Source organism: Hyperolius riggenbachi, chromosome 7, assembly GCF_040937935.1.
Source record: "Hyperolius riggenbachi isolate aHypRig1 chromosome 7, aHypRig1.pri, whole genome shotgun sequence".
NCBI lineage: Eukaryota > Metazoa > Chordata > Amphibia > Anura > Hyperoliidae > Hyperolius > Hyperolius riggenbachi.
The window spans coordinates 323479572-323550711 of record NC_090652.1 but is presented as its reverse complement, the minus strand read 5'-3'; the positions used below and the strand labels follow the sequence as shown (position 1 = coordinate 323550711).

Sequence of the window (71140 nt, the reverse complement as noted above, 5' to 3'; positions counted from 1 at the left end):
CTGTATGCTGCAGGGATTACTGGCGGTCATTATATCACCACTGTACACTACGAGGGTTACTGGCGGTCATTATATCACCACTGTATGCTGCAGGGATTACTGGCGGTCATTATATCACCACTGTACACTACGAGGGTTACTGGAGGTCATTATATCACCACTGTATGCTGCAGGGATTACTGGAAGTCATATCACCACTGTACACTACCATGGTTACTGGTGGTCATTATATCACCACTGTACACTACGAGGGTTACTGGCGGTCATTATATCACCACTGTATGCTGCAGGGATTACTGGCGGTCATTATATCACCACTGTACACTACGAGGGTTACTGGCGGTCATTATATCACCACTGTATGCTGCAGGGATTACTGGCGGTCATTATATCACCACTGTACACTACGAGGGTTACTGGCGGTCATTATATCACCACTGTATGCTGCGGGGATTACTGGCGGTCATTATATCACCACTTTATACTGCAGGGATTACTGGAGGTCATTATATCACCACTGTACACTACGAGGGTTACTGGCGGTCATTATATCACCACTGTATGCTGCAGGGATTACTGAAATTATGATCAGGAGGGCGTGTTGGGCATTGATCTCCCGCAGATTCCACCACCATGGTCCGTATTTCCAGTGACCCCTAAAACTATCAGGGCAGATGTATGAACTCTCCTCAGTCACAGCCCCCATCAGCACACACAGGGCTGCAGTGTCACATGTGCTGTGTGGTTTCTGCATCACGTGGATCCCGTGTTTCATGTTCTGTACATATACTTTGTGTAGGAGTTTTCTGTATGACCTCCTGGAAATGAGGCGTTACCTTTGTGTTTTGTCTCCTCCCCTCCCCCAGGGATCGTGCCTTCCTCTGTGGTCCTGACCGCGTTCCAGGTGATGTCCCGGGTCTTCCTGACATGGGCCGTCACACACAGCGTCCGTGAGGTGAGCCCTGTTACCTGTATTCTGTATGAGGGAATGATCGGGGGGAGGGGCGGGTCACGTCACTCAGTGTAAAGAAATGAACGTGTTTGCATCGTTTGTGGTTGTCTGTTTATTAAAGGATACATCCAGGTGTTTTATTTATTTACAAAATCCACTTACCTGGGACTTCCTCCAGCTGTGGCAGCCATCCTGTGCCCTCGCCGCAGCTCCGGTGGCTCCCAGTCTCCTCCGCTCTCGCCAGGTTGGCTTCTTCTGCACTCCACCGCGTGGGTCACGTGGTCTCCCCGACATCATCAGGACAGTACAGTGCAGTTGTAGTAGTTCTGCGCCTGCGCAGTACTGTCCTGACGACATCGGAGAGACCACGTGACCCGCGCGGTGCAGCGCAGAAGAAGCCGCCAGCGGAGAAGACTGGGAGCTGCGGTAAGGGCACAGGACTGCTGCCACGGGCTGGAGGAAGCCCAGGTAAGTGGATTGTGGTGTGGTTTTTTTTTTTTTTTTTTGTTTTTTTTTTGTTTTGTTTTGTAGCTTGGATCACTCATTTAAAGCTGGATTTTTCAGCCATAAAATTAAATTCCCTTTACCCACAGCTCTGTGTTTATTATGCAGTCTGCATCCGGACCTCGCATTTCAATATATTAATAAATAGGTGATCCGCAGTGAGGGCTGATGGGTGATCTGCAGTGAGGGCTGATGGGTGATCTGCAGTGAGGGCTGATGGGTGATCCGCAGTGATGTCTGTCTGTATTTGGTTTGCAGGTACAGAATGAAGACTCGGTGTTGCTGTTTGTCGTGGCGTGGACGGTCACTGAGATCATCCGCTATTCCTTCTACACCTTCAGCCTCCTCAACCACCTCCCGTACATCATCAAATGGGCCAGGTGAGTGGATGCCAAACACTGCCACCCTGTGTGTGCTGCAGCCAATCAGGGCTTTCCTTCCTCCGCCAGATCTGGTTGGTTGTCCTTGTAATGTAGCCAGAATCAGAGTTATTGCTAGAGGATGGAAAGTGATACAGATAGTCTTACAAGATAGTCTGTTGGTTGGCAGAGGCTTGCAGTGGAGGCGGGGTCATATTGCTGAACAGGGGTTTAGGGGTGGTCATTATATCATTATATATATATATATATATATATGGTTGGCAGAGGCTTGCAGTGGAGGCGGGGTCATATTGCTGAACAGGGGTTTAGGGGTGGTCATTATATCATTATATATATATATGTTTGACAGAGGCTTGCAGTGGAGGCGGGGTCATATTGCTGAACAGGGGTTTAGGGGTGGTCATTATGTCATTATATATATGGTTGGCAGAGGCTTGCAGTGGAGGCGGGGTCATATTGCTGAACGGGGCTTTAGGGGTGGTCTAGGAGAAGCAAATCGCTGTGAGTTGATGCAGAATTCTGTTCCGTGAATACTGGAGAGCGATGAGCACAGCAGCCCTTGTGACTTGCCAACCAGTCACCCTGGATGCAGAACAGGGATTACCAGTGAACAAGGGGTAGGAGCACTTGCACCACTGATGGCGTGTGACCAAGTAGGTAACACGGCGCTCCCGGTGGTTGAGTCTGGAATTGCAATAATTCAGTGTCTAGGTGAAACAGGATGCAAGCCGGTACTCAGGAACAGGGTATGTCTTCACACAGGTAGAGGTCAGCAACTAATCTGGTTCTCGGACAAGCAAGGGTTTGTCTACAGCAGGTTCTCAGATAGGCATGGGTGGGCGACAAATCGGGCAGTCAGACAAAGCAGGAGTCATAACGGTAGTCAGGCAGGACAGGGTTAGCATCCAGAATCACAAGCGGGCAGAGTGACTCGAGCACGGGAGCTCACACTCATAACAGCACCGGAGAGGCACTTTACAGACTGGTGGGAGTGGCATAACGTGAGACATACGTAACCAATCACCATGCGTAAACTGACGCCACGCACACACAGTGCTTATGCCAGATGCCCATGATGCTTATGTCCCCCTCTCCTGGGAGACTGATGAACCATGCCAGGATGTCTTCCAGCCGCCTTATCTGGACAGGTACCAAAATTTGATTGGTCCGTGTTCAAGCTATATAAATTTGCATAATCCTACACCTACTCAGATTTGAATCTCACTGACCCTCCCTATGGTGTGGGGGGAGAGTGCTGAAGTAATAGCTGTGTGACTGCAGCCATGAGTTTACCTTTCCTGCAGAAACCAAATATGAAAACAGCTCTTTATAAAGTGTACAGAGATGGTGTAATAAGCAGCTTTTATACTGTCCTGGGTCTTCCTCCAGCGCCCTGCCAGCCGTGGCCTCCACTGGTATCCAGCTCAGTCACAGCCAGCCGTGGCCTCCACTGGTATCCAGCTCAGTCACAGCCAGCCGTGGGCTCCACTGGTATACAGCTCAGTCACAGCCAGCCGTGGCCTCCACTGGTATACAACTCAGTCACTGCCAGCCGTGGCCTCCACTGGTATACAGCTCAGTCACTGCCAGCCGTGGGCTCCACTGGTATACAGCTCAGTCACAGCCAGCCATGGTCTCCACTGGTATACAGCTCAGTCACCGCCAGCCGTGGCCTCCACTGGTATACAGCTCAGTCACAGCCAGCCGTGGCCTCCACTGGTATACAACTCAGTCACAGCCAGCCGTGGCCTCCACTGGTATACAACTCAGTCACAGCCAGCCGTGGCCTCCACTGGTATACAGCTCAGTCACAGCCAGCCATGGTCTCCACTGGTATACAGCTCAGTCACCGCCAGCCGTGGCCTCCACTGGTATACAGCTCAGTCACAGCCAGCCGGGGCCTCCACTAGTATACAGCTCAGTCACAGCCAGCCGTGGCCTCCACTGGTATCCAGCTCAGTCACTGCCAGCCGTGGCCTCCACTGGTATACAGCTCAGTCACTGCCAGCAGTGGCCGACACTGGTATACAGCTCAGTCACTGCCAGCCGTGGGCTCCACTGGTATACAGCTCAGTCACAGCCAGCTGTGGCCTCCACTGGTATACAGCTCAGTCACAGCCAGCTGTGGCCTCCACTGGTATACAGCTCAGTCACTGCCAGCCGTGGCCTCCACTGGTATACAGCTCAGTCACTGCCAGCCGTGGCCTCCACTGGTATACAGCTCAGTCACAGCCAGCCGTGGCCCCACTGGTATACAGCTCAGTCACAGCCTGCCGTGGCCACCACTGGTATACAGCTCAGTCACAGCCTGCCGTGGGGGCCACTGGTATACAGCTCAGTCACAGCCAGCCGTGGCCTCCACTGGTATACTGCTCAGTCACAGCCAGCCGTGGCCTCCACTGGTATACAGCTCAGTCACTGCCAGCCGTGGGCTCCACTGGTATACAGCTCAGTCACTGCCAGCCGTGGGCTCCACTGGTATACAGCTCAGTCACTGCCAGCCATGGGCTCCACTGGTATACAGCTCAGTCACAGCCAGCCGTGGGCTCCACTGGTATACAGCTCAGTCACTGCCAGCCGTGGGCTCCACTGGTATACAGCTCAGTCACAGCCAGCCGTGGGCTCCACTGGTATACAGCTCAGTCACTGCCAGCCGTGGGCTCCACTGGTATACAGCTCAGTCACAGCCAGCCGTGGGCTCCACTGGTATACAGCTCAGTCACAGCCTGCCGTGGGCTCCACTGGTATACAGCTCAGTCACAGCCTGCCGTGGGCTCCACTGGTATACAGCTCAGTCACAGCCTGCCGTGGGCTCCACTGGTATACAGCTCAGTCACAGCCAGCCGTGGGCTCCACTGGTATACAGCTCAGTCACAGCCAGCCGTGGGCTCCACTGGTATACAGCTCAGTCACTGCCAGCCGTGGGCTCCACTGGTATACAGCTCAGTCACAGCCAGCCGTGGGCTCCACTGGTATACAGCTCAGTCACAGCCTGCCGTGGGCTCCACTGGTATACAGCTCAGTCACAGCCTGCCGTGGGCTCCACTGGTATACAGCTCAGTCACAGCCTGCCGTGGGCTCCACTGGTATACAGCTCAGTCACAGCCAGCCGTGGGCTCCACTGGTATACAGCTCAGTCACTGCCAGCCGTGGCCTCCACTGGTATACAGCTCAGTCACTGCCAGCCGTGGCCTCCACTGGTATACAGCTCAGTCACAGCCAGCCGTGGCCTCCACTGGTATACAGCTCAGTCACTGCCAGCCGTGGCCTCCACTGGTATACAGCTCAGTCACAGCCAGCCGTGGCCTCCACTGGTATACAACTCAGTCACAGCCAGCCGTGGCCTCCACTGGTATACAGCTCAGTCACTGCCAGCCGTGGGCTCCACTGGTATACAGCTCAGTCACAGCCAGCCGTGGCCTCCACTGGTATACAACTCAGTCACAGCCAGCCGTGGCTCCACTGGTATACAGCTCAGTCACAGCCAGCCGTGGCCTCCACTGGTATACAGCTCAGTCACAGCCAGCCGTGGCTCCACTGGTATACAGCTCAGTCACAGCCAGCCGTGGCCTCCACTGGTATACAGCTCAGTCACAGCCAGCCGTGGCCTCCCCTGGTATACAGCTCAGTCACTGCCAGCCGTAGTTCACCACGCATGTGCGACCGTGACATGCTCGTGACAAAGCTCCCTCAGTTATGCAGCTGTGGCATTCAGCGTGGGCACGTGCCACGTTTCTGCATCACCTCGGCAGGTTTAGGGCAGTTTTACAATTCAGAGGGTTCATTTGTCTACAGCACTGTACCTCAAATCTTTCTGCCCCTCCCCCTTCAGCCAGAGAGACAGGCTGTATAAAGACAAGTGACTGGCATGGTGCTGCTTCTCCTGCAGAGACAGGCTGTATAAAGACAAGTGACTGGCATGGTGCTGCTTCTCCCCCAGAGACAGGCCTGTATAAAGACAAGTGACTGGCATGGTGCTGCTTCTCCCCCAGAGACAGGCTGTATAAAGACAAGTGACTGGCATGGTGCTGCTTCTCCCCCAGAGACAGGCCTGTATAAAGACAAGTGACTGGAATGGTGCTGCTTCTCCCCCAGAGACAGGCCTGTATAAAGACAAGTGACTGGCATGGTGCTGCTTCTCCTCCAGAGACAGGCCTGTATAAAGACAAGTGACTGGCATGGTGCTGCTTCTCCTCCATAGACAGGCCTGTATAAAGACAAGTGACTGGCATGGTGCTGCTTCTCCCCCAGAGACAGGCCTGTATAAAGACAAGTGACTGGCATGGTGCTGCTTCTCCTCCAGAGACAGGCCTGTATAAAGACAAGTGACTGGCATGGTGCTGCTTCTCCTCCAGAGACAGAGCTGTATAAAGACAAGTGACTGGCATGGTGCTGCAGGCCTGTATAAAGACAAGTGACTGGCGTGTGCTGCTTCTCCTGCAGAGACAGGCCTGTATAAAGACAAGTGACTGGCATGGTGCTGCTTCTCCTGCAGAGACAGGATGTATAAAGACAAGTGACTGGCATGGTGCTGCTTGTCCTGCAGAGACAGAGCTGTATAAAGACAAGTGACTGGCGTGGTGCTGCTTCTCCTGCAGAGACAGGCTGTATAAAGACAAGTGACTGGCATGGTGCTGCTTCTCCTGCAGAGACAGGCCTGTATAAAGACAAGTGACTGGCATGGTGCTGCTTGTCCTGCAGAGACAGAGCTGTATAAAGACAAGTGACTGGCGTGGTGCTGCTTCTCCTGCAGAGACAGAGCTGTGTAAAGACAAGTGACTGGCATGGTGCTGCTTCTCCTGCAGAGACAGGCCTGTATAAAGATAAGTGACTGGCATGGTGCTGCTTGTCCTGCAGAGACAGGCCTGTATAAAGACAAGTGACTGGCATGGTGCTGCTTCTCCCCCAGAGACAGGCTGTATAAAGACAAGTGACTGGCATGGTGCTGCTTGTCCTGCAGAGACAGGCTGTATAAAGACAAGTGACTGGCGTGGTGCTGCTTCTCCTGCAGAGACAGGCCTGTATAAAGACAAGTGACTGGCATGGTGCTGCTTGTCCTGCAGAGACAGAGCTGTATAAAGACAAGTGACTGGCGTGGTGCTGCTTCTCCTGCAGAGACAGGCCTGTATAAAGACAAGTGACTGGCATGGTGCTGCTTCTCCTGCAGAGACAGGATGTATAAAGACAAGTGACTGGCATGGTGCTGCTTGTCCTGTAGAGACAGAGCTGTATAAAGACAAGTGACTGGCGTGGTGCTGCTTCTCCTGCAGAGACAGGATGTATAAAGACAAGTGACTGGCATGGTGCTGCTTCTCCCCCAGAGACAGGCTGTATAAAGACAAGTGACTGGCATGGTGCTGCTTCTCCTGCAGAGACAGGCCTGTATAAAGACAAGTGACTGGCATGGTGCTGCTTGTCCTGCAGAGACAGAGCTGTATAAAGACAAGTGACTGGCGTGGTGCTGCTTCTCCTGCAGAGACAGGATGTATAAAGACAAGTGACTGGCATGGTGCTGCTTGTCCTGCAGAGACAGAGCTGTATAAAGACAAGTGACTGGCGTGGTGCTGCTTCTCCTGCAGAGACAGGATGTATAAAGACAAGTGACTGGCATGGTGCTGCTTCTCCCCCAGAGACAGGCTGTATAAAGACAAGTGACTGGCATGGTGCTGCTTCTCCTGCAGAGACAGGCCTGTATAAAGACAAGTGACTGGAATGGTGCTGCTTCTCCTGCAGAGACAGGCCTGTATAAAGACAAGTGACTGGCATGGTGCTGCTTGTCCTGCAGAGACAGGCTGTATAAAGACAAGTGACTGGCATGGTGCTGCTTCTCCTCCAGAGACATCCTGTATAAAGACAAGTGACTGGCATGGTGCTGCTTGTCCTGCAGAGACAGGCTGTATAAAGACAAGTGACTGGCATGATGCTGCTTCTCCTGCAGAGACAGGCCTGTATAAAGACAAGTGACTGGCATGGTGCTGCTTCTCCTGCAGAGACAGGCCTGTATAAAGACAAGTGACTGGCATGGTGCTGCTTCTCCTGCAGAGACAGGCTGTATAAAGACAAGTGACTGGCATGGTGCTGCTTCTCCTCCAGAGACATCCTGTATAAAGACAAGTGATTGGCATGGTGCTGCTTCTCCTGCAGAGACTGACTGTATAAAGACAAGTGACTGGCATGGTGCTGCTTCTCCTGCAGAGACAGGCCTGTATAAAGACAAGTGACTGGCATGGTGCTGCTTCTCCTCCATAGACAGGACTGTATAAAGACAAGTGACTGGCATGGTGCTGCTTCTCCTCCATAGACAGGACTGTATAAAGACAAGTGACTGGCATGGTGCTGCTTCTCCTGCAGAGACAGGCCTGTATAAAGACAAGTGACTGGCATGGTGCTGCTTCTCCTGCAGAGACAGGCTGTATAAAGACAAGTGACTGGCATGGTGCTGCTTCTCCTGCAGAGACAGGCTGTATCAAGACAAGTGACTGGCATGGTGCTGCCTCTCCTCCAGAGACAGGCTGTATAAAGACAAGTGACTGGCATGGTGCTGCTTCTCCTGCAGAGACCTCCTGTATAAAGACAAGTGACTGGCATGGTGCTGCCTCTCCTCCAGAGACAGGCTGTATAAAGACAAGTGACTGGCATGGTGCTGCTTCTCCTGCAGAGACAGGCCTGTATAAAGACAAGTGATTGGCATGGTGCTGCTTCTCCTCCAGAGACAGGCTGTATAAAGACAAGTGACTGGCATGGTGCTGCTTCTCCTGCAGAGACTGACTGTATAAAGACAAGTGACTGGCATGGTGCTGCTTCTCCTGCAGAGACAGAGCTGTATAAAGACAAGTGACTGGCATGGTGCTGCTTCTCCCCCAGAGACAGGCCTGTATAAAGACAAGTGAGTGGCATGGTGCTGCTTCTCCTGCAGAGACAGGCTGTATAAAGACAAGTGACTGGCATGGTGCTGCTTCTCCTCCAGAGACCTCCTGTATAAAGACAAGTGACTGGCATGGTGCTGCCTCTCCTCCAGAGACAGGCTGTATAAAGACAAGTGACTGGCATGGTGCTGCTTCTCCTGCAGAAACAGAGCTGTATAAAGACAAGTGACTGGCATGGTGCTGTATCTCCTGCAGAGACAGGCCTGTATAAAGACAAGTGACTGGCATGGTGCTGCTTCTCCTGCAGAGACAGGCTGTGTAAAGACTAGTGACTGGCATGGTGCTGCTTCTCCTGCAGAGACCTCCTGTATAAAGACAAGTGACTGGCATGGTGCTGCTTCTCCCCCAGAGACAGGCTGTATAAAGACAAGTGACTAGCATGGTGCTGCTTTTCCTGCAGAGACAGGCCTGTATAAAGACAAGTGACTGGCATGGTGCTGCTTCTCCTGCAGAGACAGGCCTGTATAAAGACAAGTGACTGGCATGGTGCTGCTTCTCCTGCAGAAACAGAGCTGTATAAGGACAAGTGACTGGCATGGTGCTGCTTCTCCTGCAGAGACAGGCCTGTATAAAGACAAGTGACTGGCATGGTGCTGCTTCTCCTGCAGAGACAGGCTGTATAAAGACAAGTGACTGGCATGGTGCTGCTTCTCCCCCAGAGACAGGCCTGTATAAAGACAAGTGTCTGGCATGGTGCTGCTTCTCCTCCAGAGGCAGGCTGTATAAAGACAAGTGACTGGCATGGTGCTGCTTCTCCTGCAGAAACAGAGCTGTATAAAGACAAGTGACTGGCATGGTGCTGTATCTCCTGCAGAGACAGGCCTGTATAAAGACAAGTGACTGGCATGGTGCTGCTTCTCCTGCAGAGACAGGCTGTGTAAAGACTAGTGACTGGCATGGTGCTGCTTCTCCTGCAGAGACCTCCTGTATAAAGACAAGTGACTGGCATGGTGCTGCTTCTCCTGCAGAGACAGGCCTGTATAAAGACAAGTGACTGGCATGGTGCTGCTTCTCCTGCAGAGACCTCCTGTATAAAGACAAGTGACTGGCATGGTGCTGCTTCTCCTGCAGAGACAGGCCTGTATAAAGACAAGTGACTGGCATGGTGCTGCTTCTCCCCCAGAGACAGGCTGTATAAAGACAAGTGACTGGCATGGTGCTGCTTCTCCTGCAGAGACAGGCTGTATAAAGACAAGTGACTGGCATGGTGCTGCTTCTCCTGCAGAGACAGGCCTGTATAAAGACAAGTGACTGGCGTGGTGCTACTTCTGCAGAGACAGGCCTGTATGAAGACAAGTGACTGGCATGGTGCTGCTTCTCCTGCAGAGACAGGCCTGTATAAAGACAAGTGACTGGCATGGTGCTGCTTCTCCTCCAGAGACAGGCCTGTATAAAGACAAGTGACTGGCATGGTGCTGCTTCTCCTGCAGAGACAGGCCTGTATAAAGACTAGTGACTGGCATGGTGCTGCTTCTCCTGCAGAGACAGGCCTGTATAAAGACAAGTGATTGGCATGGTGCTGCTTCTCCTGCAGAGACAGGCCTGTATAAAGACAAGTGACTGGCATGGTGCTGCTTCTCCTCCAGAGACATCCTGTATAAAGACAAGTGATTGGCATGGTGCTGCTTCTCCTGCAGAGACTGACTGTATAAAGACAAGTGACTGGCATGGTGCTGCTTCTCCCCCAGAGACAGGCTGTATCAAGACAAGTGACTAGCATGGTGCTGCTTCTCCTCCAGAGACAGGCTGTATAAAGACAAGTGACTGGCATGGTGCTGCTTCTCCCCCAGAGACAGGCTGTATAAAGACAAGTGACTGGCATGGTGCTGCTTCTCTTACAGATACACGCTGTTCATCGTTCTGTACCCCATGGGAGTAGCGGGGGAGCTGCTGACCATCTATGCTGCGCTGTCCTCTGTCAAGCAGACGGGACTGTACTCCATCAGCCTGCCCAACAAGTACAACTTCTCCTTCGATTACTACACCTTCCTCATCCTGGTGATGGTGTCCTACATTCCACGTGAGTACCACATTTCTCACACTATAAGATGCACCTGGGTCCAGAAGAAAGAAATACACTAATCCTTGTGTGTGTGCGCTGTACACCTGGGCAGGGGCGTGTCCTGTATCTGCTGGGGTGGGAGTGGTGATATCCGTGTGTGTGTGTGTGTGTGTGTACACGCTGTACACCCGGGGCAGGGGTGTGTCCTGTATCTGCTGGGGTGGGAGTGGTGATATACAGTGGTGTGAAAAACTATTTGCCCCCTTCCTGATTTCTTATTCTTTTGCATGTTTGTCACACTTAAATGTTTCTGCTCATCAAAAACCGTTAACTATTAGTCAAAGATAACATAATTGAACACAAAATGCAGTTTTAAATGATGGTTTTTATTATTTAGTGAGGAAAAAAAACTCAAAACCTACATGGCCCTGTGTGAAAAAGTGATTGCCCCCCTTGTTAAAAAATAACTTAACTGTGGTTTATCACACCTGAGTTCAATTTCTGCAGGCACCCCCAGGCCTGATTACTGCCACACCTGTTTCAATCAAGAAATCACTTAAATAGGAGCTATCTGACACAGAGAAGTAGACCAAAAGCACCTCAAAAGCTAGACATCATGCCAAGATCCAAAGAAATTCAGGAACAAATGAGAACAAAAGTACTGTAATTGAGATCTATCAGTCTGGTAAAGGTTATAAAGCCATTTCTAAAGCTTTGGGACTCCAGCGAACCACAGTGAGAGCCATTATCCACAAATGGCAAAAACATGGAACAGTGATGAACCTTCCCAGGAGTGGCCGGCCGACCAAAATTACCCCAAGAGCGCAGAGAAAGCTCATCCGAGAGGCCACAAAAGACCCCAGGACAACATCTAAAGAACTGCAGGCCTCACTTGCCTCAATTAAGGTCAGTGTTCACGACTCCACCATAAGAAAGAGACTGGGCAAAAACGGCCTGCATGGCAGATATCCAAGGCGCAAACCACTTTTAAGCAAAAAGAACATTAAGGCTCGTCTCAATTTTGCTAAAAAAAACATCTCAATGATTGGCAAGACGTTTAGGAAAATACCTTGTGGACCGACGAGACAAAAGTTGAACTTTTTGGAAGGTGCGTGTCCTGTTAAATCTGTTGTAGAAGTAACACAGCATTTCAGCAAAAGAACATCATACCAACAGTAAAATATGGTGGTGGTAGTGTGATGGTCTGGGGTTGTTTTGCTGCTTCAGGACCTGGAAGGCTTGCTGTGATAGATGGAACCATGAATTCTACTGTATACCAAAAAATCCTGAAGGAGAATGTCCGGCCATCTGTTCGTCAACTCAAGCTGAAGCGATCTTGGGTGCTGCAGCAAGACAATGACCCAAAAGACGCCAGCAAATCCACCTGAATGGCTGAAGAAAAACAAAATGAAGACTTTGGAGTGGCATAGTCAAAGCCCTGACCTGAATCCTATTGAGATGTTGTGGCATGACCTTAAAAAGGCAGTTCATGCTAGAAAACCCTCAAATAAAGCTGAATTACAATTCTGCAAAGATGAGTGGGCCAAAATTCCTCCAGAGCGCTGTAAAAGACTTGTTGCAAGTTATCGCAAACGCTTGATTGCAGTTATTGCTGCTAAGGGTGGCCCAACCAGTTATTAGGTTCAGGGGGCAATTTCTTTTTCACACAGGGCCATGTAGGTTTTGAGTTTTTTTTCTCACTAAATAATAAAAACCATCATTTAAAACTGCATTTTGTGTTCAATTATGTTATCTTTAACTAATGGTTAACGATTTTTGATGAGCAGAAACATTTAAGTGTGACAAACATGCAAAAGAATAAGAAATCAGGAAGGGGGCAAATAGTTTTTCACACCACTGTATGGGTGAGTGTTGTGTGCGCTGTACACCTGGGCAGGGGCGTGTCCTGTATCTGCTTGTGTGTGTGTGTGTGTGTGTGTGTGTGTGTGTGTGTGTGTGTGTGTGTGTGTGTGTGTGTGTGTGTGTGTGTGTGTGTGTGTGTGTGTGTGTGTGTGTGTGTGTGTGTGTGTGTGTGTGTGTGTGTGTGTGTGTGTGTGTGTGTGTGTGTGTGTGTGTGTGTGTGTGTGTGTACACCAGGGCTGTGGAGTCGGGCAATTTTGGGTGCCTGGAGTCGGGAAAAAATGCACCGACTCCTAATTAATTTGTAACTGTAATTAAAATAGAAAATATGATAAAATGTTCTATTTCTCAGATAATGGTCATTAAAAATTATATATATATATATATATATATATATATATATATATATATACACATATACACACACACAGTAATAGCTGTGCTTAGTCCACAAAAATGAAATAAACCAATCAAAATTAGTTACTTGTGCTGCTTCAATAAAGCAGTCCCCGTATTTTTAAGGTCTATATATATATATATATATATATATATATATATGTATATATATATGTATATATATATGTATATATATATGTATATATGTATATATATATGTATATATATGTATGTATATATATATATATATATATATATATATATATATATATATATATATATATGTGTGTATATATGTGTGTATATATATATGTATATATATATGTATATATATATATATATGTATGTATGTATGTATGTATGTATGTATGTATGTATGTATGTATGTATGTATGTATATATATATATATGTATATATATATATATGTATATGTATATATATATGTATGTATATGTATATATATATGTATATATATGTATATATATATATATATATATATATATATATATATATATATATATATATATATATATATATATATATATATATATATATATATATATATATATATATATATATATATATATATATATATATATATAGTAAATAACATCTATGCTGTAAGAATAAAGCCTGATGTGTAGCTGTGTCACTAATAGAGATGGTCAATGAGAGATCAAATAATTTGATATGTTAAAATTTGGTTTGGTGACTACAAATTAAAGGGTAACTGAGACGGATGAAAAGTAAAGTTTTTTTTTATACATACCTGGGGCTTCGTCCAGCCCCCTTCAGGCTAATCAGTCCCTCGCTGTCCTCCACCACCTGGATCTTCTGCTATGAGTCCTGGTAATTCAGCCAGTCAGCGCTGTCCGGCCGCATGCCGCTCCCACAGCCAGGAACATTCTGCACCTGCGCAATAGTGCTGCACAGGTGTAGTATGCTCCTGGCGGCGGAGTGTGTGCATGCGCACTACGCCCGACTGGCTCAAGTACCTGGACTCATAGCAGAAGATCCAGGTGGTGGAGGAGGACAACGAGGGACTGATTATCCTGAAGGCGGCTGGAGGAAGCCCCAGGTATGTATAAAACTTTAATTTCATCTGTCTCAGGTTTACTTTGTTACACAGTAGTACTATACTCTACATATGCACTCCCCACAGAGCTGCAAGGAATCCACTGAGAATGCTGTGCACATTGAACACAGAGGTGTTGTCTGTTTACAATCTCCTCATTCCCCTGCAGAGTACCTGCACATCACTCTTACATGTACCCACACTTACATTGCCTAGGGCCTGATAGATGTTCTTTGTTCCGGTTTGTACCTTTTACAAGTACTCTTACCAAGGACTAGTTTTAGTCTAAAGGGAATAAATATAGTAGTCTACATATCCTTCTCACTTCAGTTGTCTTGTAAAATTCCTAAGCGTTGGCAGTTAAGAGACGAATTTCATGTTACATACTTTTAATCAACAAAATTGTAATATGTAAATTAGAGGAGTCGGTGTCGGTGGAATCCTAAACTGAGGAGTCGGTGGATTTTTGGACCGACTCCACAGCCCTGGTGTGTACACACGCTTTACACCCGGGGCAGGGCCGTGTCCTGTATCTGCTGGGGTGGGAGCAGTGGTTGGTGTGTGTGTGTGTGTGTGTGTGTGTGTGTGTGTGTGTGTGTGTGTGTGTGTGTGTGTGTGTGTGTGTGTGTGTGTGTGTGTGTGTGTGTGTGTGTGTGTGTGTGTGTGGTGTCTGCGCTGTACACCTGGGCAGGGGCGTGTCCTGTATCTGCTGGGGTGGGAGTGGTGATATATGGGTGTGTGTTGTGTGCGCTGTACACCTGGGCAGGGGCGTGTCCTGTATCTGCTGGGGTGGGAGCAGTGATATCCGGGTGTGTGTGCGCTGTACACCCGGGGCAGGGGTTTGTCCTGTATCTGCTGGGGTGGGGGTGGTGATATATGGGTGAGTGTGTTGTTTCTGCACTTTGTGTTATTATGTGTTATTGTACATTATTACTATTATTATTGATGATTTATATCGTGGCAGCATCTTCCGTGGTTTGGTGACGCGGTGATTTTTGTGTTTTGCAGTTTTCCCGCAGCTGTACTTCCACATGTTGCACCAGCGGAGGAAGGTTCTTGGTGACGATCGCAAGAAAACTGAATAAACTTTGAGGATCGACTTCTTCTTTTCTCTTTTTAATTCCATTTTTTTCTCCCTAAACTTTTTAGAACCCCAAATGCTGCAGACTTTTTGAGTCCACCCTTTACTATGAAACTAAGAGGATGAGGTAAACTGCTTGCGGGAATGAATTGACGTGTCCTGTTTTACATACTAACACAGGCCGCTATCCCAGCATGCACTGCAAGAGACTCTGGCCTCTGCTGCCTTGCCTTCTTTTGTATTCTGACCTTTTTCTGCATTTCTTACTAAACGCCTGAGTGGGCCTGTGTGTCCGGCCTGCCTCCATGCATGCTGCTCCTATACTTAGTGTAACCTCTACAGCTGCGGCCAGGGAACACTGCACTGATCCCACAGCCAGGTCCAGCCTTGCACGGAGATCTCAGGGGCTGAACCAGTAAGTGCAGAGTCTCCTCCTCTCTCACGGTGGGCGGAGCAGCCACGATGATTGGTTGGTTTCCTGCATCCCCGCCCACGAGGAGCGCTCTCAGATCTGCTGTGTTGTAGGTGTTCCTCCTGATGTCCTGGCCTGCTGAATGGACTGCCGTGTGAATATTGTGATCCGGTACAAAGCGATGAGACGTACAGATGTGCACTGAAATATCATGCAATTATTCTGTATAAAGCAGTTTTGTCTTGTTCTGCCTTTTATATTTCTGGTGTTTTCCCATTGATGGAATCTGTAGAGAATATCGCAGCAGGTATACCTCAGCCGGGAGTTCCTGTGCAAAGAATAAAGGGGGAGGGGCTGTAACAAGTGCAGCCAATCAGGGGCCGGCTCCCATGCTCGAGCAGCCAATGTCTGTGAAGTTTATTAATAATAATAATAATAATATTGTGCATTTATATGGTGCTGGCATTTTTTGCTGTACTTTAGAGTATATAGAATAATTTGTCACTGATTGTGGCGGGGACATTAGATTGTAAGCTCCGGGGCAGTCTAGCGCTAGTTTTGGGATAAGCTGATTAACCAACAGGTAAGTATGTGGGAGGGAAGCGGAAGCTGTGTACTCTGCTGTCCTGGCTGAGAAATGTACCTGGGAATGGGGATAGTTAAACAAGATACAAATATTTCCAAATTCATGCAGATTTATGTAAATTTTTATGCAAATATATGCAGCTTGAAGAAGGACAAATCAATGTAAACCTGAGTGGTATTTGATTGGTCCATTTTCAAGCAGCTTATATTTGCATAAAAATGTACATACATCTGCATGAACTTAGAATTCTTTTTTCCTTACCTGGGACACAAGTGCTGCAAGCCACGTCTGGTGGATGTACAAGAAGCAGATCACATGATCTCCGTAATGATCTGGAGGCGGGGTTATGGCAGGGTGATCCCAGCAATGATCTGGAGGCGGGGTTATGGCAGGGTGATCCCAGCAATGATCTGGAGGCGGGGTTATGGCAGGGTGATCCCAGCAATGATCTGGAGGCGGGGTTATGGCAGGGTGATGCCAGCAATGATCTGGAGGTGGGATTATGGCAGGGTGATCTCAGCAATGATCTGGAGGTGGGGTTATGGCAGGTTCTCTTTGGTTAGATGTGTCTCGACCAACTCCAGAACCATGTAGACATTTTGTACCAAGAGAGCGACCCCATCTAGCTGGTCTGGACACCCACGTTGAGTTTGGTTTGTACATCGGCACCTGCCTGCAGTGCTTAGTTGCCCATCTGCAACCTTCCTTTGTGAGTACCATATAATATGTTTACCACTGCTTATCTACTGTTGTGACAGATCTACACTGGTGGGGGAGGGGGGAGGGAGGGGGGGGGGGGGGCGTGCTGTCCTCTCCCAGGAATGATGGCCATTGCAGTGCAGAGCCCCTCCTGTGTGTCATGTGACCCATAGCATATAACAGGTGACAGGATACACACTGTTGGGGGCGCTGTCCTCTCCCAGGGATGATGGCCATTGCAGTGCAGAGCCCCTCCTGTGTGTCATGTGACCCATAGCATATAACAGGTGACAGGATACACACTGTTGGGGGCGCTGTCCTCTCCCAGGAATGATGGCCATTGCAGTGCAGAGCCCCTCCTGTGTGTCATGTGACATTTTTTGCTGTACTTTAGAGTATATAGAATAATTTGTCAGTGATTGTGGCGGGGACATTAGATTGTAAGCTCCGGGGCAGTCTAGCGCTAGTTTTGGGATAAGCTGATTAACCAACAGGTAAGTATGTGGGAGGGAAGCGGAAGCTGTGTACTCTGCTGTCCTGGCTGAGAAATGTACCTGGGAATGGGGATAGTTAAACAAGATACAAATATTTCCAAATTCATGCAGATTTATGTAAATTTTTATGCAAATATATGCAGCTTGAAGAAGGACAAATCAATGTAAACCTGAGTGGTATTTGATTGGTCCATTTTCAAGCAGCTTATATTTGCATAAAAATGTACATACATCTGCATGAACTTGGAATTCTTTTTTCCTTACCTGGGACACAAGTGCTGCAAGCCACGCCTGCTGTCTGGTGGATGTACAAGAAGCAGATCACATGATCTCCGTAATGATCTGGAGGCGGGGTTATGGCAGGGTGATCCCAGCAATGATCTGGAGGCGGGGTTATGGCAGGGTGATCCCAGCAATGATCTGGAGGCGGGGTTATGGCAGGGTGATCCCAGCAATGATCTGGAGGCGGGGTTATGGCAGGGTGATCCCAGCAATGATCTGGAGGCGGGGTTATGGCAGGGTGATCCCAGCAATGATCTGGAGGCGGGGTTATGGCAGGGTGATGCCAGCAATGATCTGGAGGTGGGATTATGGCAGGGTGATCTCAGCAATGATCTGGAGGTGGGGTTATGGCAGGTTCTCTTTGGTTAGATGTGTCTCGACCAACTCCAGAACCATGTAGACATTTTGTACCAAGAGAGCGACCACATCTAGCTGGTCTGGACACCCACGTTGAGTTTGGTTTGTACATCGGCACCTGCCTGCAGTGCTTAGCTGCCCATCTGCAACCTTCCTTTGTGAGTACCATATAATATATTTACCACTGCTTATCTACTGTTGTGACAGATCTACACTGGTGGGGGAGGGGAGGGGGGGGGGTGTGCTGTCCTCTCCCAGGAATGATGGCCATTGCAGTGCAGAGCCCCTCCTGTGTGTCATGTGACCCATAGCATATAACAGGTGACAGGATACACACTGTTGGGGGCGCGGTCCTCTCCCAGGAATGATGGCCATTGCAGTGCAGAGCCCCTCCTGTGTGTCATGTGACCCATAGCATATAACAGGTGACAGGATACACACTGTTGGGGGCGCGGTCCTCTCCCAGGAATGATGGCCATTGCAGTGCAGAGCCCCTCCTGTGTGTCATGTGACCCATAGCATATAACAGGTGACAGGATACACACTGTTGGGGGCGCTGTCCTCTCCCAGATGTCATGGCCATTGCAGTGCAGAGCCCCTCCTGTGTGTCATGTGACCCACAGCATATAACAGGTGACAGGAGACACACGTTGGGGGCGCTGTCCTCTCCCAGATGTCATGGCCATTGCAGTGCAGAGCCCCTCCTGTGTGTCATGTGACCCACAGCATATAACAGGTGACAGGAGACACACGTTGGGGGCGCTGTCCTCTCCCAGGGATGATGGCCATTGCAGTGCAGAGCCCCTCCTGTGTGTCATGTGACCCATAGCATATAACAGGTGACAGGATACACACTGTTGGGGGCGCTGTCCTCTCCCAGGGATGATGGCCATTGCAGGGCAGAGCCCCTCCTGTGTGTCATGTGACCCACACCATATAACAGGTGACAGGATACACACGTTGGGGGCGCTGTCCTCTCCCAGATGTCATGGCCATTGCAGTGCAGAGCCCCTCCTGTGTGACATGTGACCCATAGCATATAACAGGTGACAGGAGACACACGTTGGGGGCGCTGTCCTCTCCCAGATGTCATGGCCATTGCAGTGCAGAGCCCCTCCTGTGTGACATGTGACCCATAGCATATAACAGGTGACAGGAGACACACGTTGGGGGCGCTGTCCTCTCCCAGATGTCATGGCCATTGCAGTGCAGAGCCCTTCCTGTGTGACATGTGACCCACAGCATATAACAGGTGACAGGATACACACGTTGGGGGCGCTGTCCTCTCCCAGATGCCATGGCCATTGCAGGGCAGAGTCCCTCCTGTGTGACATGTGACCCATAGCATATAACAGGTGACAGGAGACACACGTTGGGGGCGCTGTCCTCTCCCAGATGCCATGGCCATTGCAGTGCAGAGCCCTTCCTGTGTGTCATGTGACCCATAGCATATAACAGGTGACAGGAGACACACGTTGGGGGCGCTGTCCTGTCCCAGATGTCATGGCCATTGAGGTGCTGCTGGTAGGTGCAGGAAACCTCAGCCAGGAGCCTTTCCTACAGTAATATCCCTGACTGGTGGTAAAGCACAGCTCAGATCTGCCTTCAGTGTAATCCCATATGTACTGGAGGCGGTCCCTGATATGCAAATAATTCTGACTTGCATACTAACAGCATACTGCCTGGAATGTGGCCAATCAAAATAAGCAAGAAGTGGCTCTCATTGGCCCAATCCTAAGTCACCTACAGTTTGCATACAGAGGGGGATTAGAAGCATTTCACTGACCGTCTCTGTTAGGCTGGTCCTCTGGCTTCACTAGGTTCAGTCTGATAAGCACATGAATTGGGATGATGATGATGATCAGTGCATAATGAAGGCGTCTTGGTATAATGTATCGTGGAGGGGCGTGGCCATTGTGTTATGGATGGGGGAGGGGAGTGTCAGGGGCTGCAGATTACAAGGCTAGCACAGAAGGTGCCCATACACATGAATTTTCCTGAATGATTCCCTGCAGATCCAATCACTCTACTCAAATCTGTTTCCAAAACGATTCCTTTTTGACCTAAAATTGATTGAAAATACCGATTGGACTGGAATAAAGATTCAGGTTGATGGGGGTGGGGCAGGAATGGCAGTAGATGGAACTGCAATGCTGTAATTTATTTTCAATCGATTTCTGGAATCTACGTGCTGTGAGGTAGGAATCCATTCCAATCAGAGATGAATCGATCGTTTTGCCTGGATTGAGTGGCAGTCTATAAAGATACCCATACATATGGCGGCCAATCAACCATCCCATGCAATAATTATCAAATCGGGTGAAGCTAGCCATACACTTCGATGATTTTCCCGTAAATATCCAGATGAACTGATCAGTGATCGGATAGAAATCGATGCAGCGGGCGGCCCGATCGAGTGATCATTCAGACAAAATCGGTCAGATAGAGGGGTCCAGATGGAAAGCCTAGGTTAAGTCAATCAGCGGCGGCAGATCGATGGAGCATATCGCTGCACTGGATTGAGCGCTGCTGTTCCTAGCGTGTGTGCACACATCAGGTTTGACGGGAATCTGACGGATGAATATAATGGCCATCTACAAGTGTATTTAATCCTGAGATTGTGGGCTCTAGTTTGGCTGTACTGTGAAATTCCGACATTGCTGAACTCACGACAGGAAAGTGGAGGAAGCGTGTGATTGGCTGCAGTAAGGAACACATACTGTACACTTCGGGCCTCCTCTAGTCTATATGTTGTTATACCTTATATTACACGCATGGTTGTCAGACGTGAGGTGGGATCCAGAGGTTGTAGCAGCGGCTGATCCTCCCAGCCTCCTGTCCCGACACTGGTAACCGGGTGTGGGCATCCTCACGGGGGGTGGTTATCACCCACTGCTCACAACTGCCAAATCTAACGTTTATCGCAATCTCACATATAAACGTGGATGTGACTCATACCAGCGCATACGCCAGCTGCCTGCTCAACGCCCGCGACAAAATAACAACTGAGGAGCGCTGAAGAGGGGGAGGAGCTCCCTGACCAATGCCTGTACGGACATTTCCTACAGTAAATACTTACCCATGTCTATCTCATCATTTCACATGTCACTTCAGGTATCCTTTAAAGGTGTATGTACAGTGACTAGCACACAAATAACTAGGCTGTGTTTCTTTTTTCCTTCTCTGCCTGAAAGAGTTAAATATCAGGTATGTAAGTGGCTGAATCTCGTTCAGTGGAAACCGGCCCATAGACATTCATTGGAGTCAGTTTTCTGCATGCAGAATCTGTGTTTAGTGGAAACAGGCCCTTACTGATAAGAAATCCCCCTTTTTACCTCTTTCCTGCTCTCAGAAGCCATTTTCTGCTAGGAAAGTGTTTTATAGTTGGAATTTCTTATCAGTGAGGGTCACACTGTAGTCACTTTCTGTCTGAGTCAGGACCGAGTCAGCCACTTACCATACCTGATTTTTTCCTTCTCTGCCTGAAAGAGTTAAATAAGGAACGCAGCCTAGTTATTTGTGTGCTTGGCACTGTACATACACGTCTATCTCATGTCACATGTCACTTCGGGTATACTTTAAGTAAAGGAATTGTCCACAATTGGATTGATTAAAGTTTAGAACATAATCTGTTCATAGTATTGAACGTGTTGCCCTCACACTACATGGAAGTAGTAAAATTAATCAAAAAATGGAAAATAGATGTGTATACACAATCTTAGAGGCAGAAGACAGAGCCCTGGGGCGCTCCTACGCAGAGCACTCAGAAAAATCCACAAAATTTGCCCCTCATAGACCACCTGTCATCAAAATGTGCAGATGCTTATACCCCTGATCACTGGTGAACAGACATTTTGAGGCATTTGGTTTCCAGACTACTCCTCACTGTTTTGGGGCCCTAAAATTCCAGTATAGGAACCCCACAAGTGACCCCATTTTAGAAAGAAGAAACCCCAAGGTATTCCGTTAGGGGTATGGTGAGTTCATAGAAGATTTTATTTTTTGTCTCAAGTTAGTGGAAAATGACACTTTGTGGAAAAAAAAAAAATCAATTTCCGCTAACTTGTGACAAAAAATAAAATCTTCTATGAACTCACCATACTCCTAACGGAATACCTTGGGGTGTCTTCTTTCTAAAATGGGGTCATTTGTGGGGTTCCTATACTGCCCTGGCATTTTAGGGGCCCTAAACCGTGAGGCATAGTCTGGAAACCAAATGCCTCAAAATGACCTGCTGTACTCAGGAGAAGTAGTATAATGTGTTTTGGGGTGTATTTTTACACATACCTATGCTGGGTGGGAGAAATCTCTCTGTAAATGGACAATTTGTGTGTAAAAAAAAAAAAAAAAAATCTCATTTACAGAGAGATTTCTCCCACCCAGCATGGGTATGTGTAAAAATACACCCCAAAACACATTATGCTACTTCTCCTGAGTACGGCGATACCACATGTGTGACACTTTTTTGCAGCCTAGGTGCGCTAAGGGGCCCAAAGACCTGTGAGCATCTTTAGGCGTTACAGGGGGTGCTTACAATTTAGCACCCCCCAAAAGGCCAGGACAGTAAACACCCCACAAATGACCCCATTTTGGAAAGTAGATACCCCAAAGTATTCAGAGAGGGGCATGGTGAGTCCGTGGCAGATTTCATTTTTTTGTCACAAGTTAGCAGAAATGGAAATTTTTTTTTTTTTTGTCAAAGTGTAATTTTCCGCTTACTTGTGACAAAAAATCTTCTATGAACTCACCATGCCTCTTAGTGAATACTTTGGGATGTCTTCTTTCCAAAATGTGGTCATTTGGGGGGTATTTATACTATCCTGGAATTCTAGCACCTCATGAAACATGCTTAGAAAAGTCAGAGATGCTTCAAACTGGGGGAATTCACCTTTTGCACCATAGTTTGGGTAAAGGTTACAGCGTTTACAAACAAAACCAAAAAAAATCCAATACGTGTTTATTTATTGATAAAAGACATGTAGCACAATACATTTACACAAAAATTTATATAGAAATTTTACTTTATTTGAAAAATATCAGCACAGAAAGTTAAAAATAGTTTGACAAAATTCATATCTTTTTTGATGAATATAATAAAAACTAAAACTCGCAGCAGCAATCAAATAGCACCAAAAGAAAACTATTAGTGACAAGAAAAGGAGGTAAAATTCATTTAGGTGGTAGGTTGTATGACCGAGCAATAAACCGTTGAAGCTGTAGTGATGTGATGTAAATGTAGTGTCTGGTCCTTAAGGGGTTTTAAGGCTGCAGTCCTTAAGTGGCTAAAGGTGGTCAGAAAGAAACATCAGAAAGGGAGGAGGAGACCAGGTCAGGACAAAATCATGGATAACAATGGAATGCAAGGTGTGAATAAGGAGGGGATGGTCAACACGGTTGACTGAAAAGGTGAGGTCAAGGAGTAGAAGGATGGAATAGTTGTGGTTCGATTTGGCTAATATGAGGTCACTGGTGACCTTAGCGAGTGCTGTTTCTGTAGTGTTGGCAGGTTGGAATCCAGATTGAAAAAGGTCAGATATGGAGTTAAGAGTTGTGAAGAACTGGGACAGTTCTAGTCTGGGCGCTCAAGGGAAGTATGAGGGTGTAGTTGAAGGAGTGACAATTCATAGTTGGGACTTCACTGAAGGCATAGAAGAATTGGGCTGGAGATGTGGTTGGAGGTATGAGGGTATAGTTGAATGTGTGGTAGGAGCTTTTCTGGAGGCAGGGTAGGATTGGGCTGGAGGTGGGGTTGAGGTATGAGGGTATAGTTGAATGTGTGGTAGGAGCTTTTCTAGGGGCAGGGTAGGATTGGGCTGGAGGTGGGGTTGAGGTATGAGGGTATAGTTGCAGATGTGATGGTGGCAAGGATGGGGGTGTAGTGTACCTGGATATATATAGATGAATGCCTGGAGGTATGGTTGGTATGAGGTGTGGTGGGACATGACTGGAGATGTGGCGGTGAATGTAGGTTTGACAAGGTTTGGGTGGAGGTGTGGCAGGGTTGGGTTAGGGGTATTGTGGGGCATAGTTAGAAATGTGGTGGGGTTGCAGGGTTGGTCTGGGAGTGATGTGGGGCATGGTTGAAGGTGATTAGGTGTGACTGTAATATTAGATAGGTGTATTGGGGCATGGCTGGAGGCGTGTTGAGTTTGGAGATGGGGTTGTGAATTGAGGTTTTGGTAACATTTGGGTGGAGTTATTGTGGGGCATATCTGGAGGCTTGGTGGGTTTAGATGTGGAACAGGGTTGGACTGGGGATATAAACAGAAGTGTGGTTAGGTTCAACTACAGGCAAGATGTTTGTGGATTGAGGTGTGCCAAGGTTAGGCTAAAGCTGTGGTGTGAGGGTGAAGGTATGGCAGGGTTGGAGGGTCATCAGATTTGCAGATAACACAACTATCATCGGCCTTCCCAGCAGCAACGAAGATTTACCGCAGCTTGATTGAGAGGATATGTAACTGGTGCAAGGATAATAATATAGTCCTCAATGTGGCCAAGACTGTTTTTATACCGTCCCAATCGAGTCCATCCTTTGCTCATCCATCATTGTCTGGTAGAGGCAACCGCTAGAGACAAGTATAAACTTCAGAGGATAATTTGCGCTGCGGAAAAGATCATTGGAATGTCTCTGTCACCTCTTGACCTCCTCCATATCGCCAGAATGAAGAAACGAGTCACCAGGATTTCGCAAGATCCCTCCCACCCAGGTAGCCACTTCTTTGAGCCCCTCCCATCGGGCCATCTCTTCAGAAACATCCCCTCCAAAACCACAAGGTACAGGAACACCTTCCCCAGGCAGTCCTCCAGCCTACCTGAGATCCTCTAGCCCACAGGTGTCAAACTCAAGGGCTGCAGGCCGAATGCGGTCCTCCTTGCCATTTCATATGGCCTTCAAAAGCCTCAAATGTGTATCATTGTAAGCAGTAAAAGAATGACAGCACACTGCCTTCCCATTTAGAGAAGCACACAGGTGACAGTGTTTCTGGTTGAAGCATTGTCCGTTTGAGCTGGGGTACAGCTACCCCCCCCCCCCCCCCCCCCCCCATGTGGCTGGTAAAACACACACAGCTGCATAACCCCCCCCCCCCCCCCCCCATCCTGACAATTTCCTCATATAGCAGAGTAGGGTAGCAAAGCAGTGCAATAGTTATCTGCACCAGGGATGTGTTGTGCCTCTTCTGCTCTTCCCCAGCAGCTGCACGCTCTGTGCTTCCATACCTCCAGCTCCTGATCACATGACCTGCATTCAGAGGAATACAGCACAGGGGGTAACTGATCACATGACATGCACAGAGGGGTGCAGCATAGAAGGTGTAATATTCACCTGCTCCAGAGATGCGTTGTGCCTCTTCTGCTCTTCCCCAGCAGCTGCACGCTCTGTGCTGCCATACCTCCAGCTCCTGATCACATGACACGCATCCAGAGCCAGAGGAATACAGCACAGGGGGTAACTGATCACATGACATGCACAGAGGGGTGCAGCATAGAAGGTGTAATATTCACCTGCTCCAGAGATGTGTTGTGCCTCTTCTGCTCTTCCCCAGCAGCTGCACGCTCTGTGCTTCCATACCTCCTGATCACATGACACACATCCAGAGCCAGAGGAGAGGGTGTAATATTCATCTGCTCCAGAGATCAGAATCAGATTTATTTCGCTAAGTGTGACGGATGCCGCACTCAGAATTATTTTTGGTACACATTGGCATTGGGCATAGCAAAAAAAAAAACAAAGTGAGGGAAACCGTCATAGTGCAGAAATACAAAAAACAGACAGTATAGAAGCACACGTGCACAGTATAGGGGCCTATATAGCATTAAGCTGTAGAGCGCGGTGTCCGTGAGGCCATGCCCAGAGGGCGTGCTGAGTGGGGATGCGCTAGTTAAGGGCGAGCACAGCTTGGGGGAAAAAGGAGTTCCTGTGCCTGGAGGTTTTAGTTGGAATAGTTCTTTAGCGGCGGCCTGAGCGCATGTGGTTGAAGAAGCGACAGCCGGGGTGGCGGGGGTCCTGTGCAATCCTGTTTGCCCTTGTTCTTAGCCTGGATGCATGAAGGAGGTCCAGTGATGGCAGGGAAGTCCCGATGATTCTTTCTGCACCCTTGATCACTCTTTGTAGTTTATACTTGTCGCTAGCGGTGGCGCCTGCATACCATACGATGATTGAGGAGCAAAGGATAGACTCAATGGTAGCTGTGTAGAAACTTGTCATCAGCTCCTGGGGCATACCGAACTTCTTCAGTTGTCTCAGGAAGAACAGCCTTTGCTGGGCTTTTTTTGGCATTTAGTGATGTTTTCTCCCCATCTCAAATCATCGGTTATGGTTGTGCCCAAGAACCGAACGCTAGATACTCTGGCAGCTTCAGTGCCTTCAATGATGACTGGGTTGAGAGGGGGAGGGCACTTCCTGAAGTCCACAGTTAACTCAACAGTCTTTGCAGCGTTTAGGACAAGCTTGTTGCTCCTACACCAGTTGCAGATCCGCTCAATCTCGCTATGGTCGGTGCGTTCGTCCCCTCCACTGATCAGGCCGAGGATAGTGGTGTCATCCGCAAATTTAACCTTAATGCAGTCTGCGGTTGAGACACAACAGTTCGTATACAGGGAGAACAGGATCGGAGACAGTACACACCCTTGGGGAGCACCAGTATTAGTGGTTCTCACCTGGGAGGAGCAGTCGCCGAGTCTTACTAGTTGCTTCCTGTTGGTGAGGAAATCCTTGATCCACCCGCAGAGAGTGTGATCGACACCAAGTTGCACTAGGTTGTCGTACAGGATGTTTGGGCAGATGGTATTAAAGGCGGAGCTGAAGTCCAGGAAGAGGATTCTGGCGTAGGTGTCAGGCCTGTCTAAATGTTCCAGCATGAAGGCCAGACTAATGTTAATGGTGATGCGTTGTGCCTCTTCTGTTCTTCCCAGCAGCTGCACGCTCTGTGCTTCCATACCTCCAGCTCCTGATCACATGACATACATTCAGAGCCAGAGATCTGCAACATTCAGCATGTAACTGTCAGAAAGATCAGAGGAGACCCGAAGCAGCACTGGAACAGGTAAATAATAAAATGCTCCACTGCACTACTCTGCAGAAGAGGGAGGAGCTGGCCCACCATGTACACTATACTTACGCCACTTTGCTTATTAAGATATAACATTTATTAAACAGTCTCAAACTATTTGGCCCATGGCTTAGGCTAAGTTTTAGATTTCGACCCCTGACCTGATTGAGTTTGACACCCCTGCTCTAGCCCATGGTCAGCAGTTCACCAGATGCCCACCCTGAACTTCCAAGCCCTCCTGTACAGTTCTTGCTCCTCTATTCTGAGTCCTTTTGCCCCCTTAGCCTTTATCAATGTACTTTTCCCGATGCTATGTATGTATGTTTTTGTCTCGTGCCTTATGTTCTTCTGCCACTGCCATGTGTAACACATCCAATTACGGGTATGTCAATAGCGTACTCTGCGAATAAAGATGATTCTGATTCTGAATGTAGCTGTGGTTATTGGTGATGTGGCAAAGTTGGGCTGTGGCAAGTAGAGGTGTGGTTATGGTTGGAGGTGTGGTAGGGTTGAGCTGGAGGTGTGGCAGGATTGGGCTGGAGGTGTGGCAGGTGTGGTATGGTTGGGTTGGAGGTATGGTTGTGAATGGAGGTTTGGGTAGGCGTGGAGCTGTGGTTATGAGTGAAGACTGGCAGGGTTGGGATGGAGGTGTGGTTGTGGATGGAGGTGAGGCAGGATTGGAGCTGTGGTTATGAGTGAAGACTGGCAGGGTTGGGCTGGAGGTGTGGTAGTTGATGGAGGTGTCGCAGGCTTGGATTGGATGTGTGGTTGTAAATGGAGGTGCGGTAGGCTTGGAGATGTGGTTGTGGATGGAGGTGGGGCAGACTTGGGATGGAGGTGCACTAGGCTTGGAGCTGCGGTTATAGGTGAAGACTGGCATGGCTGGGCTGGAGGGGAGGTAGTTGATGGAGGTGTAACAGTCTGGGGTTGGATGTGTGGTTGTGAATGGAGGTGTAGTAGGCTTGGAGATGTGGATGAAGGTAGGGCAGGCATGGACTGGAGGTGTAGTTGTGAATGGAGGTGTGGCAGAGTTGGGCTGGTGGTGTGGTTGTTGAAAAAGTGTGGCAGGATTGGGTTGGAGGCGTGTTTGTGGATAGAGGTGTGGCAGGCTTGGAGCTGTGGTTATGGGTGAAGACTGGTAGGGTTGGGCTTGTGGTGTGGTTCTTGAGGAGGTGTGGCAGGATTGAACCTGGAGGTGCAGTTGTAGATAGAAGTATTGCAGGCTTTGGTTGGAGATGTGGTTGTGAATGGAGGTGGGACAGATTTGGGTCGGTGGTGTGGTTGTTGAGGTGTGGCAGGGTTGGACCGGTGGTGTGGTTGTAGAGGTGTGGCAGGGTTGGGCTGGTGGTGTGGTTGTTGAGGTGTGGCTGGGTTGGGCTGGTGGTGTGGTTGTTGTGTGGCTGGGTTGGGCTGGTGGTGTGGTTGTTGAGGTGTGGCTGGGTTGGGCTGGTGGTGTGGCAGGGTTGGGAGGGTGGTGTGGTGGTTGAGGTGTGGCAGGGTTGGACCGGTGGTGTGGTTGTAGAGGTGTGGCAGGGTTGGACTGGTGGTGTGGTTATAGAGGTGTGACAGGGTTGGACCGGTGGTGTGGTTGTTGAGGTGTGGCAGGGTTGGACCGGTGGTGTGGTTGTTGAGGTGTGGCAGGGTTGAGTCGGTGGTGTGGTTGTAGAGGTGTGGCAGGGTTGGGCTGGTGGTGTGGTTGTAGAGGTGTGGCAGGGTTGGCTCGGAGATGTGGTTGTTAAGGTGAGGCAGGGTTTGGCTTGTGGTGTGGTAGTTGAGGTGTGGCAGGGTTTGGCTTGTGGTGTGGTAGTTGAGGTGTGGCAGGGTTGGGCTGGAGATGTGGTTGTTGAGGTGTGGCAGGGTTGGGCTGGTGGTGTGGTTGTTGAGGTGAGGCAGGGTTGGTTCGGTGGTGTGGTTGTTGAGGTGTGGCAGGGTTGGACCGGTGGTGTGGTTGTAGAGGTGTGGCAGGGTTGGGCTGGTGGTGTGGTTGTTGAGGTGTGGCTGGGTTGGGCTGGTGGTGTGGTTGTTGAGGTGTGGCAGGGTTGGGCTGGTGGTGTGGTTGTTGAGCTGTGGCAGGGTTGGGCTGGTGGTGTGGTTGAGGTGTGGCAGGGTTGGGCGGGTGGTGTGGTTGTTGAGGTGTGGCAGGGTTGGGTCGGTGGTGTGGTTGTAGAGGTGTGGCAGGGTTGGACCGGTGGTGTGGTTGTTGAGGTGTGGCAGGGTTGAGTCGGTGGTGTGGTTGTAGAGGTGTGGCAGGGTTGGGCTGGTGGTGTGGTTGTAGAGGTGTGGCAGGGTTGGCTCGGAGATGTGGTTGTTAAGGTGAGGCAGGGTTTGGCTTGTGGTGTGGTAGTTGAGGTGTGGCAGGGTTGGGCTGGATATGTGGTTGTTGAGGTGTGGCAGGGTTGGACCGGTGGTGTGGTTGTAGAGGTGTGGCAGGGTTGGACCAGTGGTGTGGTTGTAGAGGTGTGGCAGGGTTGGGCTGGTGGTGTGGTTGTTGAGGTGTGGCAGGGTTGGAGCTGTGGTTATGGGTGAAGACTGGTAGGGTTGGGCTTGTGGTGTGGTTCTTGAGGAGGTGTTGCAGGATTGGATCTGGAGGTGCAGCTGTAGATAGAAGTGTTGCAGGCTTTGTTTGGAGATGTGGTTGTGAATGGAGGTGGGACAGACTTGGGCCGGTGGTGTGGTTGTTGAGGTGTGGCAGGGTTGGACCGGTGGTGTGGTTGTAGAGGTGTGGCTAGGTTGGGGTGGTGGTGTGGTTGTTGAGGTGTGGCTGGGTTGGGCTGGTGGTGTGGTTGTTGAGGTGTGGCAGGGTTGGGCTGGTGGTGTGGTTGTTGAGGTGTGGCAGGGTTGGTTTGGTGGTGTGGTTGTTGAGGTGTGGCAGGGTTGGACTGGTGGTGTGGTTGTAGAGGTGTGGCAGGGTTGGGCTGGTGGTGTGGTTGTTGAGGTGTGGCAGGGTTGGGCTGGTGGTGTGGTTGTAGAAGTGTGGTAGGGTTGGGCTGGTTGTGCAGTTGCAGGTGTGGCAGGTTTGGAGTTGTGGGTATGGGTGAGGACTGCCAGGCTGTGGCTGGAGATGTAGTTGTTATGGAGTAGTGAGAAGCAGAGGAGCGCAAGCAATGATAATAATAGATATTCGTTAGGAATAGTGAGAAGCACAAGCATACTCCATAATAATAATAATAATGTAATTGATCAGGAATAGTGAGGAGCCGGTGAGCACAGGCAGCCTCTATATAATAATAGGGAGATCCCTCACATATCCCCATTTCCAGCCCATGTTAAGCAGAACATTGAATTCGCTGAGAGCAGCCCGTCACGTGACACCTCCCCTCCCGCGCGTCACTATGCGGCGGCGCGGATGCTGGAGAGGGCGGGGCCGCACAGCGGGCAGGAGCAGGGGAGGCGGGGCCGCGCGCAGGACGGCCGGGGGCGCGCACGCTGTGGTCACCTGGAGACGGTTGCCCAGGTAGCGGAGGCCGCGTCACTTAGATTTCCGGCCGGTGGTAGCGGGTGAGGCCTGTTTGTGTCTGTGCTGCGTGTACCCCGTGTCATCCTATATACTGCCCCCCTCCCCTGTGTGTATATAGACAGGTGAGGACAGGCTGCGGCCCCCTCCTACCTGTATGTATGTATGTATGTATGTGTGTGTGTATATATATATATATATATATATATATATATATATATATATACACACACTGTGAGGCTGATATACCCTCTGTGTACCCCCCCCCCCCCATAGACAGGTGAGCACAGGCTGTGCCCCTCTCCCCCTACCTCTCTGCTGATCATCTGATCACAGCATTTTACTCTCAGCCAGTCTGTGTGGAGGCAATCTGAGCAGCTGCCTAGGGCCCAGCATGTGTATGTGGCCCGCCCCTCTATTATAAAGACTTCCACCCCCTCTAACATAAATCCCTCCCCCACCGTCACCCAAACCAAGTCATGCTTCAGGCCACCCCCCCTCCACCCAAACCACCATCCCTGATACAGTCCCACCGCCTAACACAGGAGGAAGCTCCAGGGGAATCTCTAGTCTGATTGCCTGGAGAGTGCAGACAGGCCCTCTGAGCACCCATAAGGACCTAGGCAGGCAGGCACCTTTTCTCCATTCAAGTCTGTGTACATCTGACAGCAGTGTGCAGATACTGGGAGCAGTGGGCAGTTACTGGGAGCAGTGGGCAGTTACAGAGCAGTGGGTGGTTACTTGGAGCAGTGTACAGTTACTGAGATCAGAGTGCTCATTGTATCTGCCCACTGCTCCCTGTAATTGCAATGTGCAGGTATGGTGAGCAGCGTGCAGATACTGGGAGGGGTGGGCAGTTAGAGGGAGCAGCGTGCGGTTACTGGGAGGGATGGGCAGTTACAGGGAGCAGCGTGCAGTTACAGAGCAGTGGGTGGTTACTGGGAGCAGAGTACAGTTACTTGGAGCAGTGTACAGTTACTGAGATCAGAGTGCAATTACAGGGAGCAATGGGCAGATACAGTGAGCAGTGTGCAGTTACGGGGAGCAGTGTGCATTTTTTTCCTTTCACTTTTGTTATTATGAATGGACATGGCCCGTGATCGGGGTCATGTCCATTTATTCCAGGTACTACGATTGGCTCAGGGAACGCTTCTTCCCCTTCACCAATCGCTGCCACGTAAATGCTGCTGGGAACAAGCGGAGTGCACATACAATCCTCAGTAACACTGGATGCCAATACGTCCAGTTAGACTTTAGGATCTTCTACCTAGATGACTATAGTTGTCCAGATAAACTCAACTGCTTCAGCCTCACTTTAACCACAAGCGGTCCGCAGTGTTAAACCCCCATAAAGACCAGGCCATTTTTTTTTTTGCTAAATTGGCCACTGCAGCTTTAAGGCCTCACTGCAGGGCTGCACAACTCCTCTGCACACGAGTGATCCCCCCACCCTTTTCTGTTGGTGGAGTCTGATTGCTTCCCCAGTGTTTATTTATTTTTTTTATAAATATTTATGTTATTTTATTAATAAATGTTACTATTTATTTTTTTCTTAAATCCCTCCCCCCAGCCAGCCATTCACGGCGATCAGCTGTCATAGGCTTCAGCCTATAAGAGCCGATTGCTCTCCTGTGTCACACGGCTGTCCCCAGTATAGCACTGCCTTAGATCGCAGCACTGTACTATGTTAATAGACGGCGGTTTCGCCATCTCACAGTCTCCGACCGGTGATCGCCACTGGGAGATTGAAGGTTTAGCAGAGCTCCGCCATCCAAGCAGGGATGATCTCCTGCAAAACAAGCCCGCAGGACCTTACGCCAATCGGCGCTAGGCAGTCCTGGGGCTGCCGTCGCGGCCACGCCCATTGGTGTGACGCGGTGGACTACTGGTTAAAAATAAAAATCAGATATTCACCTAAGTAGTGGGAAGGCTCTGGGTCCTATAGAGCCTTCCCATTCTCCTCCCAGGGTCCGCGTTCCCCTGCAGGCCCCTCCGTTTGAATCTCCCGCCGCCAGAGACTTCGGGAGTCTTCAGAAGCACTCGGACTTCTGAAGACCAGCATCTCTGGAGTGCACATGCGCGAGTGTGTGAGAGAGGGTTCTTGCATGTGTGCAGTACAGAGCGGCCCGTCTTCCCGAGTGCTTGCGAAGACTTCTGAAGACCAGCATCTCTGGAGTGCACATGTGGGAGTGTGTGAGAGAGGGTTCTTGCACGTGTGCAGTACAGAGCGGCCCCGCCTTCCCGAGTGCTTGCGAAGACTCCTGAAGACCAGCATCTCTGGAGTGCACATGCACGAGTGTGTGAGAGAGGGTTCTTGCACGTGTGCAGTACAGAGCGGCCCGTCTTCCCGAGTGCTTCCGAAGACTTCTGAAGACCAGCAGCTCTGGAGTGCACATGCGCGAGTGTGTGAGAGAGGGTTCTTGCACGTGTGCAGTACAGAGCGGCCCGTCTTCCCGAGTGCTTCTGAAGACTTCTGAAGACCAGCAGCTCTGGAGTGCACATGCGCGAGTGTGTGAGAGAGGGTTCTTGCACGTGTGCAGTACAGAGCGGCCCGTCTTCCCGAGTGCTTCCGCACCCAGAGGTGGATGAACAGTGCTGTCTTTACACTGTATTCTGACAGCTCCACCTGCACTGATCCCAGCAGCCAATCACACGTCACCTGAGTGGAGATTTGTCATCATGGCTATCACGTGTGCAGGTTTATAGGAATGGTATCTTTCTCCATTTCCATGTAAGACACCCAATACTATTACCTTCTACTACATTTTACACCCCACATAGTAAATCTGCCATGACAGGAGGTAGAGCTTCTTCAGCCAAGCCTCACCTCTGGACCAGCCCTCTGGGAGGGGACCCATTCACAACGCAGTGTGGCTCAGTTTCTATATGGTGTGTGGCTTGGCCTGGATATCACATTAAATTTTTGTTATACTTCTTGTGGAAAAGATATAAAATGGCAATTGCCATTAGCTTGTATGTTCATATGACCCCCTCCCAATGCTCCACATGCACCACCCCTATGCGTTCCTTTCCTCCAATCACAAGTCCCGCCCTGTGTGACAGCTGCTGATTGTTTCTCTCTCATGCTGCGTATTGGAGGAGATGGCGGCCTGCCAGGAAGTCACCATGTACGAGGAGGAAATGAGGTAATGTCGTCTCTGCTGTGTGTGATTTGCTGCCTCCCCCTTTCACAGAACACTACAGAGGACTTCCTGGCTCCTGGGAGGAATACAGATAATCATAAATCTAGATTGCGATACACTCCCCCCCCCCCCCCTGGGATCTAGATGAGTGGGGTGGGGGGTAACTGCAGGTCAGGGCTCTGCGGTCTTCCTATAGGAGGGGTAACTCGGCAGGTCAGGGCTTTGCACAGGGGCATAACTAGAAATCACTGAGCCCCCCTGCGAAACTTAGAATGATGCCCCCCTCCATTGGAAAGGCAGGCCAGGCATGATAATGATGGAAAAAAAAAACTTACAGTATATGTAGCTAGTAATAGGTGCCCCCAGTATAGATAACCAGTTATAGGTCCCCCAGTATAGATAGCCAGGTATAGGTGCCCCCATCATAGGTAGCCAGTTATAGGTGCCCACAGTATAGGTGGCCAGGTATAGGTGCCCCCAGTATAGATAGCCAGTTAAAGGTGCCTCCAGTATAGATAGCCTGGTATAGGTGCCCACCCAGGCATTGGTGCCCCCAGTATAGGTGGCCAGGTCTATAGGTAGCCTGGAGGGGGAAGCAGCAGGCAGGCAATGGTGGGGAGAGGGTCCTGACTCCGCCCTTCCTCACCTCGGGCCCTCCTTCAGTGCTCCCAGCTCCCCCATCCAGAAGTGATGCTAGCGGACAGGGAACTCACCCCTGACTTCCATGTTCCAAGCGACAGAGCTCTGCATGCCTACGTCTTGAATGTCTCAAACTGCTGACGGGAAGTAGAGTCAGCGGCGTGGGAGAAAAAGAAGACTTAGCCAAACAGAGCTCTGTCGCTTGGAACGTGGAAGTCAGAGGTGACTTCCCTGTCTGCTGGTGTCATTGCTGAAGGGGGGGGGGAAGAGTCGGGTCCTCCTCCCTGAAACTGTGTGCCCGCTGTTCTCTCTCCTGTGCTGTGCTCCCCTCCTGTTATAGGAGGGGTAACTCTGTAGATCGGGGCTCTGCGGTCTTCCTATAGGAGGGGTAACTCTGTAGGTTGAGACTCTGCGGTCTTCCTATATGGTGAGGGTCACCTGTTACATCCCTGGGTTTGCAGATCTCGCCTGTTCTGCCAGTAATGTGACAGTAATGACAATATGTATGAATAATCCTGCGGTGTGTAATATAAATGTAATCCTTACCTGATGGCTGCTTCTCCATGTCTGCAGCCAGGTAATCCCCCTGCGCGCTCTCCTCCTGCTAATCCCCCCCCATCATCAGCCTGTCACTGCTGAGTCCACAACTCTGTCCCCCTCCTCTCCTGCAGGTCACGCTACGGACGTCTGGAGAAGATGACCGATCTGGTGGCAGTGTGGGAAGTGGCCCTCAGCGACGGCGTCCACAAGATCGAGTTTGAACATGGCACGACGTCGGGCAAAAGGGTGGTCTACGTGGATGGCAAGGTATGTATACATGTGTCAGGGCAAGGTGAGGCCTCATTCACAGCTGACCTTATAGCAGACATGATGATAAATAATGATCAGCGCTGCAGAGACCCTTCTGTACATAATACCTCCCATTCCTGAGGTATCTCTCTGTATATGATATCCTCCCATTCATGAGATCTCCCTGTATATAATATCCTCCCATTCCTGAACTATCTCTCTGTATATGATATCCTCCCATTCCTGAGATCTCCCTCTGTATATAATATCCTCCCATTCCTGAGATATCTCTCTGTATATAATATCCTCCCATTCCTGAGATCTCCCTCTGTACATAATATCCTCCCATTCCTGAGATCTCCCTGTGTATATGATATCCTCCCATTCCCGAGATATGTCTGTATATGATACCCTCCCATTCCTGAGATATCTCTGTATATAATATCCTCTCATTCCTGAGCTATCTCTCTGTATATAATATCCTCCCATTCCCGAGATATCTCTGTACATAATACCCTCCCATTCCTGAGATCTCCCTGTGTATATGATATCCTCCCATTATTTATTTATTTATTTATTGTATTTATAAAGCGCCAACATATTACGCAGCGCTGGACATTCCCGAGATAAGTCTGTATATGATATACTCCCATTCATGAGATATCTCTGTATATAATATCCTCCCATTCCTGAGCTATCTCTCTAGATATAATATCCTCCCATTCCCGAGATATCTCTGTACATAATACCTTCCCATTCCTGAGATCTCCCTCTGTACATAATACCCTCCCATTCCTGAGATCTCCCTGTGTATATGATACCCTCCCATTCCTGAGATCTCCCTCTGTACATAATATCCTCCCATTCCCAAGATATCTCTGTATATCATATCCTCCCATTCCTGAGCTATCTCTCTGCACACACTGCAGCTAGTTTACTATCAGTACAGGCACAGAGTAACAGCTTATACTGTAAATACTAGAGGCAGCAAACTAGCTGTAGTGTGTAGCTGCAGAGTAACAGCCATACTGTACATACTGGAAGTAGCAGAGATCAGCACTTTACTATCAGTACAGGCAGAGAGTAACAGCTATACTGTGCCTGTACTGATAGTAAACTAGCTGCAGTGTGTGCTGATCTCTACTATCCGTACAGGCACAGAGTAACAGCTTATACTGTACTATCAGTACAAGCACAGAGTGCTGCCTCTAGTATTTACAGTATAAGCTGTTACTCTGTGCCTTTACTGATAGAGATCAGCACACACTGCAGCTAGTTTACTACTATTAGTACAGGCACAGAGTAACAGCTTATACTGTAAATACTAGAGGCAGCAAACTAGCTGTAGTGTGTAGCTGCAGAGTAACAGCTATACTGTACATACTGGAAGTAGCAGAGATCAGCACTTTACTATCAGTACAGGCAGAGAGTAACAGCTATACTGTGCCTGTACTGATAGTAAACTAGCTGCAGTGTGTGCTGATTACTGCTGCCTCCAGTATGTACAGTATAAGCTGTTACTCTGTGCCTGTACTGATAGTAAACTAGCTGCAGTGTGTGCAGATCTCTGCTGCCTCCAGTATGTACAGTATAAGCTGTTACTCTGTGCCTGCACTGATAGTAAACTAGCTGCAGTGTGACCTGATCTCTGCTACCTCCAGTATGTACAGTATAAGCTGTTACTCTGTGCTTGTACTGATAGTAAACTAGCTGCAGTGCGTGCTGATCTCTGCTGCCTCCAGTATGTACAGTATAAGCTGTTACTGTGTGCCTGTACTGATAGTAAACTAGCTGCAGTGTGAGCTAATCTCTAAATACTAGAGGCAGCACTCTGTGCTTGTACTGATAGTAGAGATCAGCACACACTGCAGCTAGTTTACTATCAGTACAGGCACACAGTAACAGCTTATACTGTACATACTAGAGGCAGCAAACTAGCTGTAGTGTGTAGCTGCAGAGTAACAGTTATACTGTCCATACTGGAAGTAGCAGAGATCAGCACTTTACTATCAGTACAGGCAGAGAGTAACAGCTATACTGTGCCTGTACTGATAGAGATCAGCACACACTGCAGCTAGTTTACTACTATCAGTACAGGCACAGTATAGCTGTTACTCTCTGCCTGTACTGATAGTAAAGTGCTGATCTCTGCTACTTCCAGTATGTACAGTATAACTGTTACTCTGCAGCTACACACTACAGCTAGTTTGCTGCCTCTAGTATTTACAGTATAAGCTGTTACTCTGTGCCTGTACTGATAGTAAACTAGCTGCAGTGTGTGCTGGTCTCTGCTTCCTCCAGTATGTACAGTATAAGCTGTTACTGTGTGCCTGTACTGATAGTAAACTAGCTGCAGTGTGTGCTGATCTCTACTATCGGTACAAGCACAGAGTGCTGCCTCTAGTATTTAGAGATTAGCTCACACTGCAGCTAGTTTACTATCAGTACAGGCACACAGTAACAGCTTATACTGTACATACTGGAGGCAGCAGAGATCAGCACGCACTGCAGCTAGTTTACTATCAGTACAAGCACAGAGTAACAGCTTATACTGTACATACTGGAGGTAGCAGAGATCAGGTCACACTGCAGCTAGTTTACTATCAGTGCAGGCACAGAGTAACAGCTTATACTGTACATACTGGAGGCAGCAGAGATCAGCACACACTGCAGCTAGTTTACTATCAGTACAGGCACAGAGTAACAGCTTATACTGTACATACTGGGGGTAGCAGAGATCAGCTCACACTGCAGCTAGTTTACTATCAGTACAGGCACACTGCTACCCCCAGTATGTATAGTATAAGCTGTTACTGAGATCAGCACACATTGCAGCTAGTTTACTATTAGTACAGGCCCAGAGCAACAGCTTATACTGTACATACTGGAGGTAGCAGAGATCAGCACACACTGCAGCTAGTTTACTATCAGTACAGGCATAGAGTAACAGTTTATACTGTACATACTGGGGGTAGCAGAGATCTTCATATGCTGATCGCTTTTCTCGGTTTCTCTGTCAGGAGATTATCCGGAAGGACTGGATGTTTAAGCTGGTGGGGAAGGAAACGTTTCCGGTTGGGGCGTCTCAGACAAAGGCCACCATTAACATTGATGCCGTCAGCGGCTTTGCTTACGAGTACACCCTGGAGGTGAACGGCAAGAGCCTGAAGAAATATATGGAGAACCGCTCCAAAACCACCAACACCTGGGTGCTCCACCTGGACGGAGAGGACTTCAGGGTGGTGCTAGGTAAGTCCCGCCCCCTCCCACCGTGCAGGGTGGTGCTGGGTAATCCCGCCCCCTCCCCTCATGTGCAGGGTGGTGCTGGGTAATCCCGCCCCCTCCCCTCATGTGCAGGGTGGTACTGGGTAAGTCCTGCCCCCTCCAGGGTGGCGCTGGGTAATCCTGCCCCTGGTACTGGGTAAGTCCCGCCCCCCTTGCAGGGTGGTGCTGGGTAAGTCCCTCCTCTGTGCAGAGTGGTACTGGGTAATCCTGCCCCATTTCCCCCTCACCCAGTACCACCCTGCACGTGAGGGGGAAATGGGGCAGGATTACCCAGTACCACTCTGCACAGAGGAGGGGAGGAGGGACTTACCCAGCACCACCCTGCACGTAAGTCCTGCCCCCTCAAGTATGGTGCTGGGCAATCCCGCCCCTGGTACTGGGTAAGTCCCACCCCATGTAGGGTGGTGCTGGGTAATTCCCGCCCCCTCCCCAATGCAGGGTGGTGCTGGGTAAGTCCCTCCCCTGTCACATGTCCAGCTCTGCATTACAGAGACAAATGTTTTCTTTCTTTGCAGAGAAGGACACGATGGACGTTTGGTGTAACGGGAGGATGATGGAGACAGCGGTAAGTACCCGCCCATCGGCTGCCATGACACTTCTAACAGCAGATATCTATCAATCCCCTCCGAGAGGAATGTGGGGAGCTGTGCTAATGACCTGCTGGGGGGACTACGCACGGTGTTGGAGTAACAACCTCGGGGGGGGGAACAGGGTGTAGTGAAACCCGGCTGATATAAATTTTGTTGTGTTTAAAAATAACGTATCACTGGAAATAAGGAAACAAATCTTACCAAGCTTCTTTCATATTGAATATGGATATTTTATCACTGTCACTATACTTGAACAAAAAAAAAAAAAGTTTAAGGTTCCCTTTAACTTACCTGGGGCTTCTACCGGCCCCCTGCAGCCTTCCTGTGCCTACACCGGGACAAACCGACCCTCCGCAGTGATGAAGTTACTGCACCTGCGCGGCCCTGGCCACATGAGTGCTCGCTCACGTCACCGTACTGTGCATGCGTGGGACAGCGACGTAAACAAGGATGCACACAGCTAGGGCTGCACAGGTGCAGTAATTCAGTCGCTGCAGAGGATCGGTTTGTCCTGGTGTGGGCACAGGATGGCTGCAGGGGGACCGGAGCATCGGTGTGTCCCGACGCGGGTACAGGGTGGCTGCAGGGGGCCGGAGGATTGGTGTGTCCCGGCGCGGGCAAAGGACATCTGCAGGGGGCAAGAGGATTGGTGTGTCCCGGCGCGGACACAGGGCAGCTGCAGGGGGGGGGGGGGCGGAGGATCGGTGTGTCCTGGCGCAGGCACAGGACGGCTGCAGGGGGCGGAGGATCAGTGTGTCTTGGCACAGGCAAAGGGTGGCTGCAGGGGGCTGGAGGATCGGTGTGTCCCGGGGAGGGCTCAGGGCGACTGTAGGGGGACCGGAGGATCGGTGTGTCCTGGCGCAGGCACAGGACGGCTGCAGGGAGGTCCGGAGGATCGGTGTGTCCCGGGGAGGGCACAGGACGGCTGCACGGGGCCGGTAGAAGCCATTAAGGTTCCCTTTAAATATCTGTGACATGGTTAAAATGTATTACAAAATATGTATTACCTTGGTCCCTATGCTTTCAGCACATTATGTCCTGCTGTTTTAATAGAAAATAATAATAAAAAAAAAAATCATACTTCAGCCCCAAGATGGCCGCGACCCTGGAAGATATTTAGCGGCATGCAAAGCTGAGTCACAGCTGAAGTCGGCACATCAGGGATAGTTACACAGGGGGCGTGATCCTTGCGCTCAGTTTGCACTGAAACCGCTACTCTTACTACAGCGGGATGGGCAGAGAACAGGTCAGTCCTTGTCCTGAAGCCCCTTTACACAGGTTATGTGGCCGGTGTGGTGAACATTTTTGCAACTTTATAAGATTTTGCAACCGGTTGCAATAGTTTATAGGTATACATATCAGAAAGTGCAACCCAACCACGGACTTTAATGTATTCGCATAAGAAAATGTAACCTAACCTTATTCTCACACAAAAGCCACACAATAACCCCCTTGAGGGAACATATAACCCCCCTCCATTGGTTAGCAACTAATAACACCCCTCCCCTTCCCCCCGAGGGAAATAAATACTTGTGCTTGCAAAATCTTACATCCGGGATGAGTGAAAGACGGAGCGCATGCGCAGTTATGAACGGTGCGTACAGCACACATGCGCAGTTATGAACGGTGCGTACAGCACACATGCGCAGTTATGAACGGTGCGTACAGCACACATGCGCAGTTATGAACGGTGCGTACAGCACACATGCGCAGTTATGAACAGTGCGTACAGCACACATGCGCAGTTATGAACGGTGCGTACAGCACACATGCGCAGTTATGAACAGTGCGTACAGCACACATGCGCAGTTATGAACGGTGCGTACAGCACACATGCGCAGTTATGAACGGTGCGTACAGCACACATGCGCAGTTATGAACGGTGCGTACAGCACACATGCGCAGTTATGAACGGTGCGTACAGCACACATGCGCAGTTATGAACGGTGCGTACAGCACACATGCGCAGTTATGAACGGTGCGTACAGCACACATGCGCAGTTATGAACAGTGCGTACAGCACACATGCGCAGTTATGAACGGTGCGTACAGCACACATGCGCAGTTATGAACAGTGCGTACAGCACACATGCGCAGTTATGAACGGTGCGTACAGCACACATGCGCAGTTATGAACGGTGCGTACAGCACACATGCGCAGTTATCAACGGTGCGTACAGCACACATGCGCAGTTATCAACGGTGCGTACAGCACACATGCGCAGTTATGAACGGTGCGTACAGCACACATGCTCAGTTATGAACGGTGCGTACAGCACACATGCTCAGTTATGAACAGTGCGTACAGCACACATGCGCAGTTATGAACAGTGCGTACAGCACACGTGCAGTTATGAACAGTGCGTACAGCACACATGCGCAGTTATGAACAGTGCGTACAGCACACATGCGCAGTTATGAACAGTGCGTACAGCACACGTGCAGTTATGAACAGTGCGTACAGCACACATGCGCAGTTATGAACAGTGCGTACAGCACACATGCGCAGTTATGAACAGTGTGTACAGCACACGTGCAGTTATGAACAGTGTGTACAGCACACATGCGCAGTTATGAACAGTGCGTACAGCACACATGCGCAGTTATGAACAGTGCATACAGCACACATGCGCAGTTATGAACAGTGCGTACAGCACACATGCGCAGTTATGAACAGTGCGTACAGCACACATGTGCACATATGAACAGTCCAAGTTGAAAAATCTGATGGGTGCCAATGTTTTTCATCACACCAGCCCGCCCAGCTGATGATGTGGCCGGAAATGGAGAATGAGCCGCTGGGAGATATGGTGTACATAGCAGCAAGGTATCACTGCACAGCGGGCTTCAGGACGAGGACTGGCCTCATCCTCTGGAGGTGATATTAGCAGTTTAGGGCAAACTAAGCGCCGAGATCATCGCTTGTGTTGCGGGTATAAAGGAGGAAGTCTGACATTCATAACACGACAGAAGTGGCAGTAAATGGGTGGAACAGCTGCAACTGCTCTGCCTCTTCCTCAAATGTTCATATTCGCATACGGGAGACGGCAGAACGCTGTGAATGCATTAACCAGTATGTCTTTATTAAATGGACATACCTGTGTACCCATTTTTTTCATAAAAAAAAAAAATTCTAAAGTTCTACTTTGCACAGAAGAGGAAGGGGCAGCTCCCTACATTAGGGTTATGGGGTGGTTATGGTAATAGTGTTTCCGGCCTTGAGGAGGGAACTGCCCTTTCCTCCTCCATGCAGTTATGGGGTGGTTATGGTAATAGTGTTTCCGGCCTGGAGGAGGGAGCTGCCCCTTCCTCCTCTGCAGAGTTATGGGATGGTTATGGTAATAGTGTTTCCGGCCTCGAGGAGGGAACTGCCCCTTCCTCCTCCGCGCAGTTATGGGGTGGTTATGGTAATAGTGTTTCCGGCCTGGAGGAGGGAACTGCCCCTTCCTCCTCCGTGCAGTTATGGGGTGGTTATGGTAATAGTGTTTCCGGCCTGGAGAATGGAGCTGCCCCTTCCTCCTTCGTGCAGTTATGGGGTGGTTATGGTAATGTTTCCAGCCTGGAGGAGGGAGCTGCCCCTTCCTTCTCTGCAGAGTTATGGGATGGTTATGGTAATAGTGTTTCTGGCCTGGAGGCGGGAGCTGCCCCTTCCTCCTCCGTGCAGAGTTATGGGGTGGTTATGGTAATAGTGTTTTCGGCCTGGAGGAGGGAGCTGCCCCTTCCTCCTCTGCAGAGTTATGGGATGGTTATGGTAATAGTGTTTCTGGCCTGGAGGCGGGAGCTGCCCCTTCCTCCTCCGTGCAGAGTTAAGGGGTGGTTATGGTAATAGTGTTTTCGGCCTGGAGGAGGGAGCTGCCCCTTCCTCCTCTGCAGAGTTATGGGATGGTTATGGTAATAGTGTTTCCGGCCTGGAGAATGGAGCTGCCCCTTCCTCCTCCGTGCAGTTATGGGGTGGTTATGGTAATGTTTCCAGCCTGGAGGAGGGAGCTGCCCCTTCCTTCTCTGCAGAGTTATGGGATGGTTATGGTAATAGTGTTTCTGGCCTGGAGGCGGGAGCTGCCCCTTCCTCCTCCGTGCAGAGTTATGGGGTGGTTATGGTAATAGTGTTTTCGGCCTGGAGGAGGGAGCTGCCCCATCCTCCTCTGCAGAGTTATGGGATGGTTATGGTAATAGTGTTTCCGGCCTGGAGGAGGGAACTGCCCCTTCCTCCTCCGTGCAGTTATGGGGGGGTTATGGTAATAGTGTTTCCGGCCTGGAGGAGGGAACTGCCCCTTCCTCCTCCGTGCAGTTATGGGGTGGTTATGGTAATAGTGTTTCCGGCCTGGAGAATGGAGCTGCCCCTTCCTCCTTCGTGCAGTTATGGGGTGGTTATGGTAATGTTTCCAGCCTGGAGGAGGGAGCTGCCCCTTCCTTCTCTGCAGAGTTATGGGATGGTTATGGTAATAGTGTTTCTGGCCTGGAGGCGGGAGCTGCCCCTTCCTCCTCCGTGCAGAGTTATGGGGTGGTTATGGTAATAGTGTTTTCGGCCTGGAGGAGGGAGCTGCCCCTTCCTCCTCTGCAGAGTTATGGGATGGTTATGGTAATAGTGTTTCTGGCCTGGAGGCGGGAGCTGCCCCTTCCTCCTCCGTGCAGAGTTAAGGGGTGGTTATGGTAATAGTGTTTTCGGCCTGGAGGAGGGAGCTGCCCCTTCCTCCTCTGCAGAGTTATGGGATGGTTATGGTAATAGTGTTTCCGGCCTGGAGAATGGAGCTGCCCCTTCCTCCTCCGTGCAGTTATGGGGTGGTTATGGTAATGTTTCCAGCCTGGAGGAGGGAGCTGCCCCTTCCTTCTCTGCAGAGTTATGGGATGGTTATGGTAATAGTGTTTCTGGCCTGGAGGCGGGAGCTGCCCCTTCCTCCTCCGTGCAGAGTTATGGGGTGGTTATGGTAATAGTGTTTTCGGCCTGGAGGAGGGAGCTGCCCCATCCTCCTCTGCAGAGTTATGGGATGGTTATGGTAATAGTGTTTCCGGCCTGGAGGAGGGAACTGCCCCTTCCTCCTCCGTGCAGTTATGGGGGGGTTATGGTAATAGTGTTTCCGGCCTGGAGAAGGGAGCTGCCCCTTCCTCCTTAGTGCAGTTATGGGGTGGTTATGGTAATGTTTCCAGCCTGGAGGAGGGAACTGCCCCTTCCTCCTCTGCAGAGTTATGGGGTGGTTATGGTAATAGTGTTTCCGGCATGGAGGAGGGAACTGCCCCTTCCTCCTCCATGCAGTTATGGGGTGGTTATGGTAATAGTGTTTCTGGCCTGGAGGAGGGAACTGCCCCTTTCTCCTCCGTGCAGTTATGGGGTGGTTATGGTAATAGTGTTTCCGGCCTGGAGGAGGGAACTGCCCCTTCCTCCTCCGTGCAGTTATGGGATGGTTATGGTAATAGTGTTTCCGGCATGGAGGAGGGAACTGCCCCTTTCTCCTCCGTGCAGTTATGGGGTGGTTATGGTAATGTTTCCAGCCTGGAGGAGAGAGCTGCCCCTTCCTCCTCTGCAGAGTTATGGGGTGGTTATGGTAATAGTGTTTCTGGTCTGGAGGTGGGAGCTGCCCCTTCCTCCTCCGTGCACAGTTATGGGGTGGTTATGGTAATAGTGTTTGTGGCCTGGAGGCGGGAGCTGCCCCTTCCTCCTCCGTGCAGTTATGGGGTGGTTATGGTAATAGTGTTTCTGGTCTGGAGGCGGGAACTGCCCCTTCCTCCTCCGTGCAGTTATGGGGTGGTTATGGTAATAGTGTTTTCGGCATGGAGGAGGGAACTGCCCCTTCCTCCTCCGTGCAGTTATGGGGTGGTTATGGTAATGTTTCCAGCCTGGAGGAGAGAGCTGCCCCTTCCTCCTCTGCAGAGTTATGGGGTGGTTATGGTAATAGTGTTTCTGGTCTGGAGGCGGGAGCTGCCCCTTCCTCCTCCGTGCAGAGTTATGGGGTGGTTATGGTAATAGTGTTTTCGGCATGGAGGAGGGAACTGCCCCTTCCTCCTCCGTGCAGTTATGGGGTGGTTATGGTAATGTTTCCAGCCTGGAGGAGAGAGCTGCCCCTTCCTCCTCCGTGCAGAGTTATGGGGTGGTTATGGTAATAGTGTTTCCGGCATGGAGGAGGGAATTGCCCCTTCCTCCTCCGTGCAGTTATGGGGTGGTTATGGTAATAGTGTTTCTGGCCTGGAGAATGGAGCTGCCCCTTCCTCCTTCGTGCAGTTATGGGGTGGTTATGGTAATGTTTCCAGCCTGGAGGAGGGAGCTGCCCCTTCCTTCTCTGCAGAGTTATGGGATGGTTATGGTAATAGTGTTTCTGGCCTGGAGGCGGGAGCTGCCCCTTCCTCCTCCGTGCAGAGTTATGGGGTGGTTATGGTAATAGTGTTTTCGGCCTGGAGGAGGGAGCTGCCCCTTCCTCCTCTGCAGAGTTATGGGATGGTTATGGTAATAGTGTTTCTGGCCTGGAGGCGGGAGCTGCCCCTTCCTCCTCCGTGCAGAGTTAAGGGGTGGTTATGGTAATAGTGTTTTCGGCCTGGAGGAGGGAGCTGCCCCTTCCTCCTCTGCAGAGTTATGGGATGGTTATGGTAATAGTGTTTCCGGCCTGGAGAATGGAGCTGCCCCTTCCTCCTCCGTGCAGTTATGGGGTGGTTATGGTAATGTTTCCAGCCTGGAGGAGGGAGCTGCCCCTTCCTTCTCTGCAGAGTTATGGGATGGTTATGGTAATAGTGTTTCTGGCCTGGAGGCGGGAGCTGCCCCTTCCTCCTCCGTGCAGAGTTATGGGGTGGTTATGGTAATAGTGTTTTCGGCCTGGAGGAGGGAGCTGCCCCATCCTCCTCTGCAGAGTTATGGGATGGTTATGGTAATAGTGTTTCCGGCCTGGAGGAGGGAACTGCCCCTTCCTCCTCCGTGCAGTTATGGGGGGGTTATGGTAATAGTGTTTCCGGCCTGGAGAAGGGAGCTGCCCCTTCCTTCTCTGCAGAGTTATGGGATGGTTATGGTAATAGTGTTTCTGGCCTGGAGGCGGGAGCTGCCCCTTCCTCCTCCGTGCAGAGTTATGGGGTGGTTATGGTAATAGTGTTTTCGGCCTGGAGGAGGGAGCTGCCCCTTCCTCCTCTGCAGAGTTATGGGATGGTTATGGTAATAGTGTTTCTGGCCTGGAGGCGGGAGCTGCCCCTTCCTCCTCCGTGCAGAGTTAAGGGGTGGTTATGGTAATAGTGTTTTCGGCCTGGAGGAGGGAGCTGCCCCTTCCTCCTCTGCAGAGTTATGGGATGGTTATGGTAATAGTGTTTCCGGCCTGGAGAATGGAGCTGCCCCTTCCTCCTCCGTGCAGTTATGGGGTGGTTATGGTAATGTTTCCAGCCTGGAGGAGGGAGCTGCCCCTTCCTTCTCTGCAGAGTTATGGGATGGTTATGGTAATAGTGTTTCTGGCCTGGAGGCGGGAGCTGCCCCTTCCTCCTCCGTGCAGAGTTATGGGGTGGTTATGGTAATAGTGTTTTCGGCCTGGAGGAGGGAGCTGCCCCATCCTCCTCTGCAGAGTTATGGGATGGTTATGGTAATAGTGTTTCCGGCTTGGAGGAGGGAACTGCCCCTTCCTCCTCCGTGCAGTTATGGGGGGGTTATGGTAATAGTGTTTCCGGCCTGGAGAAGGGAGCTGCCCCTTCCTCCTTAGTGCAGTTATGGGGTGGTTATGGTAATGTTTCCAGCCTGGAGGAGGGAACTGCCCCTTCCTCCTCTGCAGAGTTATGGGGTGGTTATGGTAATAGTGTTTCCGGCATGGAGGAGGGAACTGCCCCTTCCTCCTCCATGCAGTTATGGGGTGGTTATGGTAATAGTGTTTCTGGCCTGGAGGAGGGAACTGCCCCTTTCTCCTCCGTGCAGTTATGGGGTGGTTATGGTAATAGTGTTTCCGGCCTGGAGGAGGGAACTGCCCCTTCCTCCTCCGTGCAGTTATGGGATGGTTATGGTAATAGTGTTTCCGGCATGGAGGAGGGAACTGCCCCTTTCTCCTCCGTGCAGTTATGGGGTGGTTATGGTAATGTTTCCAGCCTGGAGGAGAGAGCTGCCCCTTCCTCCTCTGCAGAGTTATGGGGTGGTTATGGTAATAGTGTTTCTGGTCTGGAGGTGGGAGCTGCCCCTTCCTCCTCCGTGCACAGTTATGGGGTGGTTATGGTAATAGTGTTTGTGGCCTGGAGGCGGGAGCTTCCCCTTCCTCCTCCGTGCAGTTATGGGGTGGTTATGGTAATAGTGTTTCTGGTCTGGAGGCGGGAACTGCCCCTTCCTCCTCCGTGCAGTTATGGGGTGGTTATGGTAATAGTGTTTTCGGCATGGAGGAGGGAACTGCCCCTTCCTCCTCCGTGCAGTTATGGGGTGGTTATGGTAATGTTTCCAGCCTGGAGGAGAGAGCTGCCCCTTCCTCCTCTGCAGAGTTATGGGGTGGTTATGGTAATAGTGTTTCTGGTCTGGAGGCGGGAGCTGCCCCTTCCTCCTCCGTGCAGAGTTATGGGGTGGTTATGGTAATAGTGTTTTCGGCATGGAGGAGGGAACTGCCCCTTCCTCCTCCGTGCAGTTATGGGGTGGTTATGGTAATGTTTCCAGCCTGGAGGAGAGAGCTGCCCCTTCCTCCTCCGTGCAGAGTTATGGGGTGGTTATGGTAATAGTGTTTCCGGCATGGAGGAGGGAATTGCCCCTTCCTCCTCCGTGCAGTTATGGGGTGGTTATGGTAATAGTGTTTCTGGCCTGGGGGCGGGAGCTGCCCTTTCCTCCTCTGTACAGTTATGGGGTGGTTATGGTAATGTTTCCAGCCTGGAGGAGGGAACTGCCCCTTCCTCCTCCTCTGCAGAGTTATGGGGTGGTTTTGGTAATAGTGTTTCCAGCATGGAGAAGAGAGCTGCCCCTTCCTCCTCCGTGCAGTTATGGGGTGGTTATGGTAATAGTGTTTCCGGCCTGGAGGAGGGAACTGCCCCTTCCTCCTCCTCTGCAGAGTTATGGGGTGGTTTTGGTAATAGTGTTTCCAGCATGGAGAAGAGAGCTGCTCCTTCCTCCTCCGTGCAGTTATGGGGTGGTTATGGTAATAGTGTTTCCGGCCTGGAGGAGGGAACTGCCCCTTCCTCCTCCTCTGCAGAGTTATGGGGTGGTTTTGGTAATAGTGTTTCCAGCATGGAGAAGAGAGCTGCCCTTTCCTCCTCTGTACAGTTATGGGGTGGTTATGGTAATGTTTCCAGCCTGGAGGAGGGAACTGCCCCTTCCTCCTCCTCTGCAGAGTTATGGGGTGGTTTTGGTAATAGTGTTTCCAGCATGGAGAAGAGAGCTGCCCCTTCCTCCTCCGTGCAGTTATGGGGTGGTTATGGTAATAGTGTTTCCGGCCTGGAGGAGGGAACTGCCCCTTCCTCCTCCTCTGCAGAGTTATGGGGTGGTTTTGGTAATAGTGTTTCCAGCATGGAGAAGAGAGCTGCCCTTTCCTGCTCCGTGCAGTTATGGGATGGTTATGGTAATAGTGTTTCTGGTCTGGAGGCGGGAGCTGCCCCTTCGTCCTCCGTGCAGAGTTATGGGGTGGTTATGGTAATAGTGTTTCCAGCCTGGAGGAGGGAACTGCCCCTTCCTCCTCTGTGCAGTTATGGGGTGGTTATGGTAATAGTGTTTCCAGCATGGAGAAGAGAGCTGCCCCTTCCTCCTCTGTGCAGGTATGGTAAAAGTGTTTCTGGCCTGGAGGCGAGAGCTGCCCCTTCCTCCTCCGTACAGTTATGGGGTGATTATGGTAATGTTTCCAGCCTGGAGGAGGGAGCTGCTTCTTCCTCCTCTGCAGAGTTATGGGGTGGTTTTGGTAATAGTGTTTCCAGCATGGAGAAGAGAGCTGCCCCTTCCTCCTCCGTGCAGTTATAGGGTGGTTATGGTAATAGTGTTTCCAGCATGGAGAAGAGAGCTGCCCCTTCCTCCTCCGTGCAGAGTTATGGGGTGGTTTTGGTAATAGTGTTTCCAGCATGGAGAAGAGAGCTGCCCCTTCCTCCTCCGTGCAGTTAAGGGGTGGTTATGGTAATAGTGTTTCCGGCATGGAGGAGGGAACTGCCCCTTCCTCCTCCGTGCAGTTATGGGGTGGTTATGGTAATAGTGTTTCCAGCATGGAGTAGAGAGCTGCCCCTTCCTCCTCCGTGCAGAGTTATGGGGTGGTTATGGTAATAGTGTTTCCAGCATGGAGAAGAGAGCTGCCCCTTCCTCCTCCGTGCAGTTATGGGGTGGTTATTCCAGCAATTTGAAGAAGAAAAAGCGGTGGTGCACATCTCAGTAAAACATCACTTTTATTCTAATCCATTAAAAGGCATAAACCATTCCATATACATACAGGATGGAGAGAGGTATAGGCAGTTAGGAGCAGGTCTACAGCCGCTTCGCTGTATTGTGGCGCATCATCGGGACAAATTAGCCCCCAGAAAATACACCCCTTAAATAGGAACCCACCTGATTTGAGAAGCAATCATCATCACTGCATGTAGAGGCCGACCGGCTGTATCCGCATTGAAAAGCGTATGAGACGCACGCCAGACAAACTTCCTGGCCATGGAACACAAAGGGTCACATCCAGGAGGCGAAAAACCCGTCACATCCGGAAGGCGTCATACTAATACGCCTAAGAAGCGGTAGAAAGTCCGCATCAATATGGAACGCAACAAGGTCGCATCCGAGGGCCACAATACACGTCACATCCGGAAGGCGTCATTACAATACGCCTAAGAAGCGGAAGAAAGTCCGCATCAATATGGAACGCAACAAGGTCGCATCCGAGGGCCACAATACACGTCACATCCGGAAGGCGTCATACTAATACGCCTAAGAAGCGGAAAAAAGTCCGCATCAATATGGAACGCAAGAAGGTCGCATCCGAGGGCCACAATACACGTCACATCCGGAAGGCGTCATACTAATACGCCTAAGAAGCGGAAAAAAGTCCGCATCAATATGGAACGCAAGAAGGTCGCATCCGAGGGCCACAATACACGTCACATCCGGAAGGCGTCATACTAATACGCCTAAGAAGCGGAAAAAAGTCCGCATCAATATGGAACGCAAGAAGGTCGCATCCGAGGGCCACAATACACGTCACATCCGGAAGGCGTCATACTAATACGCCTAAGAAGCGGTAGAAAGTCCGCATCAATATGGAACGCAAGAAGGTCGCATCCGAGGGCCACAATACACGTCACATCCGGAAGGCGTCATACTAATACGCCTAAGAAGCGGAAAAAAGTCCGCATCAATATGGAACGCAAGAAGGTCGCATCCGAGGGCCACAATACACGTCACATCCGGAAGGCGTCATACTAATACGCCTAAGAAGCGGTAGAAAGTCCGCATCAATATGGAACGCAAGAAGGTCGCATCCGAGGGCCACAATACACGTCACATCCGGAAGGCGTCATACTAATACGCCTAAGAAGCGGAAGAAAGTCCGCATCAATATGGAACGCAAGAAGGTCGCATCCGAGGGCCACAATACACGTCACATCCGGAAGGCGTCATACTAATACGCCTAAGAAGCGGAAAAAAGTCCGCATCAATATGGAACGCAAGAAGGTCGCATCTGAGGGCCACAATACACGTCACATCCGGAAGGCGTCATTAGAATACGCCTAAGAAGCGGAAAAAAGTCCGCATCAATATGGAACGCAAGAAGGTCGCATCCGAGGGCCACAATACACGTCACATCCGGAAGGCGTCATACTAATACGCCTAAGAAGCGGTAGAAAGTCCGCATCAATATGGAACGCAAGAAGGTCGCATCCGAGGGCCACAATACACGTCACATCCGGAAGGCGTCATACTAATACGCCTAAGAAGCGGTAGAAAGTCCGCATCAATATGGAACGCAAGAAGGTCGCATCCGAGGGCCACAATACACGTCACATCCGGAAGGCGTCATACTAATACGCCTAAGAAGCGGAAAAAAGTCCGCATCAATATGGAACGCAAGAAGGTCGCATCCGAGGGCCACAATACACGTCACATCCGGAAGGCGTCATACTAATACGCCTAAGAAGCGGAAAAAAGTCCGCATCAATATGGAACGCAAGAAGGTCGCATCCGAGGGCCACAATACACGTCACATCCGGAAGGCGTCATACTAATACGCCTAAGAAGCGGAAAAAAGTCCGCATCAATATGGAACGCAAGAAGGTCGCATCCGAGGGCCACAATACACGTCACATCCGGAAGGCGTCATACTAATACGCCTAAGAAGCGGTAGAAAGTCCGCATCAATATGGAACGCAAGAAGGTCGCATCCGAGGGCCACAATACACGTCACATCCGGAAGGCGTCATACTAATACGCCTAAGAAGCGGAAAAAAGTCCGCATCAATATGGAACGCAAGAAGGTCGCATCCGAGGGCCACAATACACGTCACATCCGGAAGGCGTCATACTAATACGCCTAAGAAGCGGTAGAAAGTCCGCATCAATATGGAACGCAAGAAGGTCGCATCCGAGGGCCACAATACACGTCACATCCGGAAGGCGTCATACTAATACGCCTAAGAAGCGGAAGAAAGTCCGCATCAATATGGAACGCAAGAAGGTCGCATCCGAGGGCCACAATACACGTCACATCCGGAAGGCGTCATACTAATACGCCTAAGAAGCGGAAAAAAGTCTGCATCAATATGGAACGCAAGAAGGTCGCATCCGAGGGCCACAATACACGTCACATCCGGAAGGCGTCATTAGAATACGCCTAAGAAGCGGAAAAAAGTCCGCATCAATATGGAACGCAAGAAGGTCGCATCCGAGGGCCACAATACACGTCACATCCGGAAGGCGTCATACTAATACGCCTAAGAAGCGGAAGAAAGTCCGCATCAATATGGAACGCAAGAAGGTCGCATCCGAGGGCCACAATACACGTCACATCCGGAAGGCGTCATACTAATACGCCTAAGAAGCGGAAAAAAGTCCGCATCAATATGGAACGCAAGAAGGTCGCATCCGAGGGCCACAATACACGTCACATCCGGAAGGCGTCATACTAATACGCCTAAGAAGCGGAAGAAAGTCCGCATCAATATGGAACGCAAGAAGGTCGCATCCGAGGGCCACAATACACGTCACATCCGGAAGGCGTCATACTAATACGCCTAAGAAGCGGAAGAAAGTCCGCATCAATATGGAACGCAACAAGGTCGCATCCGAGGGCCACAATACACGTCACATCCGGAAGGCGTCATTACAATACGCCTAAGACGCGGAAAGAAGGCCGCATCAATCACGTGCATAAATATTAACGCACTGTGCTTGGGGGTAATATTTGACTCTTCTCTCTCGTTTATTCCTCATCTTAACTCCATAACCAGCTCCTGCCATCTCCAACTCAAAAATATATCTCGCATCCGTCCCTTTCTCACTCAAGACACAACTAAAATGTTAATACATGCTCTTATAATTTCTCGTCTGGACTACTGCAACGTACTACTCTGTGGACTACCTTCTAACAAACTGGCCCCGCTCCAGTCGGTACTGAACTCAGCTGCTCGTCTCATTCATCTCTCTTCTCGATCTTCCTCTGCTGCTCCTCTTTGTCAAGCTCTTCACTGGCTGCTAATTAACCAGAGGATCCAGTTCAAACTCCTAACCCTAATCTACAAAGCTCTCCACAATCTCTCTCCCCGGTTCTTATCCTCACTAATCTCCAGATACAAACCCAACCGCAATCTCAGATCGGCACATGATCTTCTGTTGTCCTCCTCTAGAATCACCTCCTCACATTCACAAGATTTCGCACGCGCTTCACCCCTCCTCTGGAATCCCCTCCCACAACACATCCGTCACTCGCCAACCTTTGTTACTTTTAAACGCTCTCTAAAAACGAATTTGTTCCGACAAGCATATGCGCTACCTTAGGCCACTTCCCTTTGTCCTAAGACCAAATTGCACTCCTACTAGCTATCCTAAAACACAAAGCCTCTATATATTTGCTGCATACTACCCCTCCTCCTGTTTCCCTCCCCCCCCCATTCCCTTTAGATTGTAAGCTCGCAAGGGCAGGGCTCTCTCCCCCTTTTGTGTCTTGGAAATCATTATACATTTAATTCATCATGTTACTATTATCACTGTCATTAACAATTCTATATTCTGTATTCTGTAAGCTGTATCATTTTTTGTATTTTGTCACTAATTATGTATCTTGTATATTGGTGTACACCATTGTCTGTATTATTATGTACCCCATGTTTGTTTCTTACTTTGTACAGCGCCACGGAATATGTTGTCGCTTTATAAATCAATAATAATAAGAATAATATAGAATGTACGCCATGGAAGCATGGTGCTATGTGGCACCATCTTGTGGCCAAATTTGAGAATGCAGGAAAAATTAATTGAAAGCCAATTGCTTGCCATATAGGTTGGGTACCACATATTAAAATAATGAATCTGGATACTTACAGCCATCGGGTATCCATAGGGGGAGACATATCAACTTAAATTGAAAGATAAATATCATTAATTATCTATTACAAACTCACCACCCCATTGGAACGACCCGATGACCCAAGTCAGATTCTCCACATCTGAAAAAGGAGTAAAAAGGTTAATTAGGAGGGAACACAAGATTTAACTTGTTAAAAACATGAAATCTGAAAAAGTCGTCATCTACAAACTACCTATATATTAAATAAATACAGAAAAAATTATTCCTTTCATTTAGTCCCGAGAGGTCCAGTTGCATTAAAAAAAAGGATATCCAAAAACTTTCTCTGTTAGGGCTGGTGCACACCAAAACCCGCTAGCAGATCCGCAAAATGCTAGCAGATTTTGAAACGCTTTTTCTTTTTCTGTAGCGTTTCAGCTAGCATTTTGCGGTTTTGTGTAGCGGTTTTGGTGTAGTAGATTTCAGATATTGTTACAGTAAAAGCTGTTACTGAACAGCTTCTGTAACAAAAACGCCTGCAAAACCGCTCTGAAGTGCCGTTTTTCAGAGCGGTTTGCGTTTTTCCTATACTTAACATTGAGGCAGAAACTCATCCACAATCCAAAAAATGCCTCACCTCGGGAGTATGCGTTTCTGCAAAACGCCTCCCGCTCTGGTGTGCACCAGCCCATTGAGATACATTGACCAAGCGGATCCGCAGCCACAAGCGGCTACAGAAATGCTGAAAAAGCCGCTTGGTGTGCACCAGCCCTAAGAGTTTACGATTCCAGTCACCCCCTCTTCTATCTCGTTTTACCTGTTCTATACCTAGAAAACTCAAAACAGTTACATCAGATCCATGACACTGTTGTATATGTTCAATAACTCTTGAACACCCAATACCACTATGAATAGATCTACAGTGGGCCTGGTACCGATCCTTTAGCACAGGGGTAGGGAACCTTGGCTCTCCAGCTGTGATAAAACTACAAATCCCAGCATGCATTTGCCTTTATTAATCATGACTTTGGCTGTCAGACTCCTGCAATGCATTGTGGGACTTGTAGTTCCTTAACAGCTGGAGAGCCAAGGTTCCCTACCCCTGCTTTAGCATATTAATAGTCTCCCTTATATAAATTCTCTGACAGGGGCAGACTAATGCATAAACCAGACCCCTTGTCCTGCAATTAATGAATTGTTTAATCTAACAGGTTTTCCCAAAATGGCTTAAGGAGTTACCTTGTATAATAAAATTACAACAAGAGCAATTATGACATTTAAAATTACCTAGTGGTCGGTGTGAATCCAGCCAAGAGGTAGTTTGAGGACTTGTAAATTCACTACGGGTCAGTTTATCTTTTAGATTGGGGACTCGTTTATAGGAGACACAGGGTGGGAGGGAGCTCCTGTCTTTTAGCGATTTATCCTGTTGTATAATTCACCAGTTCCTGTTAATAGCCTGTTTAATTGACTCATACATTGGTGAGAAGGAAAAATGCATAAAAAATCTATTTTGAGCATGGCGACCATCTTTTCAGGATAGCAGAGAACCTCTATCTCTATTAGCAGCCTTCGAATATGCCTGTTCAATAATATTTAGTTCATAACCCCTCTGGGAGAGTCTAACTTTTAAGTTTGAGGACTGTTCCACAAAATCTTCCCATGTAGTGGCGTTCCTCCGAAGACGGAGGAATTGTCCATAGGGGACTCCTTTAACAGTAGCTGGTGGATGGTAGCTAGTAGCGCTTAACAGAGAATTAACTGCCGTTTTCTTTCTATAAGTTTTTGTTAGAATAACTCCCTCTAATACTGATATGTCTAGATCTAGAAAATCAAGATGCTGATCTCCCCAGAAATGGGTGAAGGACATATTTACATCATTAGAATTGATATACAACATAAATTCTTCAAATTCCTCACGTCGCCCCTCCCACACCACCAAAATGTCATCTATATAGCGGATCCAGAGTTTTATCCGCTCCAGGAACCCATTCCTCGATGCATAAATATATTTTGCCTCCCAGTGGCCCATGAAGAGGCCGGCATAGGTAGGGGCCACAGGGGTCCCCATCGCCGTGCCGACCTCCTGATGGTACCACCGGCAGTCAAAGAGGAATGAGTTCCTGGTGAGAACAAACTCCAGACCCGCCAAACAAACCATTGCATGGCCTCCTGTTCAATCAATTTAGGTATAAATTCTCTAATCGCCTCTAAACCATCACAATGACAGATGCGACTATATAATGAGACCACATCAATAGAAGCAAAATGGTAATCCTGACTGCCATTCAAAATTATTTAGAACATTCAGCACTTCAACAGTATCTCCTACAAAGGAAGGGAGAGATCTAAGGAGGGGTCGTAACTGGAAGTCCAGATATTGGGATAGAGATTCGGTCAAAGAACCAATGGCTGAAACGATAGGGCGGCCCGGTGGGTTTTCCCTAGACTTGTGTATTTTAGGAATACAATACCACACCAGGCTGCATGGATTTTGAGGAATACGTTTATTGGCCATGGTTCTATCGATGGCTTCATCACGAACTCCCTTTTGATAATAATTTTTTGAGTTCTCCGATATATTTCAAAGTTGGATCAGAAGATAATTTAGAATAAGTAGAACCGTCCTCCAGCTGTCTATGGCATTCCCGAAGATAATCTTCTGTTGAGAGAACCACCACTCCTCCCCCCTTTTCCGCCTCTCTTATAGTTAGATCTGACCTTGAGGTTAGCCATTTGAGTGACTCTTTTTCTGCCCAAGTCAAATTAGAGGTGGCTTTAGGGTAAATTAGTGCCTTACAATCCTCAAGGACCCTATGTTGGAAAAGTTCCACAGAACCGCCTGGCACAGTCGGGGGATTAAAAAGGGATCGGTTACCTATATTATATGGTAGAGGGCGCTGAATGTTCACTAAATTGGGAGGGAGGGCTTCAGAAAGTTCACACAAATCTCTTAATGTATCTCTATCCCAATAGTCCTCAGATATACTTACTAAAGGAGGCACAGATTTCAACTCTTCAGTCATTGTGTGCTCTGATGGCTTTTGCTTAGAAAAAAAGAACCTATGCAATGATAGTTTACGAGTATTTAGAAAAAGTCCCTGTTCAAATTTAGCAAAATCAAAATTGGCAGTGGGGCAAAAATTCAAACCCTTGTTGAGTAGAGAGTATGTTGCATCACTCAGCTCCACTCCAGAGAGGTTATAGACCTTCACTTCCTCCTGTTCCTTTCTGATCGTCTCGGTTGAGGTTTGGTCCAAGACACTTGCTTCAGAATGCCTCTTTGATTTCCTCCTCCCTCTCCTGATCTTATTCTGTCTAAAGGGACTTCATCTTCTGATGACGATCTACCCCCTCTAGACGAGCCCTGAGAGGTGGCAGGGTAATTTTGTGGAGACCCCATTCCTGAACTATTGCCAGAAGGGTTACGTCTTCTCCTTCTCTTGTTACTCTGATTAGGACTCCTGAACATTCTATCTTGTCTCCAGGAAAAAACTCTTTGTTGCTCATAATCAGCACGATCCCGAGCAAATTTAGCTTTCTTATCTTTTTTATTTGATCTTGAATAGGAGTTAGTCTAATTTCAAATTTTGTTATAGAAAGTTTCAGATGATCCTCATCGGTGTGTGCAATGATCAACTTTTTAATACTTTCAATTTCATCCAGGATTTCCTGGTAATCAATTTCATTTTCCTCTACCACCAAATCTTGATATGTGAGGATAAATTTTTCAAAAAGTGCATTACACTTCACCTTGGCTGATGGACGGACTTTTGCTTGGATGAGGTGTTTGTAAAAAACGAATCCCTCTAGGGGCTCTCCCAACTGCCTTATACTTTTTTAAGGTAACTAACGTCCAATACTTTCTTACCTCTCTCTCCATCAAATTATACAGTCTGCTCTCCAGGGATTTCAGCTTCTGGGGTGGAGGGACAGTAGCCAGTGTTTGATCTTCCTCTAAAAAGGAGTCTACATCTTTGCGTCCTTCTCTCCTCCATGCAGTTATGGGGTGGTTATGGTAATGTTTCCAGCCTGGAGGAGGGAGCTACTTCTTCCTCCTCTGCAGAGTTATGGGGTGGTTTTGGTAATAGTGTTTCCGGCCTGGAGGAGGGAACTGACCCTTCCTCCTCCGTGCAGTTATGGGGTGGTTATGGTAATAGTGTTTCCGGCATGGAGGAGGGAACTGCCCCTTTCTCCTCCGTGCAGTTATGGGGTGGTTATGGTAATAGTGTTTCCGGCATGGAGGAGGGAACTGCCCCTTCCTCCTCTGTGCAGAGTTATGGGGTGGTTATGGTAATAGTGTTTCTGGTCTGGAGGCGGGAGCTGCCCCTTCCTCCTCCGTGCAGAGTTATGGGGTGGTTATGGTAATAGTGTTTCTCCCATCGTCCTCCAGGACGGCTGCTGCTGAGACATTGCTGTCTCCTGTCTCACTGGAAACACCTGAAATAAATTGTAAAGCTAATTAGGTCTGAGTCCATAAAGGACTCCTCCTCCCCTTCTCATTCAGTTTTTTGTTGTTTCCCATTCACGCTGGACGCCTGATTAGTGAGCTCCCTTTGTTATTTTTTATGGCATGGGGGTTGCCTGGGGCACCCATGTTATAGATAGGCTCTACTGTCTTGTGGTGGTTAGGGGCTGGTAACGGAAGTTTCGGCCCTGGTGGGAGACGGTATGGGAATGTGTTTTACCTGGTCTCCTTCACTCTCGCTGGATTGAGAAGCCACCATGGCCGCCTTGCATGTGCGTGTTTGTGCGCAGCCGGATCGGAGTGGCCGAGTGCTAATCTCGCGGGAGTACGTCGTAGCTATGACGTCACTTCCGCTTCCGGTTTCTGGGAAAGGACGGGCGGGGCGGCCTCCGGAACCAGGAAGTGTGGCTATACAAGCCACACTTGGGCGCACATGGAACGCCGCATACGCTGCAATATGGAGCAGCTGCAGACCTCCAAACCGGCAGCAGATGATACCCAAGCGGCTGTACCTCTGGAGTCGGGAGCAAGTCCGCGGGTATGTGGGTGAGCAGTGGATTGTTTTTTTTTCACATATAATACAGGCAACATTGAATTGATAGAATGTTCTCTGTTTTGTGATTTGTTCCCCACAGAAAGCCACAGCAAAGCTCAAAATTAGATGTAGAGTGTGCAATGCGAGGCTTCAGGAGGGGGCAACTAAAAATATATGTAGAGATTGTTAGACCTAATGCAGACAGTGAAGGATGAGATCTCCAATACTTTTACTGCTTTCAGGTCAGCACTGTCAGTATCCCAAGATCAATCCTCAGTGGCAATTCCAGGGGGGGTAGATCGTGTGGGAGACCCGCAAGCAGATCAGCAAACAGGGATCCCTCAGGTAGGCCCCGTATCCAGTATTCCGGTTTCTTCTGAAGGTTCAGGAGAGGAAGGGGAGGCAGTAGAATCAGATATTTCTGAAACTTCTAAGGCTGTCAAAACGACTCGCTATTTATTTTCTGCAGAAGACACAGAGAAAATATTAAAGGCAGTGTATGACTCCGAACAGATAAAATCGGATATTCCTGTTACCTCGATTCGTGATAACATATATAAGGGTTTGGTACAACAAGCAGTCAAGGTTTTTCCCATACATGACTCCATTAAGGAACTTATTAAATCTCAGTGGAAAGATCCGGAAAAACGTTTATTTATTCCAAGATCTTTTAAAAGGAGGTTCCCCTTCAAAGTGGAAGAAGAATCTCCTTGGGCAAAATGTCCTAAGTTAGACGCAGCGTTGGCGCAATATTCGAAAAACTCGGATTTATCTTTTGAGGATACTGGTGCCCTAAAAGATCCTATGGACAGAAAGGCGGAAGCCTTGCTCAAAAGAGCATGGGATGCAGTATCTTTTTCCTTTAAGCCGGCTATAGCTTCTATTTGCTTGGCTAGGAATTTGTTGAGATGGGTTGAAGGATTACAGAATCATCTAGTGGCTGGTACTCCACATGAGAAAATTCTGGAATCCTTACCGGTAATTACGAAGTCGGTAGCTTTTCTTGCTGATGCAGCATCAGAAAGCCTGAGAGCATCAGCAAAGGCAGCGGCTCTGGTTAATTCTTTCAGACGGGCTGTTTGGTTAAACGCTTGGGAAGGTGATTGTGCTTCAAAAAACAATCTATGTTCCATGGAGTTCCAAGGAGAATTGCTTTTTGGGAAAGATCTTGACGCAGTATTACAGAGATCTTCTGACAAAGGGAAAAAATTTCCGGATAAAAGGAAGAAAATTACCAAAAAACCCTTCATGAATAAAAGAAACCCGATAAGGGGAGAATCCTCTAGGGGTGCTTTTCAGTCAAAAAGGTGGACTTATAACGCGGGCAGAGGTAGGGGGTCCTTTCTGTTCAACAAATCTCAGGGCCCTCCCGCAAAACCAGCAAAATGACTATCAGGGTCCTGTAGGGGGGAGGTTAGAACACTTTCTTCCTGCATGGAAAGAGGTAACCAAAAGTCCTTATGTCTTGAATTTAATCCAGTATGGTTACCGAATCGAATTCAGTGCAGTTCCTCCTCCCTGCAGATTAGTGACGGGGGTCCCAAGGGATCCTCAGTGGGCACAGGCCTTAAGAGACTCGGTAATTTCATTACTGGAAAAAAATGTGATCAGCAGAGTCCCGCTACAGGAACATTTTCAGGGGTTTTATTCAAAGGTTTTTCTAGTTCGCAAACCATCAGGAAAGTTCCGAATGATTTTGAACTTGAAATCCCTGAACCCTTACATTGTGGAGAAAAAGTTCCGGATGGAAAGCATCACCTCTGTAAAAAACTCGATGTTTCCGGGAGCGTTCCTTGCAACTTTGGATTTGGAAGACGCATATCTTCACGTACCGATTCACCCAGCTTGTCAGAGATTTCTCAGGTTCGCGATTCAGATCGGGGAATCAATATGCCATTACCAATTTCGGGCCCTTCCGTTCGGGATTACATCCGCGCCGAGAATTTTCACGAAAGTGGTAGCAGAGGTAATCGCTTTTCTTCATCTCCACAATGTAAGGGTTCTGCCGTATCTGGACGACTTCCTATTCCTTGCAGAAACGGAGGAAATTTTAAAGAAGCAGCTAAATTTTTCAATAGACTGGTTGGAGAAGCTGGGATGGAGGGTAAGCAAAGAAAAATCCCAGCCGAATCCAACCCAAAAAATAGTATTTTTGGGGTTGCTATGGGACAGCACTACACAGATGGTATACCTCCCAGTAGACAAGGTGGAAAAGTTAATACAAAAGGTGCAATTCTTCAAAAAAGAAAAGAGAGTGTCACTAAGAGGAATCATGTCCTTACTGGGACAAATGTCCTCAACTTTTCCAGCAGTGGAGTGGGCCCAAGCTCATTCAAGAGTTACCCAAACATGGTTTCTCTCAGTTTGGGACAGGAATCAGAGGTCCTTGGACAATCAGGTGCAGTGCCCGGACCAGGTCCTTCAGTCCCTTCAGTGGTGGACTTGTCAAAATCACCTGTCGCTGGGGAGACGTTGGCGTCAGATGTCCCCAGCGAGGGTTTATACAGATGCCAGCTTGTCGGGACGGGGGGCCCATTGTTCAGAGTTCCAGGTCAGCGGCCTATGGGATCAGGAGATGATAAAAAGCTCATCAAATTATCGAGAGTTGATGGCGGTAAAGCTGGGACTCCTACGACTTCAGGTGCATCTAGTAGGGAAAGAAGTGCTAGTATACTCGGACAATATTGTCACGGTATCCTACTTAAAAAAGCAAGGGGGAACCAGAGTTCAAAGTCTGCGAGATCTCGCGTTGACTATAATGGCTTGGGCAGAGCGAAATCTGATTTCTCTGAATGCGGTTCACATTCAGGGAATAAAAAACAGATGGGCAGATTCACTCAGCAGGGGGATGACAGTGGAAGCAGAGTGGCAACTAAATCAGCAGATATTTCTTCAGATTATACAGGAATGGGGATGCCCAATAATAGATCTGTTTGCGACGCCACAAAACGCAAAAGTAAAAGACTTTTGTTCCCTACACCCAGCAGTGCCGGAGAATCGTCTGGATGCGTTGGTAGTGGATTGGCCGAAGGGTCTTCTCTATGCCTTCCCCCCCTTCAAACTGATCCCCAGAGTTCTCAGCAAGATTCAGTTATCAGATTGCACGGTTATATTCATAGGTCCAAATTGGCCCAGGAGAGTGTGGTTCCCAGATCTCCAGCATCTCTTAGTCAAAGGTCCTTGGTACTTGGGCAGCAGGGCAGATCTGTTGATACAGGGAAGCCGGTATCATCCAAATCCGCAGATGTTGAACCTCACAGCTTGGATGCTGAAGAAAGCATCTTAGAGCAACAGGGGTTTTCAAAAAAGGTGATTTCCACCTTAGTAAAGTGTAGAAAACCTTCTACAAGGAAAAAGTACGCAAAAATTTTGAAAGCTTTTTTGTTTTGGAAGGAAAAAAATGGGGTCAGAACGAATGACCTAAAATTTATTTTAGAGTTTCTGCAGAGCGGGGTAGATTTGGGACTAGCAGTTAGTTCACTAAGAGTTCACGTTTCTGCACTTTCTGTTTTTCTAAATAGACAGTTGTCAAAAAATATTTTTGTGAAAAACTTTCTGACTTCGGTAGCCAGGTCACAGCCTATTCCCGAAAAGTTGGTGCCGCCTTGGGACTTATCCTTAGTCCTAGATTTCCTAACCTCGGAAAAATTTGAACCTTTGTCAGAAGTACCTTTAAAATTTTTGTCTCTGAAGGTAGCTTTTCTAATAGCTATCACGTCAGCTAGGAGGATTAGCGACATTCAGGCCTTATCCATTAAAGATCCTTATATGGTGGTTCACCCAGACAGGATAGTTTTTAGACCAGATCCAGCGTATTTACGTAAGGTAGCTACAGCCTTTCATAGGTCTCAGGAAATAATTCTACCTTCTTTTTCCTCAAATCCTACCAATGAGCTAGAAAAGAAATGGAGTACGCTAGACGTTAGGAGAGCAGTGCTAGTTTACCTTCAGCGCACTGCTGACTGGAGAAGATCAAGCCATCTGTTAATTTCCCATTCAGGGTCAGGAAAGGGGTTACAGTCATCCAAGAGTACTATTTCCAGATGGGTAAAGGAAGTTATCACCTTAGCTTATAAAGCATCTAATACAACGGCTCCTACTAAAGTGACAGCACACTCTACTAGGTCTTTGGCAGCATCATGGGCAGAAAGGTCGGGGGCAAGCCTAGAGCAGATTTGCAAAGCCGCGACCTGGTCGTCTCACACTACGTTCATCAGACACTATCGAGTGGAACTGCTTTCAAGCCAGGACCAAAGTTTTGGACGAAAGGTTCTACAGGCCATCATCCCTCCCTAAGGTAAAAAATTTCTCGCTGGTCTCAGCAGCAGCCGTCCTGGAGGACGATGGGAGAAAGCCCCAGCTGCTTACCTGTAGCCGTGTTTCGGCGAGTCCTCCAGGACGGCTGCCTGAGTTCCCAACCCTAAAAAAAAAAAAAAAAAGGGGATAAATAAATAAATTATGTATGTATATAAAATAAGTATACAGATGTGAATGGGTACTCGGGGTTAACTGAATGAGAAGGGGAGGAGGAGTCCTTTATGGACTCAGACCTAATTAGCTTTACAATTTATTTCAGGTGTTTCCAGTGAGACAGGAGACAGCAATGTCTCAGCAGCAGCCGTCCTGGAGGACTCGCCGAAACACGGCTACAGGTAAGCAGCTGGGGCTTTCCGGCCTGGAGGAGAGAGCTGCCCCTTCCTCCTCCGTGCAGTTATGGGGTAATTATGGTAATAGTGTTTCCGGCATGGAAGTGATGTAATGTCCAGGCTGTGAGGTCACCAGTAGCATTTCAGTTGTGTGATGTCATTTGTTGGCTGTGTGATGTCATCGTGCTCTGATGCGTCTGTCTCTCCGTAGGGGGAGTTTGTAGAGGACGGAACGGAGACGCACTTCAGCATTGGGAATCACGATTGCTGCATTAAGGCGGTGAGCAGCGGGAAGAGGAGGGAAGGAATCATCCATACGCTGATTGTGGACGATTGTGAGATTCCAGAGAGCACAGAATAACGGATTCTACACACCTTCAGATTATCAGGGACCAACCAAACCGTCTATGATCTGTCATCGTTGTGTCCAGTCCTCTCCCTGCAAGACACAGACTGTAGTGCCCCCTGGAGGGTGGAGCTGGCACCTCGTCCTTCATGTGAATGTGCTGATCAGTAGCCATATAGAATGGAGGAATGTGACAACTGGATGACGAGGGCGTACATGTGGCATCACTTCCCCGATCACACAGCAGTCAGCAGAGGTGACGTCACTTCCTGATCACACAGCAGTCAGCAGAGGTGACCTCACTTCCCTGATCACACAGCAGTCAGCAGAGGTGACGTAACATCCCCAATCACACAGCAGTCAGCAGAGGTGACGTCACTTCCTGATCACACAGCAGTCAGCAGAGGTGACGTCACTTCCTGATCACACAGCAGTCAGCAGAGGTGACGTCACTTCCCCGATCACACAGCAGTCAGCATAGGTGACGTCACTTCCCTGATCACACAACAGTCAGCAGAGGTGACGTCACTTCCCCGATCACACAGCAGTCAGCAGAGCTGACGTCACTTCTCCGATCACACAGCAGTCAGCAGAGGTGACGTCACTTCCCTGATCACACAGCAGTCAGCAGAGCTGACGTCACTTCCCCGATCACACAGCAGTCAGCAGAGGTGACGTCACTTCCCCGATCACACAACAGTCAGCAGAGGTGACATCACTCCCCCGATCACACAGCAGTCAGCAGAGGTGACGTCAGTTCCTGATCACACAGCAGTCAGCAGAGCTGACGTCACTCCCCCCATCACACAGCAGTCAGCAGAGGTGACGTCACTTCCCCGATCACACAGCAGTCAGCAGAGGTGTCGTCACTTCCTGATCACACAGCAGTCAGCGTAGGTGACGTCACTTCCCCGATCACACAGCAGTCAGCAGAGGTGACGTCACTTCCCTGATCACACAGCAGTCAGCAGAGGTGGCGTCACTTCCCCGATCACACAGCAGTCAGCAGAGGTGACGTCACTTCCCCGATCACACAGCAGTCAGCAGAGGTGACGTCACTTCCCCGATCACACAGCAGTCAGCAGAGGTGACGTCACTTCCCCGATCACACAGCAGTCAGCATAGGTGACGTCACTTCCCCGATCACACAGCAGTCAGCAGAGGTGACGTCACTTCCCCGATCACACAGCAGTCAGCAGAGGTGACGTCACTTCCCCGATCACACAGCAGTCAGCATAGGTGACGTCACTTCCCTGATCACACAGCAGTCAGCAGATGTGACGTCACTCCCCCCATCACACAGCAGTCAGCAGAGGTGACGTCACTTCCTGATCACACAGCAGTCAGCATAGGTGACGTCACTTCCTCGATCACACAGCAGAGGTGACGTCACTTCCCTGATCACACAGCAGTCAGCAGAGCTGACGTCACTTCCCTGATCACACAGCAGTCAGCAGAGGTGACGTCACTTCCCCGATCACACAGCAGTCAGCAGAGGTGACGTCACTTCCCTGATCACACAGCAGTCAGCATAGGTGACGTCACTCCCCCGATCACACAGCAGTCAACAGAGGTGACGTCACTTCCCCGATCACACAGCAGTCAACAGAGGTGACATCACTTCCTGATCACACAGCAGACAGCAGAGGTTACATCACTTCCTGATCACACAGCAGTCAGCAGAGGTGACGTCACTTCCTGATCACACAGCAGTCAGCAGAGGTGACGTCACTTCCTGATCACACAGCAGAGGTTACATCACTTCCTGATCACACAGCAGTCAGCAGAGGTGACGTCACTTTCTGATCACACAGCAGTCAGCAGAGGTGACGTCACTTCCTGATCACACAGCAGTCAGCAGAGGTGACGTCACTTCCCCGATCACACAGCAGTCAGCAGAGGTGACGTCACTTCCTGATCACACAGCAGACAGAAGAGGTTACATCACTTCCTGATCACACAGCAGACAGCAGAGGTTACATCACTTCCTGATCACACAGCAGTCAGTAGAGGTGACGTCACTTCCCCGATCACACAGCAGTCAGCATAGGTGACGTCACTTCCCCGATCACACAGCAGTCAGCAGAGGTGACGTCACTTCCTGATCACACAGCAGAGGTGACGTCACTTCCCCGATCACACAGCAGTCAGCAGAGGTGACGTCACTTCCCCGATCACACAGCAGTCAGCAGAGGTGACGTCCCTTCCCTGATCACACAGCAGTCAGCAGAGGTGACGTCACTTCCCCGATCACACAACAGTCAGCAGAGGTGACGTCACTTCCCCGATCACACAGCAGTCAGCAGAGCTGACGTCACTTCCTGATCACACAGCAGTCAGCAGAGGTGACATCACTTCCTGATCAGACAGCAGAGCTGACGTCACTTCCTGATCACACAGCAGTCAGCAGAGGTGACGTCACTTCCCCGATCACACAGCAGTCAGCAGAGGTGACGTCCCTTCCCTGATCACACAGCAGTCAGCAGAGGTGACGTCACTTCCCCGATCACACAACAGTCAGCAGAGGTGACGTCACTTCCCCGATCACACAGCAGTCAGCAGAGGTGACGTCACTTCCCCGATCACACAGCAGTCAGCAGAGGTGACATCACTTCCTGATCACACAGCAGTCAGCAGAGCTGACGTCACTTCCTGATCACACAGCAGTCAGCAGAGGTGACATCACTTCCTGATCACACAGCAGACAGCAGAGCTGACGTCACTTCCTGATCACACAGCAGTCAGCAGAGGTGACATCACTTCCTGATCACACAGCAGACAGCAGAGCTGACGTCACTTCCTGATCACACAGCAGTCAGCAGAGGTGACATCACTTCCTGAGCAGACAGCAGAGCTGACGTCACTTCCTGATCACACAGCAGTCAGCAGAGGTGACATCACTTCCTGATCACACAGCAGTCAGCAGAGGTGACGTCACTTCCCCGATCACACAGCAGTCAGCAGAGGTGACGTCACTTCCTGATCACACAGCAGTCAGCAGAGGTAACGTCACTTCCCCGATCACACAGCAGTCAGCAGAGGTGACGTCACTTCCCCGATCACACAGCAGTCAGCAGAGGTGACGTCACTTCCCCGATCGCACAGCAGTCAGCAGAGGTGACGTCACTTCCCCGATCGCACAACAGTCAGCAGAGGTGACGTCACTTCCCCGATCGCACAGCAGTCAGCAGAGGTGACGTCACTTCCCCGATCACACAGCAGTCAGCAGAGGTGACATCACTTCCCCGATCACACAGCAGTCAGCAGAGGTGACATCACTTCCTGATCACACAGCAGTCAGCAGAGGTGACATCACTTCCTGATCACACAGCAGTCAGCACAGGTGACATCACTTCCTGATCACACAGCAGTCAGCACAGGTGACATCACTTCCTGATCACACAGCAGTCAGCAGAGGTGACGTCACTTCCCCGATCACACAGCAGTCAGCAGAGGTGACTTCACTTCCCGATCACACAGCAGTCAGCAGAGGTGACGTCACTTCCCCGATCGCACAGCAGTCAGCAGAGGTGACGTCACTTCCCCGATCACACAACAGTCAGCAGAGGTGACGTCACTTCCCCGATCACACAGCAGTCAGCAGAGGTGACGTCACTTCCCCGATCACACAGCAGTCAGCAGAGGTGACATCACTTCCTGATCACACAGCAGTCAGCAGAGGTGACGTCACTTCATCATCACACAGCAGTCAGCAGAGGTGACATCACTTCCTGATCACACAGCAGTCAGCAGAGGTGACGTCACTTCCCCGATCACACAGCAGTCAGCAGAGGTGACGTCACTTCCCCGATCACACAGCAGTCAGCAGAGGTGACATCACTTCCTGATCACACAGCAGTCAGCAGAGGTGACATCACTTCCTGATCACACAGCAGTCAGCAGAGGTGACGTCACTTCCCCGATCACACAGCAGTCAGCAGAGGTGACTTCACTTCCCTGATCACACAGCAATCAGCAGAGGTGACATCACTTCCCCGATCACACAGCAGTCAGCATAGGTGAAGTCACTTCCCCGATCACACAGCAGTCAGCAGAGGTGACTTCACTGCCCCGATCACACAGCAGTCAGCAGAGGTGACGTCACTTCCTGATCACACAGCAGTCAGCAGAGGTGACGTCACTTCCTGATCACACAGCAGTCAGCAGAGGTGACGTCACTTCCCCGATCACACAGCAGTCAGCAGAGGTGACGTCACTTCCTGATCACAGCAGTCAGCAGAGGTGACGTCACTTCCTGATCACACAGCAGTCAGCAGAAGTGACGTCACTTCCCCAATCACACAGCAGTCAGCAGAGGTGACGTCACTCCCCCGATCACACAACAGTCAGCAGAGGTGACGTCACTTCCCCGATCACACAGCAGTCAGCAGAGGTGACATCACTCCCTGATCACACAGCAGTCAGCAGAGGTGACGTTATTTCCCCGATCACACAGCAGTCAGCAGAGGTTACATCACTCCCTGATCACACAGCAGTCAGCAGAGGTGACGTCACTTCCCCGATCACACAGTAGTCAGCAGAGGTGACTTCTCTTCCCTGATCACACAGCAATCAGCAGAGGTGACATCACTTCCCCGATCACACAGCAGTCAGCAGAGGTGAGGTCACTTCCCCAATCACACAGCAGTCAGCAGAGGTGACTTCACTTCCCCAATCACACAGCAGTCAGCAGAGGTGACTTCACTGCCCTGATCACACAACGTCACTTCCCCAATCACACAGCAGTCAGCAGAGGTGACGTCAGTTCCTGATCACACAGCAGTCAGCAGAGGTGATGTCACTTACCCGATCACACAGCAGTCAGCAGAGGTGACTTCACTGCCCTGATCACACAACGTCACTTCCCCAATCACATAGCAGTCAGCAGAGGTGACGTCACTCCCCCAATCACACAGCAGTCAGCAGAGGTGACGTCAGTTCCTGATCACACAGCAGTCAGCAGAGGTGATGTCACTTACCCGATCACACAGCAGTCAGCAGAGGTGACATCGCTAAGGTGATGCATTGATCGTTGAGGTAATCGTGTCTGTACAGTACCGGCAGGCAGTAAGGCAGTGCAGTGACCAGTGATCTCATCTTGTGGGTAGTGGGGGACGGGCAGTAAGGCAGTGACCAGTGATGTCATCCTGTCTGTACAGTGGTGGCAGGCAGTAAGGCAGTGCGGTGACCAGTGATGTCATCCTGTCTGTAGAGCCAGGGGTGGCCAGGAAGGCGGTGCAGTGACCAGTGATGTCATCCTGTCTGTACAGTGGGGTGTGGGCAGGAAGGCGGTGCAGTGACCAGTGATGTCATCCTGTCTGTACTGTGGAGTGTGGGCAGGAAGGCAGTGCAGTGACCAGTGATGTCATCCTGTCTGTACAGTGCGGCACAAGGTTGGCTTAGTAAATAATGTTATATGTGGGTATGTATATCAGAATTAGAACACACATGCATGTGTGGTTGCAGTTCCACCTCCTATTCTGCCACACACAGTGCAATCAGGTCCTCTGACGGGGCAGATTTCAGACGTAGCAGCAATAACCCCCCCTACTGTCAGATTTACCTCACTTCATAGTCTGATCCTTTTGTGAAACCCCCAAATCACCTGACATGTGCGACATGCGTTTACCTGCTTGTACATGTAGTGCACCAGAGTGCAAGGAGCATTGTATGTGGATAGGCTGTGTGTATACAATATTGTATGATGTACATAGCTCTGTGACTTTACTTTTTAGGAATTTATAAATTCTCCTGTATTTCCCTCATTCTGACCCTCCCCCGCCAATAAAAATTATTTTCATGAATATTTTATCCTTAATCATTTTCTGCTATTACTGGTCTCATGTCGGTCCACTCCGAGATTTCATACCACTGCTTCTGCACACGTGCATAGCCTTTCTGTACACGTGCATAGCCTTTCTGTACACGTGCATAGTCTTTCTGTACACGTGCATAGCCTTTCTGTACACGTGCATAGCCTTTCTGTACACGTGCATAGCCTTTCTGTACACGTGCATAGCCTTTCCGTACACGTGCCTAGCCTTTCTGTACACGTGCCTAGCCTTTCTGTACACGTGCCTAGCCTTTCTGTACACGTGCCTAGCCTTTCTGTACACGTGCCTAGCCTTTCTGTACACGTGCCTAGCCTTTCTGTACACGTGCCTAGCCTTTCTGTACACGTGCATAGTCTTTCTGTACACGTGCATAGCCTTTCTGTACACGTGCATAGCCTTTCTGTACACGTGCATAGCCTTTCTGTACACGTGCATAGTCTTTCTGTACACGTGCATAGCCTTTCTGTACACGTGCATAGCCTTTCTGTACACGTGCATAGTCTTTCTGTACACGTGCATAGCCTTTCTGTACACGTGCATAGCCTTTCTGTACACGTGCATAGCCTTTCTGTACACACACAGAAGGGCTCAGGGCAAATCACCACATATCCATCTGCGCATACACAACCCATGTGGCGACCCCAGGACCCACGTGCAGCAGAGACAACCGGCATTGTGACCCCAGGACCCACGTGCAGCAGAGGCAACTGACGTGGCAACCCTAGGACCCACGTGCAGCAGAGGCAACACAAGTGAGAGTGTCTACCGCAGGTTGGTAGCAGCAGGTCCCTCAACTTCCACAGGTTGTAAGCAGAAGTGGCAAGCTACAGACCTCAGGCTCATCTGGTCCTCCACCCCCCCCATAAATGTCTGGGCCTCCTCCACCCCCCCCCCCATAAATGTCTGGGCCTCCTCCATCCCCCTCATAATGTCTGGGCCTCATTCATCCCCCACCCCCTTTCTGTCTGGGCAACCTTTATCTCCCCCATCCTTCCTTTACCATCCTGTATGCCCCCATCGTGTCTGAGCTGCCTTCATTCCACCCCCATCCTCCTTCACCATTCTGCCTGGGCATCCTCCATCCCCCCCCCCCATCCTGCCTGGGCATCCTCCATCCCCCCCCCCCCCCATCCTGCCTGGGCATCCTCCACCCCTCTTTTTGTCTGGGCCACCTTCACCCCCCCCCCCAACATTTTCTCCACCATCTTGTCTCGGCCTCCCCTCCCCCCATCAAATGTTGGAAGTGTCCAGTGCATAAAGTGTAAATGCATGTAGGAACCCATCATCTATGGAGAATATATAAAAATAAGTAAAACATGATCATAAAGATGATAAACAGATATACAAAATCTTTAACTGTCAGTCAGAGGCTCTCTATTAAACCATATTATAGAAAGAATAAAACAGTGAATAACTAATAGTTAATATACATAATCTGCATCTCAAGTCAAGTAAACATTAGATACATAGGAATATTGGTCGTACCAACCCAATCACACCAACAAAACGCTTCCTCTTGTATATTATAAATAAGAAGACCGGTGCATAACTGTTCACGTCTCTTCACATGTGCTCATTGAAGAGTAATACAGCTGACTGACTATGGATACCCCCTGAAAAACTTCATTTTTAGACATGGGAGTGATAGGTCCTGTTTTGTCGGTATCTTGTTGGGAATATAGTAATCATCACTGATAAGCAAAGTACAGCCATAAACGTTTTTCTGGCAGAATACAACTTCTGAGAGCAGGGAGAGATATAAAAAAAAACAACCTCAGGGACACTAAATAGGCTGCCACTGATCAGAGACAACAAAACATTCAATCTACTTTGTAAATGTGTAAAGCAGCAGGGTCAGCCATACTATGCCAGGAAAACCACATATAGAAGTAGATAACTCAGAATCAGAATCTTTTATTTCGCCAAGCACGGCTGGGCTGTGCCCGGAATTGGGTTTGGCAAGTACAGGG

At 49.5% G+C, this 71140-nt stretch overlaps 3 protein-coding genes across 11 annotated transcripts in view; 2 read left to right on the top strand and 1 right to left on the bottom strand.

The window, feature by feature from the left end:
- The window catches only part of HACD2 (3-hydroxyacyl-CoA dehydratase 2), a 50844-nt gene extending 34998 nt beyond the window's left edge, over positions 1–15846 (top strand). For both annotated transcript variants that reach the window (XM_068246319.1, XM_068246318.1), the window contains exons 5-8: positions 867–955; positions 1715–1836; positions 10604–10782; positions 15105–15846. In XM_068246319.1, the coding sequence (XP_068102420.1) occupies positions 867–955; positions 1715–1836; positions 10604–10782; positions 15105–15181 (467 nt within the window). In that variant the 3' untranslated portion in view covers positions 15182–15846. The remainder of the gene's footprint in view (positions 1–866; positions 956–1714; positions 1837–10603; positions 10783–15104) is intronic.
- A 12333-nt stretch (positions 15847–28179) lies between these two features.
- On the bottom strand, positions 28180–30207 carry LOC137526224 (sialidase-like). The gene has a single exon (XM_068247440.1). The coding sequence runs from the start codon at positions 30205–30207 to the stop codon at positions 28180–28182; it is 2028 nt and encodes a 675-aa protein (XP_068103541.1).
- A 263-nt stretch (positions 30208–30470) lies between these two features.
- On the top strand, positions 30471–69140 carry FAIM (Fas apoptotic inhibitory molecule). 8 transcript variants are annotated; one of them, XM_068246307.1, is made up of 7 exons: positions 30471–30555; positions 33611–33657; positions 34965–35100; positions 38103–38331; positions 38883–38932; positions 62921–62996; positions 63202–63356. In XM_068246307.1, exons 2-7 carry the CDS (start codon positions 33614–33616, stop codon positions 63264–63266), a joined length of 600 nt encoding a protein of 199 aa, XP_068102408.1. In that variant the 5' UTR covers positions 30471–30555; positions 33611–33613; the 3' UTR covers positions 63267–63356. The 8 variants fall into 8 exon arrangements, 4 of the variants coding, with proteins under 4 accessions (XP_068102408.1, XP_068102409.1, XP_068102405.1 ...); XR_011022909.1 differs by lacking the exon at positions 62921–62996 and adding an exon at positions 65976–69140 and having other exon boundaries at positions 30483–30555; positions 63202–65900; XR_011022908.1 differs by lacking the exon at positions 62921–62996 and adding an exon at positions 66606–69140 and having other exon boundaries at positions 30483–30555; positions 63202–66264.
- The last annotated feature ends 2000 nt before the right edge of the window (positions 69141–71140 follow it).

What these genes read in the sequence shown, in the direction of transcription:
- LOC137526224 (XM_068247440.1), bottom strand. Translation starts at nt 30,207, where the DNA reads ATGCTTGTGCTTCTCACTATTCCTAACGAATATCTATTATTATCATTG.
- FAIM (XM_068246304.1), top strand. Translation starts at nt 33,614, where the DNA reads ATGGCGGCCTGCCAGGAAGTCACCATGTACGAGGAGGAAATGAG. An exon ending in TGGTCTACGTGGATGGCAAG is followed by an intron (nt 35,101 to 38,102) that starts GTATGTATACAT and finishes TTTCTCTGTCAG; the next exon opens with GAGATTATCCGGAAGGACTG. An exon ending in GGAGGATGATGGAGACAGCG is followed by an intron (nt 38,933 to 63,201) that starts GTAAGTACCCGC and finishes GTCTCTCCGTAG; the next exon opens with GGGGAGTTTGTAGAGGACGG.